General features: G+C 39.3%; 2 protein-coding genes across 4 annotated transcripts; both read right to left on the bottom strand.

Moving 5' to 3' along the window:
* Positions 1-15,582: 15,582 nt before the first annotated feature.
* Nurf-38 (Inorganic pyrophosphatase Nurf-38) lies at positions 15,583-67,547 on the bottom strand. 3 transcript variants are annotated; one of them, XM_067154771.2, is made up of 9 exons: positions 67,362-67,542; positions 54,400-54,515; positions 43,922-44,041; positions 43,760-43,846; positions 41,492-41,555; positions 41,348-41,410; positions 39,341-39,554; positions 38,533-38,642; positions 15,583-19,781 (listed from the first exon to the last, which is right to left on the bottom strand). In XM_067154771.2, the coding sequence occupies exons 1-9, from the start codon at positions 67,528-67,530 to the stop codon at positions 19,750-19,752; spliced, it is 975 nt and encodes a 324-aa protein (XP_067010872.1). In that variant the 5' UTR covers positions 67,531-67,542; the 3' UTR covers positions 15,583-19,749. The 3 variants fall into 3 exon arrangements, with proteins under 3 accessions (XP_067010872.1, XP_067010871.1, XP_067010870.1); XM_067154770.1 differs by lacking the exon at positions 15,583-19,781 and adding an exon at positions 22,735-22,851 and having other exon boundaries at positions 67,362-67,544; XM_067154769.1 differs by lacking the exon at positions 15,583-19,781 and adding an exon at positions 22,859-22,979 and having other exon boundaries at positions 67,362-67,547.
* Positions 64,018-66,618, bottom strand: LOC136882419 (rRNA methyltransferase 3, mitochondrial). The gene has a single exon (XM_067155056.2). The coding sequence runs from the start codon at positions 66,357-66,359 to the stop codon at positions 64,929-64,931; it is 1,431 nt and encodes a 476-aa protein (XP_067011157.2). The 5' UTR covers positions 66,360-66,618; the 3' UTR covers positions 64,018-64,928.
* Positions 67,548-72,089: the final 4,542 nt, after the last annotated feature.

Genomic DNA, 72,089 nt, shown 5'->3' with positions numbered 1-72,089 from the left:
ATGATATACCTGTTTGACCAATTAGGTAAGGATAGCATCGCACCTGCGCTTAACGGACTAGCTTCGCACTTGTTTCCAAAATCAAACATGTCGGACACACATATTGTATTAACATCAATGCGCGAAATTACAGCGAAATCAGTATTGAATAACGAACTTGACATTTTGTTCCAAGATTATGTATCAAAAGAAAAGGAAGGGCGAACAAAGATCATCAACAGGAGAGAAATATGTTATCATTAATATTATGGTTGATTATCGCTTTGAAACGAGTTGTTAAACTTCCTTTTATTTCGCTGCTGAGGTATGAGTTACTAACCTTTATGGAAATATCATTAACGTCCGTTTGGCGTTGTAAGGCACGTGTTTCAGATCAACACATCCTTTTTTGCTATTTGCTTTACGTCGCATCGACACAGATAGGTCTTATTGCGACGATGGGACAGGAAAGGTCTAGGAATGGGAAGGAAGCGGCCGTGGCCTTAATTAAGGTACAGCCCCAGAATTTGCCTGGTATGAAAATGGGAAACCACGGAAAACCATATTCAGGGCTGCCGACAGTGAGGTTCGAACCCACTATCTCCCGAATACCGGATACTGGCCGCACTTAAGCGACTGCAGCTATCGAACTCGGTCAACAGACACACATTGTTGACAATCACTGTAAGTGCCTAGGTGTTAATATAAGGAAAGGTCTTAATTGGGGTAATTACATAAACGTTATTGTAAATAAAGGGTACAGATCTCTGAACATGATTATGAGGGTATTTAGGGGTTGTGCTAAAGATGTAAATGAGAGGGCATGTAAGTCTCTCGCAAGAGTATGGTTCCAGTGTATGGGACTCTCACCAGGATTACTTGATTCAAGAACTGGAAAAATCCACGGAAAAGCAGCTCGATTTGTCTGGGTTATTTCCGACAAAAGAGTAGCGTTACGAAAAATGTTGCAAAGTTTGTCCAGGGAAGAGCTGGGGGAAAGAAGAGATGCAGCTCGACTAAGTGGTATGTTCCGAACTGTCAGTGAAGAGATGTCGTGGAAAGACATTAGTAGACGAATACGTTTGAGTGGTATTTTTAAAAGTAGGAAAGATCACAATATGAAGAAAAAGTTGAAATTCAAGAGGACAAACTGGGACAAATACTCGTTTATAGGACGAGGAATTAGGGATTGAATAATTTACCAAGGGAGATGTTCAATAAATTTCCGAAATGTTTGCAATTATTTAAGAAAAGTCTAGGTAAATAACAGGTAGGAAGTCTGCCACCTGGGCGATGTGTCTAAATGCAGATCAGTGATGATTGATTGATAATAATGTTTACGCGCAAGCGCTTTGTGTGCCAAAACTGTAAATACCGACACTTCTAAATTTCTATTTTTCATTATACGTAAATGAAGTGGACATTTTGTAAATCTCGAACATATTTCGTAGATGAACAGTCGTCTCCGGGAGTATCTTGAACACCAACAGTAATACATGATTCAGAATAGCCAGTTTATAATGTTACTTTTGTTTTAGGAAAGGAGCGAATTCTTGAGTTGCTTAGCGTTGAATGGCACCTTAACATTCACCAAGGAAATGCAGACTCGATAAGTGAATAATAATAATAATAATAATAATAATAATAATAATAATAATAATAATAATAATGTATGTGTATGTTTAGTCCTCAGCCCGAAGGCTGGTTGGATCCTCAACAGCTCCGCCATCAGCTGTCATAGATGGCCTAGGCATCACTGAAGAGGCGTACTAGGGAAATGAGGAGTGAGATAGTTTCCCGTTGCTTTCCTCACACAGCCAGAAGTTGCTATTACATATTAGTCCGCCAAGCTCACTGAAATGCATGCACCAACCAACCCTATGAGCAATATGTTCACACCATTCATAGCAGGGTCTGGCTGCATAAGAATTGGCATTACTAGTATCACTCATACCTCAGTCACTTTCATTTTGTCAAACCCAGGGATAAAGCTGAGACAGATCAATGAAAGTAACAAAATTGTTCTAGCCCATGCCAGAAGACATAGTGCACTGTAAACACTAGGTCCCGCCAACAAAGGCATATAATAATAATAATAATAATAATAATAATAATAATAATAATAATAATAATAATAATAATAATAATAATAATAATAATAATGAATAGTAGGAAATATAATATGGCAACTGAGATTTCTCTTCTCGTCGGGGGCGTAACATGTTGATTGGCCCTGGGGTGGATAACGTCTGAAGTTACAGCTAAACCCTAACCATGTTTGTGTGAAGCTTCTAGCATTGTTCCCGAGCTATCACACATTATGTTACGAGCTGATAACTCTGCAGGGGATTACAGACAGTCTCCAACTGAATTGGGAACAATACCGAGCATCAATCGACTTGCTTCACAGAACGGTTCTCTCGTACAGGGAGATCACAAAGCACTGTTCACCAGTATCTATACAATGGTAACAGCCGTGATAGAGATGATGAGAATTATAACCAATTCCTAACATCAAGAGACGGCTCGGGAAATCAATCACCAATTAATAGAAACACAAAATAATGAGTCGAGGTCCACACGAAGTCCAAGCCCAACAAATTAGCAAAAGGCCAGGAAAAATTAATGAGTATTTATTTATTTATTTATTTATTTATTTATTTATTTATTTATATCGTGTCAAAACCAGAGTTACATATATAACAAGTGGCCCATCAGTGTCGTACTTTCTGCTTATAAGTGTCCCGTATGCACTAATGATGAATGGGATGTCTAACAACTAATTTTCACAGGAGTATTGTTGCCTGTACGTCAGTTACGTCCCAGGCGGTCGCTCGTTGCATGTTCCTCTGCGCTACCCGTCTAATTCACTCCTTTGCTTTAGTAAGCGTCGTTTTCGAATTCTCAGTACAGGGTGGTAATTGGTTCAGAAGCATTACAGCTGCTGTCAACATATTGACAATGGCTGGTGCGTTCAACACAGACATTATTTGAATCTACGAAGAATCTGGTCAGAATGCAGCCGAAGCTCGCGGACGGTTTGAGCAGCCGCCTGCCTTATATACACGCATTTCGCCGAACAGACTTGCAATATTAAAAGCTTATGGATCGTTCAAGGCACATACTATCAACTTTTTGGTCAAGTAGAATGTCTGTACCCGGAGGCCCCGGTTTCGATTCCCGGCCAGGTCAGGGATTTTTACCTGGACCTGAGGGCTGGTTTGAGGTCCACTCAGCCTACGTGATTAGAATTGAGGAGCTATCTGACGGCGAGATAGCGGCCCCGGTCTAGAAAGCCAAGAATAACGGCCGAGAGGATTCGTTGTGCTGACCACACGACACCTAGTAATCTGCAGGCCTTCGGGCTGAGCAGCGGTCGCTTGGTAGGCCAAGGCCCTTCAAGGGCTGTAGTGCCATGAGGTTTTGGAATGTCTGTACGTGCATAAATAATTGAGTTATTAAACTTTATTTTCTGCGTTTTGGCAGGTTTACAACTGCACCCTATAACAGAACGCGTGTAGTAAAATGACTGCTATCTGTTTCACATCCGAAATACAGCACCTTGTAGCGCTCCTTAGTAAGCTAGCGACTAGGCAACCCACTTATCATTAGTGCATGCGGGACACTTATACGTAGAATGTACGGGGTTGGAGGGCCTCCTGGTATATTAAGATGTACAAAAAACACACACACACACTGAGAAAAATAAACGGTGCATTAAAGGTGACGTTGAGTGAATTTCTTGTCGCCTCAAGCAGGACAAAGATAAGCTGTAGGCTGCATCTCACCACAAGCGCAGAAAACAAAATCCACACGACACTTTCCACGTTAAGAAAACAGTATTGTTCTTATGACATCAGGGTTGCCATATCGAACGGCACTGCTCGACAGCATCACGGGAAAAGAGTTGCACAAAAATTTTTGAAACTCAGTATTTGATTTCAAGATAAAAGGAGGAAGGAATTAAGCTGATTTTTTTAAAATCTAGAGTACAGGGGTTTTAGAAGGGGCATATTTATATTTTAAAGGAACAGCGGTAAACTACTACACACATAAAATATTATTTAAATTCAACAGGAATTTGGAGGAAGGAATAGACAACGTCTAATTTTTATAGGCTCGGGGGTGGGAGATTCGGTTAATCATATTTAATAAATTAGTCCAGGCAACGCCAGGTACTACTGTGCCATCGTATCCCGTCAAGAAAAGAACGGTAAAAATGAAATGCGCTTGTAAAAGAAGTGATACAAGTGGCAAAAATAAAATGCCGTCTACGAGAAAAAGACCCGCACCAGGCCTCTCCGAAGGCCATACGCCCTTCTTCTTATTATTGCTTAATTGTTTCTGTGTTTTTAGATATCATGGAAGGTAGACGAAAAGAAGAAAGACGGATTAAAGAGATACAAAAATGTAAGTTTACTTATCTATCACATTATTAAAGAGATACTGTATGATCATACTGTTGACAAGAAATAAATGAAACTCTGCAAATTGATTCTACTTCATTTATTGCTTTTACATACATTTTTACCCTACATTCTATAATATGGGTATTTAATATTCATTTTTTCTTAATATTGTTCTGAGTAATAGAGGAAATTTGTGAAACTCTTCCTGATTTAGACGAAAGTAATTTTTAATTCTACATCATTTCTATGCAATGCTTGAATCAAATGATGGTATTCACTACGAACGATTATCCTTCCAATTTCACGTATGCAGAATCTACTCCTTTTTATATTTGTTTCTCTTTCATCATCTTCCACGACGGCGGTGAATAAAGAAAGCCTCCCCTTCAATTAATCTGCCAGCTTTCTTTTTCGTGACACAGCTTGGCATCGCTTAGCATAGCATATCTTAGTTTTCTGTGATCATCAACCCACGTCCCCAACTTTCAAGCCTTGGTCCACCTTTTACGAGAAACAGCGGATACCGGCCCCTCCCACACGGGTTCTCGGTCCATCTGCGACCAACTCTGTGATCTTATGGAAAATTGTATGAACAGAATGAGTGCGTACGCCTGCTTCCAACGCAACATCGGTCAAACATGACTTAGTTCTACTCCTACTGAGCTTCACGACTGACAATGTGTGTTCGAAACGGTAGTAGAAGCGAATATAGTAAATAACTGTCATGCTCATCTTGACACATGTAAACTCCTTTTGTTCCAAGTCCATATGAAATGCAAGGAAATATTGTAATAGGCTTAGCTATCTCCCAAAATTGTGTTACATTGAAGCCTTATCAATTTCTTTGAAATTTGACGGGTGTCTGCAGAATGGGGCTCATTGGCATTTGTAAACCATTCACAGAGATTATCAGTGTCGTACCGTTCTCAACATATGAATTCCCCCAGTAATTGTTTTATGTAGGCCTCGTCCGTCACTGTGAAGTAATTCTGAACTACAAGAGTAACATACATACCTACATTATCAATATGGATTGTTATGCCTTTCAACGTTCAGCCTGCAAGCCTCTGAAAATTTACTAAACGTCGCCACAATCCTCGATTAGCAACTAGTGTTGTGGCCTCATTTAGTTCTATACCTCTTATCTTTAAATCGTTAGAAATCGAGTCTAACCATCGTCGTCTTGGTCTCCCTCTACTTCTCTTACCCTCCATTGCAGAGTCCATTATTCTCCTAGGTAACCTATCCTCCTCCATTCGCCTCACATGACCCCACCACCGAAGCTGGTTTATGCGTACAGCTTCACCCATGGAGTTCATTCCTAAATTAGCCTTTATCTCCTCATTCCGAGTATCCTCCTGCCATTATTCCCACCTGCTTGTACCAGCAATCATTCTTGCTACTTTCATGTCGGTTACTTCTAACTTATGAATAAGATATCCTGAGTCCACCCAGCTTTCGCTCCCGTAAAGCAAAGTTGGTCTGAAAACAGACCGATGTAAAGATAGTTTCGTCTGGGAGCTGACTTCCTTCTTACAGAATACTGCTGATCGCAACTGCGAGCTCACTGCATTAGCTTTACTACACCTTAATTCAATCTCACTTACTATATTACCATCCTGGGAGAACACACAACCTAAATACTTGAAATTATCGACCTGTTCTAGCTTTGTATCACCAATCTGACATTCAGATAGACTGATAGACTACAAGTTGGTGGTTCACCTGTTTTTTAGTTGCGGGCATTGAACACTTCCCTCTTGACGTTAAGTGGATGATCATTCCTGAGAATGAAGCTAAGTGAGTATTTCTTCCAGGCAATTCACCTCTTCGCTCAGCCTGTTCAGGAAGGACACCGATTGGCCTAAATAAAAGTTTTCTGTTGCCTCTCCATTCACTTATTGGTTCCCCAAGGCTGTTTGTCATTGATATAGTCTTGACTTCACTCGTTTACTGTGCTCACACCGGTCCCTCAACAGAAATTAAGGAGGTTATTTACATAGACCTACGTTCCTCCACAACGAGTATACTACCTGGCACATGCGCCTACACTAAGGGTTCAACCTTACTCTTTCTCCCATCTTCACATTGAATGTAGTGATTTTTAGTTACTTTTTATCGGTTGGGTTCGATTCAGTGTCGCTAACCATACAGTTTAGGGACCCTACTTGCCGATACGACGTCTTACAGTTACGATTAATCTGGCACGTTGGCACTATACAGTATAGTATTTATTGAACATAACAGGCGATTTGCCCCGATACATGTTCACAATGCCCCTTTCCATGCATAAACAACTAACAACAAAAGAATAGAAACATGAGACTTCTCGGGCGTGCCATGAGGTCCATCAGATACTCCGGAAACGTGACACTAACAAAGGAGGGTCACCACGGCAGTCATCCTCAGTCTCTACATGCTACGTCCATTAAGAAACAAAATTAATAAAAAGTAAAAAAGATAATAATAATAATAATGTGAGAAAGAACAAGCTAGCTACCTTCTACTACTGTCCGGCCGCGCCATCACCCCTGGTGAGAAAAAAGGCCACCCTCCCAGTGATGGCACGACCGATCCTAACCGTGGGACCCAGCTACCCCTAGCAGATGACAGTGCAGTTTTCTCACCATTCCATTTGCGGCCGACCACGTGGGGCTGAAACCGCTCTCGTTCTGTTCCCCGCCTCTCTCACTCCTCATCCCACATATATCTCCAACATTCTTTGGGGTAGGCCCGTCCTACCCCATCCTCTTACGAGTATGTCCTCCTCTCCCTTACCCATTTCCTATACATAAATAGTGAGGAAACAGCACATGCCCACATATATACACTAAGATTGGTACTATACAGTCATGGTTTATTTCGTGACTTGCAAGAATTACGTTTTACCACTGCCGTATCGTTGAAATCACTAGGGGAACATTTGCGGGTATAATTAAAAAGCATATTTTCTTTTTTCTGTTGCACTGAAAATCAGTTTGTACAATACGAGGTAAGCAGGATTGTGGCATGTTCGAAGAATGCAGTTAATAACATAGTTGGTGTGAAAAGACGAACGCTGCAATTTATTAATTACGGTCTTATTTCGTCCAATACTTACTAATATAATTCGAATAGGATATCTAAGAAGCAAGAAACATCTGCAAGAACTCCTCCGAAAATGAGAGTAACATTACCTCCTCTGTGAATATTAGTTCAGTTCACATGGAACGAGATTTCTTATCTACCTAATTTAACCTAACCTTGTCTTCTCACGACTTTGGTACGGTTTGCAGACTTAGCCTTTGTGTATTCTTACTGACATACGGCATACAGTTCGATTCCCGGCCAGGTCAGGGAATTTTCTCTCGACCTGAGCGCTGGTTCGAGGTCCACTCAGCCTACGTGATTAGAATTGAGGAGCTATCTGACGGTGAGATGGCAGCCCCAGTCTCAAAACCCCAGAATAACGACCGAGGGGATGCGTCGTGCTGACCACACGACCCCTCGTAATCTGCAGGCCTTCGGGCTGAGCAGCGGTCGCTGGGCGTTAAGTGCCGTGGGGTTTGGTTTGGTTTTGGTATTATTATAGCGTGGTTTCTCTTCAGTCAGAGAAACAATCGCAAATTTTAAGAAGGAAGCTGAATTGTTTACATAAGGCAGACACCGAAGAATACGGTCATAGTAATGCGTATATCAAAATAAAGACAGAAATATGTAACATTAAATTGAGTGAGAGTGTATTTCCTTAATTCCTCATTAAGCTTGAAAACCGACTTAATTAACAATATCTTGATTGATAATTTATTAGACTATCAGTTACTTGGGCAAGGGAATCTCCATTATTGATATTTACATTGGGGTTCGTTCGTTGATGGTTATGTCTAGTGATTTCAATATGTACTTAGTCAAGTTGGCAGCAGTGATGAGCCATTAAAAAAAAGGTAAATAGGGTGGCGATATTTGCCTTTTGCCTAGTATACAGCCTCTCGTGACAAGTACTACACAGGGAAATAAAAATGTTAAGACGCTTTTAGTGTTTGCGTAGAACGGTGTTTAATATCTCAATTGACCGATAAAAGAGGAGGCCACGTGTTGAAAAAATAATAATAAAAATGGAAATCTGAAACGTAGTTTTTAATGAAATAGCGCTTCAGAGTAGGGCAAAAATCTATCTATCTATCTATCTATCTATCTATCTATATATAATAAGAGTTTTGTCTGTACATTGCTCAGAATTTAAAAGGGTTGGTATTTCTGTATCAGTCGTGTCCACAGTAACAAGGAAATGCGCTTTTTACTTTTCCGTAATTTCTGTCTGTCTGTGTGTATGTATGTATGTATGTATGTACACGCATTACGAGAAAACGGCTGAAGAGAATACAATGAAAATCGGTATGCAAAGTCGGGGAATAAGTCGCTACAATCTACGCTATAAATAATTGTATTCACGCTGAGTGAAATGGTAGTTTAGGGGAAGGCCTAAAATTTAATTCTCAACTATTTATGTTATTAATGGTCGTATCTGAACGAAAATCGGTAGGTGAAGTCGGGAAATAATTCACTATAATTTTAAGCCAAAATAACTTTGTTCATGCTAACTGAAATGGTAGTTTAGGGGAAGGCCTAAAATTTAATTCTCAACTATTTAAACTATGTTATTAATGGTCGTAACCTAAGGGAAATCGGTAGGTGAAGTCGGGAAATAAGTCGCTGTTTTCACGCTGAGAAAAAAATAGTTTAGGGGAAGGCCTAAAATGGAATTCCCAAATATTTATCTTACGTATTAGTGGTCCTATCTTAATGAAAACCGGTATGCAAAGTTGAGGAATAAGTCGCTATAATCTAGGCCATAACACGCTGAGTGAAATGGAAGTTTAGGGGAAGGCCTAAAATTTAATTCCCAAATTATTATGTCATTGGTGGTCGTATCGATAAATACTACATAAATAAAGTTATATAGTACCTATTAAATTTCCCATAATTTACGCCTTATACATTGTTATCGTACCGACTATGATCACAGAGATATTCATGAATTTGGATTTGTGTTACTAAGTCCATATCAGCGCCGAGTCACGAGAAAATAGGTAAACAGGATTTAATGAAAATCGGTGTATAAAGTCGGAGAATAAGGAACTACAGTCTACGCTATAAATAATTTTATAAGACGCCCTAATATCACAGAGTCGAAAGAAAACTAAATATGAAGGCCTACATTATAGAAAGCTCTTAAAATGTATCAACAATAACATTACAGGGACCATTGTTTGTTATGATGTGCTTTGTTTCTTCTGTTGCCACTCATCTCCGATAGATAGGATAACTTGAATGACGAGTATTAAATTTGACTTGCGTCGCACCGACACAGATAGGTCTTATCGCGACGATGGGATAGGAAAGGGCTAGGAGTGTGAAGGAAGAGGCCTTAGCCTAATTAAGTTACATTCCCAGCATTTTCCTGGTGTGAAAATGGGAAACCACGGGATACCATCTTCAGGGCTGCCGACAGTGGGGTTCGAACCCACTATCTCCGGGATGCAAGCTCACAGCTGCGTGCCCCTAACCACACGGCCAACTCGCCCGGTCGTACCGAGTGTAACAGTCTGCCTGAATATTGGCGAGAAGTAGCTGGGGAGTTAGATAACTTCCTTCTTTAGCATGCCATTCCTCTGGTTCATAAATTGTCTGATTCTACTGGTAGGCCTACATAACACACTGGTTCATCATAGCATTCGAGCTATTCAATCCCCACTCTAAGGCATGACTGGAATGAGCAGTGTGCATATTTAAAGGAATAATGGCAGATGAGTGTTCACGGCTGTCTGCGGCCTGGTCATTCCAGCTCTGGAACTTTGGACTGTTAGAGTGGCACCGTAGTACTATTTGTTGAAAGTGAGAAAATGTGCGGTATTTCATTTGATTGAGTATTTTATATGATAACATTGCTTTTAATCGCTACTTTCCTACTGACGTTTCTGTAATAACCTATGTTGACTTCAGTTAGGAAAGCCACAAAGTCAGTCTTTTTGAGAATCCCGTAGCGAAGCACGGGTACATCAGCAGGTTTATGCTAAATGTGACATCACACGCATACTCCGTTATAAGATGGCGCCGTGTTGACTCACGCGCACAATTTTCATACCACAGACCTAGACTACACCGAGTTATTATCCACATTCCGAGTGTACGACGTTCTACTGAATGAAGCTTATTATCCACGTAATATGTCTCTTTTATTTGTAATAAGTAAGTATACGAAACGCTCAAAACCCTGCGGTCGTTACAATATTGACAGCCTACAGACAATATTTTAAAATTTCCCATTTTGCGGGAGTCTAAGGAGAAATACACTGCTGACCTTTGGAGGTACTGCCAGCATGATTTATTTTGTTTTCAAATCATATACCAATATTCGATCCTGGTCACCTCAAAAAAATTACTGAAATAGAATAAGCATTAAGAGCTAATTTGAGAAACATTCGTAACCAGAACGCAATACCAAAAAATAAATAAATGGTGGGCTATAACATCAAACGTTTTTAAAAGTTTACATTTCGTTCCAACTTTGGGAGGTTGATGTCATAAATGAACAGATACGTACCTGAGGGTTTGTGCCAATGGCTTTCATTTAACGAGAAAATGGCCGCCGTACCCGTATCATCGCTTGCTTCCACCCGGTCGCCTCGGGGTCAAGGAGCTAGAGACCATCGTTTACTTCTCTTTTCTCTGTTCATGCGGGCTAGGACATACACAGATCTTCTCATCCCACCCCTCAAGGTTTGGCAAATTTTCGCCTTTTTTTCCTGTTACTTTTATAGCCACTGCTGCAGTTATGACATGAGATAGAGGAGAAGGAGAGACTCTCTATGTTTTAAAACAAAGCGTCAGTGAAAGATAAAAACCTTCATGGTTAGAATTGTTTTGGGAAACTTTTATTTACAATGTTAACTGAAGAACTTAGTGCATGATGATGTTACGTTGAGAAGTTTTTCGGATGCCCTTTATTGTTAGTTCGCTCAATCAGTGTTCTGTACTCTTAGTATTCAAAATGTCGTCCTTTCTAACTGAATTCGTCCAACCCAGACGGGACCAAATACACGATAGAGAATACGAGCCACTTTGCGAGATATCGCAAGACATTGACTGCCAGCGCACCTAACGGGACGGCCTTGAAACTGACTGTAGTAGTACACTATACATTATGAATTACGCAGAAAGTGTCCGGTTCTAGGTCATCTTTAAATGAAAAGTGGTTACGGGAGTTTCCCCATTTCACATCGGATGGTAAAATTATATTCTGTGGCGTTTGCAGCAAAGAGGTGAGTGAAACTTGTTTTATATTTCCACATAACGAGTTGTTATCAATTTAGCAAAATAAACACGGTATTCTAATTGATGCCTATTAAAATACGTACAATTGAAGCTGCCTAAAAGTACTGTAGAACCTATTTGAAAGTCTATTTTGGGCAGCTAAAATAACATTTAAGCTCCTAAAAATCCGATGTCTAGTAATCACAATTGCATTTTTCTGTGGTGGTTGAAAGTGAAGTGTGTTGTCTGAATACGAAGAGAAACGTGTTGGCAAACACAAACACACAGTCCCCGAGACAGAAGAATTAATTAGACGAGATTAAAATCCCCGATCCGGCCAGGAGTCGAATCTGGGACCTTCTGAACCGAAGGATTCGGACGAAAGGAAAACATTATTGAGTATCATTATTTCAGTCAGTATCAACATTCAACTTTTTCTCGTAGTAGAAAAAAGCAAACATTATTTAATTTCATTATTTCAATCAATTTTAATGTGCAACTTTTGTAGTTACAATGTTGCCGCCTGACGTTTAAGTTCGGTTCGCCAGGTGCGCCACTGTCAACATGTCTCTCACTTTAGTACGGGAAAATATGGAAGTGTTCAGTATTGTCTACAGTGTATTTGACGGGATGAGAGTGCGCCACATAACATTCTCGGCAAGAGTAGGTACGCTTCTGACGCCATGGTACCCGAACAAGTCAGGAGGCAGTTTATCTTCTGTTCATAGCAAATGCGTGAGTGCAAGCGGGGAAAAACCACGAGGCGGATAACGTAACGACTTTGTGCCACGAACTACCGTTATACAATGTTGACCCACACCACATGTAGGACGATAATTCGTTGACATACACACTCGGTTCAAAAAGTGTCAGGAATTTATTGATAACATAGAACAATATTCATACAAACACTATCTATCGCACAGCATACCCTTCAAACACACTTTTACCAACGTGTGTTAAGTTCCTGGAAGCCATCTTGTGACACCAGTTTTAGTGCTCTTGTCGCGTTGACGGTAACCTCATCAGCATCCATGAATCTCCGTCCCATCAGATGTTTTTTTCAGGCGTGCAAACAGAAAGTATTCAGGTGGTGAGAGATCAGGCGAGTATGGTAGGGGATCTAAAGCAGTTATGCTGTGTCTGGCAAGGAAATCTTTTATGTTAACTGCTCGACGTGCAGGTGCATTGTCATGCGAAAGGACCAGTTGTTTTGCTCCCATTTTTCAGGACGCTAACTTCTCACTGCGTCCTTGAGGCGATGAAGGATACCTACGTACAGTTGTTTCGTTACAGTAAGACCGTTTGCAATAAACTCGAAGTGGACGAGACCCTGAGAGAAAACTTCAAATATAACTTTGCAAGCATGGGCGCCCGCAAGATCTTTTCCAGGGGGGGGGGGGACATTAGCAATTTTCTTGAATATAAAAGCCAATATAACGTCAGCAACATTAAATTGTTTACAGAAACTTCCAGTTATAACATATGCTAGATGACTGTCAGTAATTTCAGTTTATGAAATAATCTGGTATGATATTAAACAATTGAACATCAACATCTTTAGAATTCCAGGGGGGGGGGGCGGCAAGTGCCCCCCCTTGCGGGCGCCCATGTTTGCAAGTAGCCTATCCCTAGGAAAGCTTTCTTTCCGAGGAAACAATTCGATTTCGATTTCCACTCACGTGACTGTCGTTTAGGCACCGGGTAGTGCAAATAACACCAAGTTTCATCACCAGCAATAATTTTGTTCAACAAATCATCATCCTCATCAGATATAGCGATCAGATCCCCAGCAAGTCATTCTTGTTTCTTTGTGTTCAGGCGACAACATGTTTCGAACCAACTTCCGAGAAACGTGATGCATGTTTGTGAAGTATCTCGTGGACACTTCCTGATGAAATTCCGACCTCTGCTGCTATCTGTCTTACACTTTTCCGTGCGCCGTTCCTCACAGCATTACGCACACACTGAACGTTTTCTTCATTTGTTTCATTTGACGGACTGCCACTGCGTGGGTCATCTTTGACGCTAGCGCGCCCATCAGAAAAACGTTTGTGCCACAAGAAAACCCGAGTCTTTTTCATTACTTCTTCGCCACAAGCTTCAAGCAATCTAAATGTCTCTACAGGAGATATGTGTCGCTATGATCGCGATAACTTAACGGCAACGTCATGATTGTTGACATCAATACTATTCTAGATATCTGAGCCCTTGCTGGCGAGATGTAGTGTTTACAGTGCGCTATGTCTTCTGGTATGGGCTAGAGCAATTTGTTGCTTTCACTGACCTGTCTGTCTCAGTCTCATCCTTGGCTTTGACAATATGAAAGTGACCGATGCTAGTAATATTCTTTATGCAGCCAGTCCCTGATTTGATTGGTGTGAAAATATCGCCCATAGGGTCGGTTGGTGCATGCATTTCAGTGAGCTTGGCAGACTGATATGCAATAGCAACTTCTGGCTCGGTGAGGAAAGTAACGGGAAACTACCTCCGTCCTCATCTCCCTAGTATGCCTCTTCAGTGACGCCTGGGCTGTCTATGATAGCCTTTTGTGGAGCCTCTGGGCTGAATACCCAACATACATATACTTGATGATGAACGGTTACAATATATATATAAAATACGAGTTTTGTCTGTACATTGCACAGAATGTAAAAATTAATGGCTTTCTGTATCAGTCGTGTCCACAGTAACAAGGAAATGCACTTTTTAATTTTCCGTAATTGCTGTCTGTCTGTATGTACACGTATCTCCAGAAACCGGCTGAAGATAATTTAATGAAAATCGGTGTGCAAAGTCTGTGAATAATGGCTACAATTTAGGCCATAAATGATTTTATTCACGCTGAGTGAAATGGTAGTTTAGGGATGGCCTAAAATTTAATTCTCAAATATTTTTGTTATTAGTGGTCGTATCTTAACGAAAATCGGTAGGCGAAGTCGAGGAATAAGTCTCTACAATCTAGGTCATAAATAGTTGCATTCACGCTAAGAAAACGGTAGTTTAGGGGAAGGCCTAACGTTTAATTCTCAAATATGTTATTAGTGGACCTATCTTAATGAAAATCGGTATTCAAAGTCGGGGAATAAGTGGCTATAATGTACGCCATTAATAATTTTATTCACGCTGAGTAAAATGGTAGTTTAGGGGAGGACCTAAAATTTAATTTTCAAATATTTATGCTGTTAGTAATCGTATCGAAAAATACCACACATCTAAAGTTATATGGTATTCAATTTCCGATCATTTATGTCTTATACATTGTTACCGCATCGGCTACGACAACAGACATTCATGAATTTGGATTTTTGTTACTAAGTGCATACCAGCGCCGAGTCGCGAGATAATGGGTAAACAGAACTTAATGAAAAACGGTATGTAAATTCGGAAAATAAGGAACCATAGTCCACGCTATAAATAATTTTATAAGACTCCCTATATCACAGAGTAGAAAGAAAACTAAATATGAAGGTCTACAATATAGAAAGCTCATAAAATTGATCAACAATAACATTACGTTGGCCATTGTTTGGTCTGATATGTTTTGTGTTTTGTTGCCACTCATCTCCGATAGATAGGATTACTGCTGCGTTTTTTAAAATTTGCTTACGTCGCACGGATACAGATAGGTCGTATCGTGACGATGGGATAGGAAAGAGCTAGGAGTGTGAAGGAAACGGCCTTGGCCTTAATTAAGGTACAGCCCCAGCATTTGCCTGGTGTGCAAGTGGGAAACCACGGAATACCATCTTCAGGGCTGTCGACAGTGGGGTTCGAATCCACTATCTCCCGGACGCAAGCTCATAGCTGCGCGCCTCTAACCACACGGCCAACTCGCCCGGTCATTTTCGTAAAATTCCGTAAATAGAACAGAGGTACCAGTATGAAATAATTTGCATAGTTCAACTGTGACGAAGGTTTAATCATTGTAATTACAGTACTTAAAACACTATCTTACAATTGCATAAAAGAGCGAAATTAAAAGTAAACACTCTTACACTCACAAATTTGAATTAATATTTTCAAATGACAAAAAGAAGAAACATAAAGACAAACAGAAATGAATAATGTACTCAAAAGAAAACTTAAAGGAAAATTTAGTGGGAGTATTATAAACAGAACAATGATATAGTTTTAAGAGCCTACAATTCCAGCAATGTATTTTCAGGAGCAGGTTACTTCCCTGAAAGTTTATTCGAGTGTGGAGCACTGTGTACCAGCCAGTACTACCAATGAGACACCAAAGCATTGAAACCGTTTTTTACACCAATGGCAATTAAAATATTTCTTGGTATTCATAGCATAAATTGTCCACAGAGAGTATGGCATGGATCCCATAGCCATTTTTATAATGTACAATGTAAGAGACCTAGCACTGGCATTTGTGAGGGCTCATTTCCTGCAAAGTTTGTGTTTTAAATTTTTTAAACAAAAATAATATATTTAGATCAAGAGAATATTTCAAAACTGCAAATAATATTAAAGAATTAGTTCTGACCAGTCGCTGACTAGATATATAGGGTATAAAAATAACACATTTTTTGATGAGCTATGAAGTTTTTTATCAATTTTCTTCACATTTCTTGAGATATTTTTTAAAAATGGGGGGTGGAAACCTGTGAGCTATACTCTTGATGTGGACACTATAACAACTTACCTCTGTCTTGAACGTCTGGAATCTTTGAAGGATTCTAATCTGTTTGAAGTACTTACATTTCTTCTGGCTTACTCCTCGCCCTCCACCTTAACAAAGTTTCCCCTCACGGTATGAAGATGATAGGACTGATGGATCACGCTCTACGTGCGAGCGCTCTGAACCTTAGACTCGCCCGCTCCTTACCGTGTATAGTGCAACCATCTGATAAATGTCCGACTCGTTGGCTGAAGGGTCAGCGTACTGGTCTTCAGTTCAGAGGGTCCCGGGTTCGATTCCCGGCCGGGTCGGGGATTTTAACCTTCATTGGTTAATTCCAATGGCCCAGGGCCTGGGTGTTTGTGCTGTCCCCAACATCCCTGCAACTCGCACACCACACATAACACTATCCTCCATAACAATAACACGCAGTTACCTACACATGGCAGATTCCGCCCACCCTCATCGGAGGGTCTGCCTTACAAGGACTGCACTTGGCTAGAAATAGCCACACGAAATTTAAAAAGAAATCTGATAAATTACGAATTACACAGAAGGACAGGAGTACTTTTATAGGAGATTTAATTCTACAACCTGCATGTACACTCCATAATATGACGAGAGGAATTTGCATTCATTTATGTACGATTTTGTGAAAGGAAAAATTTTTTCGTTATTTTGCAAAATAGGTCTTCAGCCAAAGCTTGAATTTCACTTTGATCATATTCCATAACTATTCATAGAAAGATCCATTCATGTGATTTGTGACTTATTTATGTGAAAAAGATATATAAATAGAAACAATACTGATGATAATTCATTGCCCTAATCAAGATTACATAATTTATTTCTTGTACAATCTTCCCACAACAGCTGCAGGTTACCTAAAGACACAAGAGTACCAGAATAACAGCAATAGATATAGATGAACGGATTAGCCCTTCATGAGAAAACACAAAGTTGCAAAGAATGAGGCACGTTAAACAGTTATCTTGGTTCTTGAAGATCATGATTGAATTCTTCAGAATGGCAATGTTATAGATGAAATCTCTACTCGGTCCACAGGTATTGCAAAAGTTGACAAAAAATTATAGTTCCTCCGGCACCTAGCATCAAGCAGATTACTAGTACTATGTTCTTACCTTTCTATACACGATCTAGACACAAGACACAAACCAAAATTCACATTTTCACCGCTAGGCAGATTTGACTGCATCCATATTCATAATAGAATTAGTTGTGGAAATGATGGGAACACAAGATGATATGAAGGAAAAGGAGAAAGATTTTGACAAGAAATGAACAGCATAAAAAACAAATGTTTAATTCACCGAAACAGGCATTTTTAATAATTAAGTGTGAACCATATCACTTCCTTGAGGCAAGATTGTAACAGTCGCCAAATAGTCTCCAGACACAGTACGTCTCATGGTGACATGCATTTCCAACCATAATTAGAAACAATTTGAAGTGCACAACATATTTCAAAAACTGAAAGTAAGGCGACACCGTTTCACATGGCAAAGGGTCTCAAAAAATTATTATTCATGTCTGACAACTAAAAGTGCAACAACTTTTAAACTGTGCATGTTGAATGTTAAAACTAAAAACATCACAGACTGCGATATCCTTTACTTTAATTTCACTGTCTTTAATTCTCTCTCCTGATTCACACCTGTTGTGTGGTTACGGCATGCAGAAAATGTGAAGATACAAATGTCAATATTATGTAAATAAATTAATAAAAAAACTCTCATGATATTCCAGTTTTCAAGGAATGGTAATTTCTTCAACAATCCGTGCCATAATTTGTACACTAAATAATACTTGTCCTTTTTTTTCCTCTGCCACATTCCTTTTCCTCAAACTCACCTGGCGTCTAGCCAGAAATTTGGTTGGGAGTGTCCCAGTTATCCATATTTTTACAAATTTAAGATACCGTTATACAAAAAAAGCTCACATCACTGAGTGGGTTTGTTGAAAAAGCCCAGCAATTTCAACTACTCACATGTGGACCTTGCTGGTGCTGGATATAAAAGCTCTAGAATAGGTCAGGACAGGGGCAGTGTCTCACTATCAAGTACACAGTAAGACTATTTTCCATATTACAAGTGGACATTCTCAAAAGATCTGAAAATTAGTTTGTCATTCACTGCTTCAGAAATACTAATTGTGCAAGGTAGGTGTGCTACTAGACATCTCATGTATCTGCAGTAGTGGAGTTATCTACAGCCGAGCAGGGGAAGCGGATAAATGAAGTCACGTTACTGATCACTAGTGTTAATGTCTATACTTAGGCAGTGTTGCTTAAAAAAGTGATGTTTACATTACAACAACGTGTTTTCATTCTGGAGCGACATGTTCAAGGACCAACTTATCTAAGCAAATATCTTGCCATCCACAATACTCGCACAAGAGGAGAACTTCAGGAGAACACCTCATAGGCTGAGATTTGCCAACTGTTTGCAAACCTGTTCGAGAGGTGTCAAATGTATTTGAGAGCTGAGCATCCCTTTCAATGCCAGATAAGATTTAGTTTCTTAATAGCTTTCTACGAGTTATTTGACACAGTCGCACGCATTTTACCAGCCAGTGCGAACTTGCTGTGCCTCGACTGGTGTTGCTGCCAGCACAGTTATAAAACAAAGATTCTCTATTTTCTAGATCCAGTGCCAATTCTTGTTTGAAGGCTCTGCTATTTCGTAGACCTAATATTAAGTAGTTTTTAGATATAATTTGAAATCAGTCCTACTGACATCTAAGCCATACATTTAAAAAAATTTGATCTATGAGCTTTTACAGGGGTGGTAGAAAAAGTAAAACAGGAGAACCAAACATTGCAATAACATAATAAATTAAAACTAAAAAAATTATTTCATCGTCTTCTCCACTGTTAACTTTTTTGTCGGGATTCTGAACTGTTAACAAGATGATCCTAGAAAAGTCTTCTAGTCTTCCAATTAAAAGTAAGCCCATCAGTCAAGTGAGAACTGCCAGTGTCTGTATCAATCTACCGAGTGAGATCTGACATTTATTTCAACATTCGTTGTTCTGAACAGCCAATCCATTACAAGAAGAGAAACTTGTAGCAAATTACACTTTCTGAGCAATGAAGGAAAGGAATCTTAGATTATGATTGAGAGGGAAGTACCAATACAACAACCTCCAAGTTCTCTCTTTTAAGTACACAGGCGAGGTGTAAGGAACTTTTCATTAAGGTCACCAGCAGAAAAAGAGCCGCATCTTAGCAGAGGATATGAACAGTAGTCTTCACACAAAAAACTACTCCATTGTCTTGTTTTCTCAAAACATGCTTCTACACTTAAAACAGTTGCCACTAATGTGTGAACTACGTGCAAGCTCGAATCACGCCGTCACCCAACCTACTGTGGAGGAGACTGGTCTTTAGTCTTACAACGCTAGGACCTGACCAGGTTACTTCAAATGGACGTAATGCCACTTGTGCACTGAAAACGAAAAATAAAGCCATTTTAAGAGCCAATACTCTCATAAAATGGGACGGATGAGGTAAACGAGGTGTACAAAGGGAGTTGGGAACATAAGACACTTGCACAAGGTACACACATTAAAAACACTGACAACATTTCTAACAAGCACACATAACTATTTCACACGACAAACAATACACACATATGTTAGAAAGGTCAGAAGCTCTGAAAAGCATTGTCAGAAGAACACAAACAATTGTCAGACACTAAATTTAAAAAAACACACCCCACTCCCAGAATGAACATCAAGTATGGATGAAAATTGTTCCTCTACATTAATATCTGTATATGGTATATGCACCAAGTTCAAAAAAAAAAAGAAGAGGGAACTGTAAAAATTGGAGGAAAAGACTTTGAAATTGAGCAAAGCCTGAAGAACTAGGGAAGTAAACTGGACATAGGGATGAGATAGGATATGGTTTGGACAGGAAGTAAGAATAACAAGGAACAGAACAATGGTGGCTGGATACAGGACCTGGCTGAAGAAGCTGGAAAAGGGAATTGGTTGATCAAAAGAATGAATAGAATTTTCCTCACATATGCTCCAGACATAAACCAGCTTTTCCTCCTTTTTTAGAGTGTACAGGGTAACCCGAGAGTCCGTTAACATGACAAGGCAATACTTCGCGGAATATTGAAAGAAGAGAGTTAATAACTGACACACGATTGGCATGACATGGGGTTTTAAAGTTTCTGGCAACGTCAACACGCCGCGACTGCAGGCGCACCTCACACCCTCTCTCACGTCAGCTCCTTTTATACCATATACGGGTCTCACTGATGTGTTCCTGTCCACCGTCATCTGTTAGCCTGTTTGTGTTCACATTGTTGGTGTCATTAAAAACCCCTGTCATGTCAAGCATGTGTACCCAACGTACTGCTGTCCAGAGCAAATTTCTAGACCAATTTTCTACAGCAGATGCTTTACCTACTGATGTTTACACAACTGTCAATAAGGCGTTCGATATTTTCACACTCATGCGGTTTGAGTGGATGAGTTAAAGAGCTTCTGCAAGTTAGTGGATGTCGAGTACAAGCAGATATTGGGAAGTGTAAAAAACAAGATGGCTTTCTTTAGAACCAGCAGTTAACACACTTACTAGTATGTTTGATGGCCTGAAGGCTTATTCTATTTTCACAAGCAAAGTATCCTCGAGTGCTAAAATAATTTTTCAGTAATCTACAAACCCTACTTTGACTACATTTTTTAAATTCACAACTCAAGGTTTTGTTTGCCTGTTTGTTCATTTGTCCAACCCTTATATCCTATTAATAAGAAGAGAAATTTCTGTCAAAACAAGAAATCCTTATTGTGTCTTCTGTTTCCCTTCACACTCGTAATCTTGGAATAATACAATTTCAAGATAGTTATTTTCCATGAATTTTGCTGCATTTTTGCACTTATTGCAAAAATAAGTAAATTATGCTTCAATATGGCCTTGTCGCATTAATTCACTGTAATTAGCGAAAACAAAATCATTAATTTCCTAACCAGAATCATGCCCCTAATTATATTCCTGACTGAAATGTTGCTTGTTTATTGAGGCTGCAGTGAAACAACACATTTGCAAGTCTTGGAAGATCAAAGGAACACAAGAATTAAAAAAATAAAAATAATCTGCTTTATGTCGCACCGACACAGATGGGTCTTATGGCGATGATGGGATAGGAAAGTACTAGGAGTGGGAACGAAGACACCGTGGCTTCAATTAAGATACAACCCCAGCATTTGGCTGGTGTGAAAATGAGAAACCACGGAAAACCATCTACAGGGCTGACAGTGGGGCTCGAACCCACTATCCCCTGAATTCAACCCGATAGCTAAGAGATCGAAACCGCACAGCCACCGGCTCAGTTCAAAACCCTTTCAAATTTACCCCTTTGGAAGATTTCCTTAAAGTTGAAGTCTTGCTTTCAACTAGTACACGATTTCTAAGTGACTGACCATTTGAGTGAATTACCTGGATGCCAAAAATATTGTGCTTTGAAGCATCTTTCTTTCACCAGTGGATATAGGAGTTATCCAATCAATCAATCAATCAATCAATCAATCAATCAATCCAATCAATCCAATCAAACAATCAATCAATCAATCGCTACTGATCTGCATTTAGGGCAGTCGCCCATGTGGCAGATTCCCTATCTGTTGTTTTCCTAACCTTTTCTTAAATGACTGCAAAGAAATTGGAAATTTATTGAACGTCTCCTTTGGTAAGTTATTCTAAGCCCTATTTCAAAACAGAAGCATAAAATTAAAATTTGCAGTGTATGCAACAAAGAGAGGAGTAAACCGAGACAATTACATTAAAGTTTAAGTGCCTATACGCGCAACAAATACACAACTTTAAATTTGGTGATGTGACACACTGGGGTATTCATGATCTGAAGTGCGGCCTTGCTGTAACGTAATGTGCACGAGAAATGTATCTAAAAAACTAATTTTAGTTCTTACCTGTACTTCATTGCCAAGAACAAAGTGCAGAAAGTTCTGCAAAACTCTCAGAAGTTTATCTTGGTCAATAATGTGTGTCACACTACGATGATTACATATCCTTTCTTTCAATAGATGGTCACATTATCCCGTGCGCACGTGCTTACACTACTCGTTTGTTTTCCTGCAGTTCCAAGATTCAAGTATTATCCAAGAAATGGTGTGTCAATTTCTAATGTGAAGTATTGGAGTCATGTGTACAAAAGTCTTTCAGTTCTTTTCTGTTAATCATAAGTTCTTCTGTAACTGTTTACAGGCAAAACTTAAATGTATTTTTTACTGCTCACTGAAGTAAAAGAAGTATGAAAATTTAATATGGATATAATTGCTTGCAGTGGTGGGACCACAAACTACCATGCCATAATGGCAGAGTCCTCACATTTAGTTTTATATTCGTCATGGTTAAATGATAGAATAAGATAAGAATAAAACAATCATATAATTTCAAAATTTCCCATATACATTACATTGAGAGTAGACATCAACTTCAGAGTTTGAACTTCTTTTTCTCTAAAATAATATAATGCCATTTATCCACTGCAAAAGAAAACAACACAACACAATTACAAGCTGAACCTTCACTTGCTACTTCTTGCAAAGACACGAGGCTGCTCCTGCTTCGCGAATCCCTTCTAGTAAAGTAGCAACAAAGTACCATTTATCCACTGCAAATAAACCAAGGATACAAGACCGAAATATGCAACTGTCGATCATAGGCATGTACAGGTTCTAGCAGGAGTCGTCTGCATGTACTTGGACACAAAAATTGAGTGGCTGCTGTGGGTCAGAAGATTCATCTAATACATCACACAAACAGCACAATATTATATGTTAAAATGGTCCGCCTTATCAATAGTCACATATGTAACAATTAATTATTATTCACATATTTATTTTAGGTAGATGTTTCAGGACTTTTCCCATCCCATCATAGTGTTATGTTAACATTGTATAATTGGCCCATTAAGTGATTGGAAAAGTCCCAAAACACGTACCTAAAATAAATACTGTATATGAATAGAAAAATATTACATTAAATGAATAATACAACAGCCTTGTAAACACTGTAAAAGAACAACGTTCAACAGAAGAAAAGATAACAAGAAGAACGTCTGTTTCACTATCAAACCAACTGTGAGGCTTAAAGGAGGAAATACACCAAGCAAAAGAGGTTTGTGCTGAAAAGAGGCACTACAACTGTGCTTTAAACATCTGAAGGAGAGTAGGCGAGTATTGGTAAGGCGGACCATTATAATACATACTATTGTAATAGTCAATAAGGACAAATTGGCCAAAGAATGGTCAAAATCATAAATTCCAAACAGCACAATTCAAGAGAAATGGGTGACTGCATTTGAATCACCTCTAGATTCCAGGACCGTGCAGTTTTGAAGGGCAGCAATAATTCTATTCCGACACTTGATGTCGGCTGTAAAAAGATATTGTAATCACCCAGAACCTCAGCCACCCAACAGGGATCCGTGTTCTCTACCATCTGCTAGAGTAAAACTGATTCTTTCCCCCTTCTATCAATGTCAATGATTTATTATTACTTCATGCTATGAAAGTATGGTTGGAAGACGTACAACCAACTCCAATCACCACACTGGGAAACATTCTATTGAATCACGGTTCTATTTGCCACTGACTGCATTGTTTCCGTAGATTTGGTTCGCCTTGTTCTGAGGAAATAACATTCCCTTCGTTTTGTTTAAATCTTATAGTGCCAGGCAGGCGATCTATCGGCCATGTGAGCTGCTGTTAAAATTGCCGGGGTTCAATCCATCGGCCACGTTTTTCTTGCACCTGCAATTTCTGCTGCACAATGGCAGCATAAGTAATATTGCCAGGAAGGATTGAAGCTTTTACTCTCTGGAAATATTGATAATATGCGATATTGATATCAGTGAAGTTCTATAAAAGCTTTCCTTCAACGCATTGTAGCCCTGCACACTGCCGCTTCGAGTCGCTTGTTATCTCTCTTGTTTATACATTTACTTCCAATAATGTAAAAATGGATAAGTATGTGAAAAATGATTAAAATACGCAATGCTTTAACATTAAGCGATTCATTAGAGAATAATTTATCAACTGAGAAGTGTTCAAAGTAAAGAAGAGGTTATTGTGTATTTACCTTGTGCGTGCGTAAGTTTGTAATTTTGTTTTTTTTTGCTAGTTGCTTTACTTTGCACCGACACAGATAGGTCTTATTGCGATGATGGGACAGGAAAGGGCTAGGAGTGGGAAGGAAGCGGCCGTGGCCTTAATTAAGGTACAGCCCCAGCATTTGCCTGGTGTGAAAATGGGAAACCATGGAAAACCATTTTCAGGGCTGCCGACGGAGTTTGAACCTACTATCAAAGAGGATAGAATAGAATAGAGATGACACTCAATGATAAATTTCAGTTCCAAGCCACTTGGCGCTAGTAGTTTTAGTCTCTTTTGCGAGATAGCGCCACAGTGTGCATTCTGGTGCAATACCTGAGTATTACTATCAACAGATAGCGCGGAGAATTAACATCCGGTGCAGTGACGCACATCCGGGTATGCTTACGGCTCCTCCCCCTCCTTTCCCCTCCCCTCGCCCCCCCACCAAACGGCGATAATAATGCAGTTCTACTACTTCCATGCCCAATACATTGTAATTCATATATTTTTATTTCCAAGTACTTACTATGTTGTAAATAATGATTTGATACCCTTAGTTCGTATGGCATACTATGTTACTGAGAACATAACCACACACCTCAAAGCAGCTTTAACTTCAAATGAATGATTGACACATTAACACAAAGCTAATCTTATAACAAATAAGAAATCCCTTCGAAAGCAAGACAACAGAGCACACCATATGCAAGACAATGGGGTATCACATCAATATCCAAGTACCACATGAAAATAAAAATAACAGAATTAAATGCACTGAGACAGGAAATATATAGAACTACATTAATAGAACCATTCAGCTTTCAGCCCCTGATGTGTACTCAAACAGGAAATACAGGATTTCAGGAGGACTGGCGAAGATATATTTCAAATAAACAAGCACAAGGAACTAAGATTTACATCACAAGCACATGAGCACTTGGAATTCAAACAACACAAATACTGTAGCATCATGGGAACTATCGATTAAAATCGATATAAGTTCGAACAAGGTTAATCGATTGGGTAAAGTCGAATTTGATGCAATTCAGCAATATTATCTCCACAATGCTTGACGTTTTATGACTAATTAATTTGTGAGAAGTGCCCACTGATTGAGGTTAGACTTGAAATACTTGAAATACTATAAATACTTCACTTCGAGACAAACTGCCTTTAATTATTAACAACGCTCATTTCATGCTTACTTGCGTGCCATCTATCGAACGTGAATATACCTATTTACACGTTATGAATGACCTCCAGCGCCATCTAGAAAAAGAGACTGAAACTACCTGAAGCTAGCTACAGATTGGAACCAAACGCCCTATTAGAGTTTCACCCCCCTGCCTACTATCTCCCGAATACTGGATACTGGCCGCACTTAAGCGGCTGCAGCTATCGAGCTTGGTTGTTTAATTCTTAAAAAAACTACTATCAAGAGTTGCATAAAACAGTTTTTCATTCAAAATTAGCTAAATATTCTCACGAAGGTGTCATACCGTGATAAAAAACACACTCTAAACGTAAGAATTAGGTCAAATTTGAAATTTAATTTTTTCAACAAAAAAAAATTAAAATGAGTACACTTTCACATGAAGAAACTGAAACTATTGCAATAATCATACTCATATGTTGTCTATTCACCCGTGTGCTATAGGAAAAAGAACAGGGATTTACCTCCAAATATGTAAGTAGAAGAATGTTTTTCTTTAGTGTGTACATTTTCATTAAAAATGTCTTTGCCATCTTAACGCAACCACTACATTTCAACCTGGCAACAAAAGAGTAAAATATCTCTAATTTTATTGGTATATAGCACTTTAAAATCTGTTGCACCTACATGAAGAAAAATATTAGATTAAATGAATAATACAACAGCCTTGTAAACACTGTTAAAGAACTACGTTCAACAGAAGAAAACATAAAAAGAAGAACATCTGCTTCACTATCAAACCAACTGCGAGGCTTAAAGGAGGAAATACACCAAGCAAAAGAGGTTCGTGCTGAAAAGAGGCACTAAAACTGTGCTTTAAACATCTGAAGGAGAAATACAACATCCTGTTCCGAAATTGGGAGGTACAACAAATTACAAATGTTTCCATTTGGCAATAGCCGCCTCATTAGGAGAATCTTGAAAAAAAAATATGGAATCAATAAATAATAGACACTTCCATTCAAAATATAATTGAAATATTGCTTGAAACAATTAATTACGAGGCTATATCATTGTGGTAACCCTTAGGCAAGGGCAGCTATCCTTTTAGGTTAATACATTTCAATATTTGCTGTTCAAGTCTCCGCCAGAGTTTCGAGAGAAGTTTTCAAGTCATTATAGAAGACATCTCCCCTCGCACTTTTTATATTTAAGGGCAGCTATAAATTTTGTTAGTGCATAGTAGGAAAAAATCTGTTGTAATTAGGATATGCCTATGTGGAGTTATTTCATTAGGTAGTATTTTGCTTGCTCCATTGTTATGTTATCCTTGTGTAGTACTTCTTTTCTCATATATAATCCCCCCTGCACAGAATATGTTACTTCATTTTGCAGATATTCCGATCAAACATTTCATATTTCCGTCAAGAAGATTAAAGATAGCTGAGGACTGCAGGGATAGGAATTGAATTTGAGTCATGAAATAAGCGAGTCTAAGCTCATTCTGTCTCCACTTCAGCTACCCAACTCATTTGGTCAGGGAATGACCCTGCTGTTAAAACGAACAGAGACAGACTCATTTGTGAACAAGTCTTGACAGATTCTAGCAAGACTCATTGCTGCTCATCCAAAATGGGCCATATTTCAACAGAGAGCAGCGCAAGTCAACCTAAATTTGAAAATCAACAACAGACTCAGTATACCAGACCACTCAATTCTTGAGTCACTCGGTGGGTGATCAAACTGCAAGTTGTTGCCCTGTTGCCACTTCACGTGTGCAACATAACACAGCGCACTCTGGATTCAAAATGGCCATGGAGAATGATTTTCCTTTGCGACGTCAAAGGACCTTATCCAGGCTATCAGGCTGAGGAGATGTGATTCAAGGATAATCCTCTGAATCCCAATGAATAAGAAGCGAGGATGAGGCTAGTGCAAGCTGCGAGCTGCCGCAGTTCCCATTCCTCCTCCTGGGGAACCTATGGCAGCACTCTGTGCCATACGATGGTGGGGTGAAGGAATGACGTCAAGACTGCTGGTCGAGATGAGAAAACTCACTATCCACGGAGTTAAAGAAATAAGACCTTTGTACTATGTGCAGAACTCAATTTGTGTGTCCACATGTATAAAGATACAAAGTTCAATGCATCTGATGATTAAGAAGTCAACAAATTCAGTATAATCCAACAAATTTCCATAATATTTAAAGAAATGTTACCTAGAACAGAATTTTGTCATTAATTGAATATACAACAGACAGCCCTCACATGTTTTGATGGGTAATAGAGGTAAGTTAACATTTTAATATGCTTATCAACAGTGCACCAGAAATTGTCTCATAACCTCCCTTAATATCTCAAAACATCAACTGTGTAATTAGAGAGACTAACATTATTTTCAAACATCACATTTTATGATCCAAGATAAAAGTGTGAAAATTATAATAGTATTTAAAACAAACCAGTTTACTGAATACAGTACAAAACACATCTGTTATCATGAATACGAACGTATATGGTAGGATTTCACCTTCAGACTCAATATTCTTAGGCTTCCTATAGAATACTACATTCTACTCTTAAAAACCCCACAAGGAATTCTAGAACACTTAATATCAACTTCTTAACACACTGAAACCCACGCAACAGTTAAGTCGGGGACATGACTTGTGTGTTGTAAGTTCACGTGTTTGACCGGAACTCTGATATGTTCATGGGTCTTTTCTCTTTGATGCTGTAGATTTCTGTTGCCTTTTGTCAACTGGTATGGAATTATTAAGAAATGCACAATAAGATGGGGAAATAAGTTAATTTTGCACAACGACAAATGTTCAGCTGATGACTCTGCATACCCGCTGTACATCCAAAACCACAACGTATAAATTGGTTTATAATTGTAGTATGCATTCCACTTCTTGTCACCAGATGTTTCAGATAATTTTGACTGTGTCTCAACAATCATAGATACACAAAGTGAACCACATCATGTAATACTCAGCAAAGAAAAATGTAACCAGGCCTCTTCATGTGGTTTCTTGCATTAGAAGACTACGGGCTGATTGCAGAAATGATGACTAGTTTTAAGCCTTAGACATCGTCTACCTAAACAACGTCTAAATCGTTCACGATCTTCCATTGCATAAACAGTGTTCAGTCAATGTTTAACTAGACATCCCTTAAAGTTTCAATTTCGCTTTGAAAATGGAGACAGAAGCATCTTTCATGCAATTCTTTGCTTGTTGCAACCAATGAAATTCGTCTGTGTGTGCGCCGAACGCCAGTCAGCTGTTTGTCTTCCTACACATTACTCAAATATGGCTGATCATGACTTGCCCACAGATAAGAGTATTGCATTTGGTGTAAAATAAATCTCATAATATTATCGACACTAAAGCGACACGCCACCGTACGGGGAAGTGTAACTTTCATTATAGCGTTGTTACAGTGAGTGTAATCTACTCATAAATACGGTAGCTTCGACGAAGGGAAGATGAAGCAATAGTAATGTGTAACCGAGTGTACTGTACGGGCCATATAGATGTAGCTTACATTCTGGAGATTGTAGGTTCAAAACACATCATCGGCAGCCGTGAAGAATGTTTTCCGTAGTTTCCCTATTTTTACACCAGGCAAATACTAGGCCTCTTATTATGGCCACGGCTCTTCTTCCCCAGTCCTCTTTAAACAATAATCACCACCACTTGCCTGTTCCTATCTGATAGTAGCCGAAAACTTATACGATTATATATATAAAAACCCCATACAACCTACTTTTTAGTTTTCACTATTATGTGTGTTTACTTGGCAATAAATATAAGTGAATACCTCCCGGTTGATGTATGTGACAGCCCTCTGACAATTGGGACACGTAATTCTGATATGTATGTAGTCGAAGTGACCTATAACTCCGTGGAAATTACCCCATGAATATAATGAAATATATAGGTTGCCAAGAATTGTATTCAAGTTGACAGTTACCGGACTGTCACTTTGTCAGTCTCAAGAAACAAGCCTCTCGTAAAGTGAAACCTTATTTTACGATTATCTCCCCGTGCATGTCAAAAGAAATGCTGCGATTTAGCAGCGGGCGACCCACAGAGAGGCCGTCGGATTAACCTTTCTTCCCGGAATCATCTCAACATAATACAAATTGCGACCGAAGCAATGATGTCAACTGACTGGACTCGAACTACGAGCTTCGACACATAGTTACCCGACTTGCAGTACATGGGTTTCACCAGAGTGTGCAGCATGAAGAAGTTCCACGTTCCGGATATACAGTGTCTGTGTGAACTATGCAGTCGGCCATGTGACAGATATCACGTACTGTGGTGTAATCGACGCGGCTCCTCTCTAAGAAAGTTCTGTGAAAATTAACTACTCCATGCACATTGTGCGAAATTTTATACTAATAATAATAATAATAATACAAATTATATATTTCATGGTACAAAACCTCTGATTGTGATTCACTCCTCTTATTTGAGGTTAAACAGTGCTCTCGACAGTGTTTAAACATGACCGGTTGAACATCGGTTTAAGACAGTGTCTAAGTGATAAATAACGTCTCTGCAATGCGGCAGCCATACTTAGGCATTGTTTAACCATAGACATCTTCTAAATACCGTTTCTGCAAACGGCCCCATATATATTCAGTTCTAGTGTTAATTCCTTCAATGTCATCCTTTGATGTTTTCAAGTATACCTTCTCCAAACTTTCGATGTCAATACTCGCAGGTCTGCTTGAACACACTTACAGTACATCCAATCAGCACAACACAGCACAGCACAAATCTTCCTCTGGATTTGTACAGTAATTTTTTTTTTTCATGAAATAGTGAGAGAGAAGAAGGTGCCTATTATGCTCTTTTAAACCTTACAAGCTGACAAAGTCAACAGAGCTTGCGATATCCGCAGTCATGAAAAACCCACTACGTTGATGTACCCTCGGATGTGCTGGGTGGAATGAACTAACTTCCCACCCAAAAGTTAGAAACGTGCTCATGTTATTCACCTATCTTCAGTCATAAATATGTCACAAGTACCACAAGTTATTCCAACTGAAAATTAAATTGAGGAACCTATAGAAGAAATTATAGATAATTCTGATTATGCTTATACACAGATTTCTTTTCTATATGACAATTTTTTCAAATAAATTTAGAAATTACAATTATGTTCACTGCCCAACTGTATTTTTGCCTACTTTCTGGATAAGATCAAAGAAGCCTAGTTCACTAAGGTGAAGTGGGGGAATCTCCTGTGAAAACGTCCAAAACAATATCTTTCTGGAAAGAAACTGAGGACACCATGGTTTGCAGATGAAAGCCCAAACTCAAAACAGGCAAGAAGAAAGAAAGCTCACTGAAAAGACAAATTGAGGAATACTGGGCAAAGGTAAAAGACTTTAAATGACTGTCTATAGCTGGCCAAATAAAATAAAAGAGGGATGACATGAAATTTATGAAGGGAGCACTATATTTATTTACACTTTAACCGTAAGCACTTTTGCCATCCGTGTGTCAGCGTCTCCACATCCTTCTGGAACCAATGTTTCGGAGTGCCATGGTACCCATGCCTTGGCAGCTGTTTACAGTTCTTTAAAGTCAGAAAAACAGCGACCACGCACAGGTTTATTCATGACCCCAAATATATGATAGTTGCTAGGTGTGAGTCCGGAGAGTATGGCCAGTGCCTACATGAGAAGAATTGAGGAGCCATCTGTTGGAAAGACAGTGGCCTTCATCCAGGAAGTAAAGAATAACGGCCAAGAGGACACCGTTGCGCTGACCAGTCAGCAGGCCAAAGTCCACAAGGGCTGTAGTACCATAGGATTTAATTTTTCTTATAGACTTGCCTGGTGTTTTCTTCTTTCATTGAACCTCTTTGGGATACAGCGAATCAATCATTTCCCTGTGTGGTGGTGTTTTCTTAGTGCCCAGTATTTATTCATTCTTTCTGATCTTTATTTCCTCTTGCTTCTGAGATAATAGGTATAGCTTTTAATGTAGATTTGTCTTGGAACTTTATATTTTCGTCTTTAGTTATTACTTTAGCTGTTCGCTGGAATAGTGAATTTTCTGTCATTTTAAATTCTACTAGGTCTTTTTCAGTTTCTTTAAACCAGTTAGGTTTTGTTTTGCAGTTACAGCAGAAGTAAAAGATTTGTTTAGTTAATCTATTACAGTTTATGTCTGGCGTTTTAATACTTAAATTTGAATTTTTGCTCAATAACTCATTCTTGCAGGGAAGGAATTTTATTGTCCTATTCATTCTTGCCTCCTAATCACATGTTTTCTTTACTTTTACTTTAATATCGAATATTTTTTATCCAATGCTTGATTTAATTCAGAGATTGTATAATCTGTCTTTGGGCAAGTTAACTCATTACGTGGTATGGGTATGTAAACAGTCGCTACAAACCCACCTGTTCCCCAGAGTTGGAGTGTTTCTGCACTTAAACACACACACTGCTTCCTTGCAGCTTTGACAGTCAACAAGACACATGTTCATGATTTTCTTTTTTTTTCTGTGTGAGGCTTCAAAGTTCTGATCTTGATAGAGCATCTGCTAGAACCCTCACACGAAGTCAGTTCAGTACTGTGTCAACAATTCTCGCTGATCAGCTTGAAAATAGGGTAAATGAAATTTGCACGGATGATATAACTGGTGATAAAAGTGTTTCAGAATTAGATGAGCTTGGGAGTGTAGTGTAGAGATCCCCATCATAGCGATGGTTAAACGACAGTAATGCAAATACATCCACGACACAACGCACATTAGCTGCGTGGACAGGCCGTGATATTTTACATTAATACTTCCATGTAAAAGTAATTCTGAAAGAAAAATTACTATGACTTCTGAATCTGATCCATTCTCTTTTCTCAAAAATTAAGTGAAAGATGATTTAGTATATTCAGTCTTGGTTAATCGTTGGTGCCTACAACTTTCTGAGAAGAACAAGGTGGACCTTCACGAAGTTTACAAAACACATCTGGCTGTCCTCTGTCACCACTTAAACATGAGCCAGTCAGCACTGCTCCAGATGAAATGTAATCTATAGGCTGATTGTTAAAGTCAGAATTATACAGAATCACAAAGTGCTATGCATTACACGTGCCAGCAATAAGATAACTACTCCAGGAAGGAACTACAGTAAAACCTCGATGCATCGTTTTTCAAGGGTGAGGGGGAAAATGATGATTGATGCGGGTGACACATAAAATAGGAGGAAAGCATAATAATAAAATATGGGTACTGTATTTGGGCATTTTTCGTCTAATATAATAATAATAATAATAATAATAATAATAATAATAATAATAATAATAATAATAATAATAATAATAATAATGGCATGTGGCCTCCGAAGCCGGGTGCAGATCTTTTGAGTTATCACTTGCAACTGTCGCATGATAGGCGATCTACGCGCTTACGAATATGCAGCTCTACGTAAGATGAATCCTAATGCGTAAGTAGTTAAAATCCCCGTCCCAATTGTGACCCCTTGAACTGAAGGCCAACACATACTAACAATTTAGCCACGGAGCCGGACATGCTCATACTATATATAACGGTATCAAACCGCTGCAATCGTGATATACACGATGAAAATAAAAAGTGCAACTTTTACGCCGTTTTGTTTCACTTTTCTTTACATCCCGTAACTGGAAAACCAAGGTCAGTTCTCTTATTGGAAATTAATGATATACGTGGATATTACGGCGGTAATCTGTTTTTGGTAAAGATTCTGTAGACCCTTCGCGAACGATAGGTTAGAGATCCCACATGGCACGGCTCGGATGACGTCACAGCGGGCTAAGTGATGCAGCCTACTTAGGAATTAGCAATAAGACCAGGCTAGTGAAAAGATTATTGGTCTGGCTTGGTTAGGTCCAGCTTGTAACAAGACAACTGGGCAAGGGGGAAACAAAGTAGTCAACAGGCCTCTAGCATCCTATGCACATCACAAGGTACGACGTGATTAATAACCCTGTGACTAATTAAAGAGTACCCGGCGCAGGCCGTGATTATTTTAAACTGTGCGATTTTCTCATTTTCAACGAAGCTGGCAGCCCTAGCCAGCCAATAGCAACACAGAAAATGGTGGCAAATTTGAGTTTTACAGTGCCTCAATTTAATTCTTGTAAATAATACTTCTAGGGACCAGTTAGTGGGTCGAGGAGAAGCATTGGCGCCAGGAGGCTCATTGTGAGGTTGCGCGTGAATAACCTGCACACAGCACTCCAGCCTACGAGATCCTTGCTCAAGACTAGCAACTTGTAATCGCTCATCCATTCTCGCGTAACAGGCTGCCGCTATTATATGCTCGAGTGTTCAGCTGTCCCTTTAGATTCAAAGAACCTTTACGTATATTTTTCTTATGTTCGATCGATACATACAGGAAAATTGTGGCCGAGGACAAATACTTTTTTGACGATCTTTGCAATAAAACGATAGTTTGAGGAACGATAGATGCGGGCAAATTTAACATTGGTTTATATGGAATATTTTTGGGACCATATAAATTGAACGATGGATACTGGAAAATGACAGCTCTGGGAATGATGCATCGAGGTTCTACTGTAATTGATACACACATATACGGATAGAGGACCTGGCAGAGCCTAAGTTCAGTCTGCAGCAGCAAAGAATTTTTTTGTAGTAAAAAGGACAAGTTTTATGCATACAGCCCATTACTGAACCATCATCATACACTAAAGGCTAAGCCTTCTCGCTGCAACTATTCTCTCAATCCTGCTGTTCCCTTCACTTCCTTGTTAGTTTTACAATCTTCCTTGGTCTTCCTCTTCCTTTCTTTACTAGTATTTTTCCTTCAATGACGTTTACTTGGAAGTCATTATGTCTCGGGATATGAACTAAACAAGTTTTATCTTCCTTCTTTCCACATCCTTTATCAGTCTCCATTGTCCAGCTCCATGGCTAAACGGTTAGCGTGCTGGCATTTGGGCACAGGGATCCTGGGTTTGATTCCCGGCAGGGTTGGGAAATTTAACCATCATTGGTTAATTTCGCTGGCACGGGGACTGGGTGAACGTGTCATCTTCATCATCATTTCATCCTCATCACGACGCGCAGGTCGTCTACGGGAGTCAAATCAAAGGACCTACATCTGGCGAGCCGAACATGTCCTCGGACAGTCCTGGCACTAAAAGCCATACGCCATTTCATCAGTTTCCACTGTTCATTGATTTCCTTTAGAACATCTCAATTAGTCCCATTTTTTTCAGTTCAGCACGTCCGTCATTTTCCTCCAAATCCTCATTTCAGTTGCTTCCAATGAATCCCTTTCCTTTGTTCGAATAGTCCAGCTCTCACAACCATAGAGTAGTACGCTCCAGACAAAGGATTTTAGAAAAGCCTTTCGTGCTTCTATACTTATATGGGTATTTGTTAAAAGATTTCTTTTATTATGAAAGGCCTGTTTAGCAAGAGCTATTCTTCTTTTGATTTTCTTGGTGCATCTATTGTCTTCAGTTGTAATGCTTCCTAAGCAACAGAAATGTTGCACTTGTTCTATTTTGGAATTTCCCATTCTTATGTTTGTATTAACTTTCCTGCCATCTTTGCTCACAACTAAAATTTTGATTTTCTTACTATTGATTTGAAGTTTGTAATGTTTCAATGTATCACACAGAACAGTCAACATTTTATTTGCCGTTATTCCTTCTCAGAGTCTGCTACTATGGAAATGTCTTCTGCAAATCTAATACTGTTGATTCTTTTCTCATCTATCTATATTCCTCTTTACCAGTCAATCTGCCAACAGTATAAGATATACCGGGAGAGCGTTCGAACTAAGAACCAGCCGTGCAGTGTTCGCCCTATCAGCCAGCATGACATTCGTTGCCGTGTGTCACCAGAATTAGCAGTGGTGATGCAACTGTTCTTACGCATTTTTCACGACAGAGTCATCTAATTTTTCATCAGTGAATTTCCAATTTCTTATGCTGAACTCTTTACCATAGCCTGAAAATTATTCTAAAAATGGATTATTTAATGACCTAAAGCTTTTACATCCAGGAATTTTTCTTGAAATCATGTTTGGAGTTGACAAGCCGAGCAAATAACATGTGAATCGTGAATTCACATGTTGTGAACTAATAAACATATTCACTGAGCCACAATGCAGTTGATGATTTAATACACACAACAGCACACAGCTCACTCAGTCACCACTTTGCCTGTGGTCACGCAACTTGGGTCTCTTAGCTGTGGGAGAAGGTGGGCAGGCCCTGAAAATGGTTTTCTGTGGTTACACCAGGCAAATGGTCACTTCCATCCTCATGCTATCCCTTTCCTTCCCCCATCATTGACCTAAGGACTGGCTGTGTGACATAAAACAGTGCCAAAAATTTAAAAAATATGCTGTGGATCTGAGGCTAGGTCAGATGCCCATACTCCTCCTATACAGTGAATTCAGCAGACAGCTGTTGTGTCGCCGATAGGAAGAGCATGGGGCGGCTGGTTCTTAGTTCAAACGCAGTTCAGAATATCTAGTGTTCCATAGTGATAATTAACTTCTGTCGTGCAGAATCAATCCGAGACTAGCGAATGTTTTCTTTACTCCTATCTCATTCCAGCCTATATGCATCCCCCATGTCTTTGCATAGACACATTGCTCTTCCGTCCGGCTTCATGGGTAAATGGTTAGCGTGCTGGCCTTTGGTCACAGGGGTCCCGGGTTCGATTCCTGGCAGGGTCGTGAATTTTAACCATCATTGGTTTATTTTGCCAGCACGGGGACTGGGTGTATGTGTCGTCTTCATCATCATTTCATCCTCATCAAGACGTGCAGGTCGCCTATGGGAATCAAATCAAAAGACCTGCACCTGGCGAGCCGAACATGTCCTCGGACACTCCCAGCACTAAAAGCCATACACCATTTCATTTTTTCCTTTAATCCTTTCCTTTAACACACATACTGCTTCTTCAATAACAAACTGAAAAGGTGGACAACCCTGCCTCACTCCTTTCTTAAATCTTGCCATTCTTGTACATCCATTCACCACTACATTTGTAAACTGGTTCTTGTACATTTTCCAAATGAGCCTCCTATCTTTCCAGTCAATTCCTACTTTCTTCATACATTCAAATAATAGTTCCCAGTTTATCATGTCAAAAGCTTCTTCCCAGTCATTGAATGCCAATGCCACACTCTCTCTCTCTCTCTCTCTCTCTCTGTGTGTTCATTTCTTTCATTACTGAATGCTTGTCGAAATTGCTTCCAATGTATTTGTGTCGTCTTTAAACAAACAAAATCCCTCCTTGATGAATTTGAGAAAAAAGAAACAAATTCCTTAGAGACTAAGAACAGAGATTACAGGTTTTTGTTTCTTCATTCTATTAACTTCTCCCTGGGGTCACCCAGTGATGCACAAAATAATATATTATCCCTAATGTGGCACACTTAAATGTTCACTTCCAACTGAAACGAGACAACCCAAGAAACTGAGATATCACTAAATACAGCAGAAGTCCATTATAGTGATGCCTAGGCTATTTATTACAGCTGTTGGCGGAGCTGCAGAGGGTCAAACCAACCTTCGGGCTGAATACCCAACATACACAACGTATTGTCGATATATCTGATTTTTCGTAAAAGTCAGAGGAAAAACACCGCACATATTAAAATCAGTATGAAAAGGCAATCGGTCTGTTCAAAACTTGTGTTTTCACGGTAGATATCTGCACTATGACTTATTCATTACTTCTGTCGGCAGCCCTGAAGATGGTGTTCCGTGGTTTCCCATTTTCACACCAGGCAAATGCTGGAGCTGTGCCATGGTTGCTTCCTTCCCATTCCTAGGCCTTTCCTATCCCAACATCGCCATAAGACATATCTGCGTCGGTGCGACGTAAAGCAAATAGCAAAAAAAAACTTTAACGGATATGTTTAATTCACTCTGTAAAGGTAGAAACCTAGTATAGACACACTAACATTTATACATAACTCTTAAGTTAACTGAATATGTATAATGAAAACATTTCAAGCGCCAGTAGAGAAATGATAACCTTCTCGCTATGAATTTTCATGGCAATAGCATTCCCAAAATATAACCACGCGAAAAATTATGAACTTTTTTTACTATCTGCTTTATGTCACATCGACACATATAGGATTTGTGGCAACAATGGGATAGGAAATGGCTAGGAGTGGGAAGAAGCATCAATGGCCTTAAGGTACAGCCCCAGCATTTGCCTGGTGTGAAAATAGGAAATCATGGAAAACCATCTTCAGGGCTGCCGACAGTGGGGTTCTAACCCACTACTTTCCGAATGCAAGCTGATAGCCACGTGACCCTAAACAAAGTAACCTCTGAAATCAGTGTTGCACTCTGCCGTATCTTGAGGTGTATCACATTCTCACTTAATATCAGTATATAGCATTAAAATTAAGCGATCGTTTACTTCAGCCTTATATATTCCTAACGAGTCACCAACTGCTATCGGCCACGTTATTTATTACGAAAACATGTTCTCTTTCATTTTGAATTTTCTTTACTGATTAACAGTCGACGGGTATTAGTAATCTACTCCAATATCACCTTCTAACGTCGACGAGATAGCTCGGTAGTGCGCACAGTGTGAAAACTATACAAAAGATGATCAATCGCATTCAACATAATCGCTTGAGTGTATAAATACTGATAACGAAAAAAAAAAAACAGTGCGCGCTTAATCGCTCGTAATAACAGATGCATCAGCGATACGGTTCTCACTGTAACCGAAGGATTATGCATAGGGACAAAAAAATCTTGCTATACACCATTCTCTCTATAGCGGACTTCTACTGTATTACAACTGACTTTGGAGGCAATAAGGAAAAATTTTTTTAAAAATTTCATGCAGGGTTTCATCTCAATATTTCAGGAGTTAACATGCATAGCAACGTACCTATAGGTTCAACAGGCTGAGCAGGCTCAGGTTGCGGGCTCTTCAAAATGATATCCTCGGCATCCTTCTGGTCTATCTTGAACGGGCTCTCCACATTCGTAACATTGGCACTGTACAACAAGAGATACATTAACTCATTATTTAAAAAAAAATATGGTCATGCTGGATAAGAATACTGTAGACAGTACAAGAACACACACACAGCTGTAGCCATCTCTTACTGATGTAGTTTCATGTTATGTCCCTGCAATATAACCTACAGAAATAAGATTACAATTCTGTCTGTATGCTTCAAAATGTTGCTATTTTTATTTCTCAATCAGGTAAACAAAAGTTGAAAATGGGTTCAGTTAAAAATAATTTCCTGTCCATATTTCATTTATAGGTTTGTTACCACATCATGATTTAACACTGTCCACTGCCAGCAAATATCAGGCCAGTCATCTAAATACCATGCTACTTCAAACTAGTGCTGTGCATCACTGGATATATTCTTGGTCACTGCTCCTAAGGTACCGAACTTAAAAATCTGACATTTTGTTCACGACAATGTTAGATTAAGTAGCGAGGTGAAACGCTAATCATCTGACAACAAATATGATGGTTTGTTTGCAAACATTAAAAAAATCCTTCCAAATAAATTCATAAATTCATCATTATCCAGTGCAACATTTAGCCCCGAATTCTTAATTTTAATTCCATAAAGCAAGATAAATTGAGTGTTCTATTTAACTTATACCACTGGCCATTCAGCCCACAGAATGTACACAATACCAACCTATCATGATGTCACTTGCTAAGAACTTACCACGATATTCCTCCAGCTTCTGCCTCCTTCTTCACCAGACTTTGCCAGTATTTATGGACTTCCTCAATCACATGGAGCGCAAACTCCCTGTTCTTGGCCTCTCCGTTGAAAGCGAACTGATTCTCCGGTTTGCCATCTGGGATTTTGTAGATCTTAAACCACTCAATGGTGGCTTTAAGGAGACCTGGGTAGTGCTTCTCGATGTCAGCAACGTCTAAGGATAGAAACACAGACTCATTTCAGAATAACATCTGGTTCTGTGACCTACCATCAGAAGCCATAAAGTGGCCACCATGGACACAGGGAGATGAAAGAAAATAAGATAACAAAAATGAAAGTATGAAAGCAGGCAAAACAACAGAGGAAAACAAATACCAACACATGAACTCAAAAAATAAGAGGAATGGAACAGGTTGTAAATTTCACTAGTGGAAGCAGTAAGTAATAGGTCATTCCATGTTAAAACAGTGTTGCTCTTACAACAACAAGGTTGCCATATCAACCAGCTCTGCTCAACAGCATCATGGGATTACTCAATATTCAACTTCAAGATAAAAGTAGGAAAAAACTAAGCTCCTGATTATTTTTAGGAAATCTAGGGGACTGGGGGTTTAGGAGGAGGTTCATTTTGGTTTTCACAGCTTAAAGGAGGGAACTGTGGCACATAAATTCACAGTGTAACAGATTACACGTTACACGTACAAGAATAACTCGGAAGAAAAAGTGAAGGAAGGCAACAAAGCAATTGCTTCTCCCAACATTGAGCTTCCTCCCTGCGAATGAACGTATGAAATACAGAATATTAAGTAGTTATTTTAATAACTTACGGGCTAAAAATGCCTCATCCTCTTTTTTCTTAACACGCGAGAGGTCGTGCCCGCGGCAGTTTGCCACACTTTTTAAATATTTGTAATAATTTCGTTGTTAGCCATTGTAGGGCTTAGGGAGCTTGTTTCATCCCTCCATTCCTCTCGCCTGACGTTGATTATCGTCAGTGTATTGCCTGTTGCATTCTGGAGTAATTTAAGTTTTCCTTCACTCTCGCATCTGCCGTGGCAAATTGACTTCGTGCAACTCATCACGTAGTGCATTCTTACATGACTGCATTTCCAAGAAAGTTTCTTAAGTAAAGTTCATGAGGTTTATGGTGGCTTTCAATGAAGCGTAGTTCTGTAGTTTTATCTTGAATTGTGACTAAATCATTCATTGAAATGTACAAATGCAAACACTGAGGCAATTTGCTCACGTGGGACCTCTCGCGCTCTTTAAAAACTCACATAATTTTACCAGATTTTGCAAAAATTTCATTAATTTTTTACAATGAGAAAATATTGTTACTGGGTAATTATGTTAGTACTAGTTGAAAGGCAGTTAAGCAGGGTGCATACTTATATTTTTATCAGAGCATTCACTGCAAAAGGAAAATAGCAGCTTATTAAAATATTAAGCGTGAGCAATTTCCCTTCGCAACCTCTCGCGTTATAAATTATAAAAATCCTTAATCACGAAAAATTATAGGTGTTTAAGAGGGAGTGTGTTCACTCCTTATAGGTCCATAAGAGTAATACTATTTTCTTAACATGGAATGATCTATAATCATAGGAAACAGCATGAAGTAGCATTCATTCTTCCTCTCTCCAACACGCAGGACTCCATGATACCCAGAAGAATAGAGGAGATGAAAGTGGGAGGGTAACACCAGGAGACTGGATCAGATGGAGACCTGGTGGAGGGACAGGCTTATATTAAACAGCTAGATGATGATGATGATGTTGATCATTATTATTAATATTACAGGATAACACTTGTAAATAAACATAGTACATATGCTGGAAGATTTATTTGTCATGACATAAGAGGGCAGCACATAATATGAAACAAAATAAACTAATGGAAAACTTCCCATGTTGAGAAGATCTTGCTTCACTTTCTAACTAGTGAAAATGCTCCTATGAGGTAATTTATTAACTGTTAAAAAGAGTAAATTTATATCAATTAAGTCCTCACCTTTCATCTGTTCAGCGAGAGGATCCCTGACATCAATGGCAATAATCTTCCAGTCTGTCTCGCCTGGAACATCAGAGCAGAGTAAGTAAGTAAGAGCCAAGTTACTTTAGTTCAGTCACACCACAGGTCAATATCAGTACCCACCTTCGTCAATGAGAGCAATAGTGCCCAGCACCTTCACCTGAATCACTTCGCCCCTCTTTGCCACCTGAAACAACCAATGTATTACATCAGCTTCAAACTGAATGGTAGCTTATTACTAGGGTTCAGAAGTTTGTGACCTCAAGAAGTACAAAATATGCCCTATATGACCTAAAAATAGGTAAAATACGACTTACATATTTTACGAAAAGGCATTAACTAACATTAAACGTGTCAAAAAGTGATAAACAGTAATACAACACATACACTTAATCATGCAGACTACAGTAGGTAAATTAAAACTGTATACTTCATTCAGTATCATAGCCCCGAGGTGCAGTTCTTGCTCTGTTTTCCTAAAAAGGAACCAAAAACGAAGTATTAGCATGCTTTTTGGTACCTATCGGCGTATGTTCGTACAGCATCACTTTCTCCGAATCATGTATTCTAAAATTGCGACCTCTCTCTTTTCGGAAAAAGAAAGAAAAACACATCTAGTACTGTACAGTATTTTGAAATCCTGTGTTGGAAAATCGACACTTCAACTTTTTTTTAAATGCTCATAATATAACCAAATGTGACCTCTGACCTCAGGAAAAAAAATACGACCTTTTGTTAACATCCAAACCTTACTCATTACTGTGTTTGAATACTGAAACACTAAAAATCTCTCAAATTAAAGCCTATGCAAGAGATATTTCATGTTGATTAACTTCGCAAAAGTGCGACAAAATTTGTGTCTACCATAGTACAAATTTCCTTGTAATGAGAAGCAGCGAAGTAGTGCCAAATTAAATAAGAAATCAGCAGCAGAATTCAAATAACATTGTGTATCCATATTTTAAAATTTAACTAGACTGACACACAAATATTCCACAACAAAAATGTAGTTAAAAAACTACCTTTGTTTCAAAGTAACAAGAGAGATGACTGCTACATACCGTGCCCAAACCTGGTAGATTTAACCTGTATCTTCCCACTGTCCTTGTAAAACGACACCAAGCATTTCGCACAACAGAAAAGGCACTTTGAAATTTATTTTAAAAATTTTATTTTAAAGGGTTTATGTTAATACAACTGAGAGCGCAGAACCAGCCTTCAGTGTAGTGAGCCAGCACCATTATTGTGCCAGTATAAGGGTCTAAACATGAAGATACTTCGCGTGCTACAGCAAGTCAATATTGGTAAGTAATATCTTTTGTCATTCTTCTTAATTCTAATCGCAAGGTACCAAATATTATTAATTTGTGCTTTAATACATAAATTCAAAACTCTAAACTACTGTACAAACTAAAACTTAAATTGTAGAATTCCATTGTGGAGATTTATCTTCCGTATGCAGTTATCAGACTGTGCCTCTTATAATGGGCTTCTGATAAGTTCACCTGCATACACCCCAGCACCAGTGGGTAGGGTCTAGTGTCAGACCTAAGATGAAACGCTGGTTAATAGAGCAAACGCCTGAAAAGACGTACATCTGTTCTACCTTTGCAGCTTGTCATTTGTCCAGTATGTCTGGGTTCTCCCATGTCTGCAAGCAGAGAGATCAAGTCAGTACGTACTCTCCCCGTCCACATCCTCTTCAGTTCACTAGAACACCCAGTAACTGAGGAAGAGCTCCTTAGTTCCAGATTTAGCCATGGTGAGGGAAACAGTTGGCCAGCATGGCCCTGCGCCTCAGGGCTATGATATTGAATGAATGTAGTGCCTATAAAGTTTTAATTTACCTACTGTAGCTCTGTCAGTTTACATAACTGTGTCTGCTGTATTACCACTCATCACTGTTTGACACGTTTAATGTTGGTAATAATCTAATACTTGCTACCTACTCCTGAAACGCTTCAATCATGTCTTACCCTTTTTAAGGTCATATTTAGCTACTTTTTAGGACATATTTGCTTGCATATTTTGTATTTTAGATCATTAACTTCCAAATCCTAATAACAAAATTCATGTATATACCTCCCAAAACTACGGGTGATCCCAAATGTGAGATCTACCTGGACCAATGCTGTTGGTTTAAGCAATTATTGAAATTGTGATCACAGCTGCATGATCTCAAGTTTTAATGGAACCCAACATTCTAGTTCAAAAATCCCACATTTATGGGCCAAGATTTGAACCGTGACCACTTCAGCAAGAAGCCAGTAACAATGTCACCCCTTAAAGTGATCGCCAAAGCATCACCAAGACAATACAACAGTGTCCACTGCTTCAGGCATGGTTTCTGCTCCAAGTCCCATCCATTTTTGTGAACTGCTGTAAACCTACCCGGTAGCCGATCTCGATGACATCAATGGGATCATTGTCACCTTTGCAGCCTGTCGACTCATCCAGAATGTCTGGGTTCTCCCATGTCTGCAAGCAGAGAGATCAAGTCAGTACGTACTCTCCCCTTCCACATCCTCTTCAGTTCACTAGAACACCCAGTACCTGAGGAAGAGCTCCGTAGTTCCAGATGTAGCCGTGGTGAGGGAAGCAGTTGGCCACAAACCTCAACTTGCCCTTCTTAACGTCCTGTTTGATAGGGTTCAGCACCTCCTTCAGGTTGATCTGAAAAACAAATGTTGAAAACTGTCAAACAACTCCCGCTTTCCATCTCGTGTGGCCCCACGAAGAGAGGCATTTAAATCGCATACTATTTTACATTTGTTTAATACATGCTCTAACACAAATCTGTGTTTTGGACTGATAAGATAAATATTGTTGCAAAGAAACATGCTTCATTTTAAATGCACAGCGAATAAGAAAATAATTGACCTGATATATTCTGAGCAGGGTATTGTGGGTTGTCACCGACATAACGTTGACTAATATTGTATCATTATGAGATGTTACGGATGATGATTATTTCTCTATTCATTATGAAACGCCAAACTTTAGCAGACGAACCCAATCTCCGCTCGAGTTCATGTATTTTCTTAGTAAAAGCCGTCTGGCTCCAAGGCTAAATGGTTAGTGTGCTGGCCATGGTCCAGAGGGTCCTGGGTTTGATTCCTGGCCTGGTTAGGGATTTTAACCCTCATTGGTTAACCCCTCAGTGACTGAGAATATTTGAGTGCCACTTTACCTAGCGGATGGAGGGGATTCAGAGGTAAGCATTAAGAAAATGTAGCAGCGATCTCTTTAAAAATTCACTGTGACAACTGTTTAGCTTAAATTATTTTCACATGTGTACAGAAGAAACTCAAAAGAATGTAGTTTACATTCATTAACAATGGAGAAGAGACCTTCCCAAAATGAAAGTGACATTCTTGTATGCGAGTGGATTTTTTCACAATGCAATGAAAACTAAAGTAATTGTTGCCTCAGGAACTTTAAGCTGAAGAACCACGAACAATAGTTCAAAGATACATTTAGTACAAATGCCAGGTTAATGAGAAAGAGGGGATATAATTTGGCATGTTTTGTTGTCCATTACTTGTCCGCGCACACCATGCCCACCCATTCCTTATGTTATCTGACCACTCAAACTTTGTTCAGTTCAGTCTAGTGTAGTGCTGTTATGGTACGATTTACTGAAACTTCATTATATCTCTTTCATTCAAAACCGCGCAGAAGCATGGCATGGCTATGCGATATAGCATTTCAAAGAGACAGCGAGTCAAGAAATTATGAGTCGTACAAGGTTTCAATGCGTTTAAAGAATTACAGGAATTCTCTCACCTGTAAAGACATGGTGATTTATACTGTCAATCTACATAAAATGTTCTGCAATGAAAACATACTTCCGCTAGAATGCAGCAGGAATTTCAGCATATAAGCTCTCAAGCGGAAAGAGGTCAGACTATTTCAAACACTTCAGAAAGAACAAAAGAAACACTGATTTGGGCTGATTCATACACAGAAGGAAGGCAGAGATCTTCACCTTCAAAAATATACCATTTCATTCTTGACAACTTTAAAATTTTACAAACTACAATATAATAAAATGAAGTTAGGCCTACAGTGGTCTATACCAGGCATGGAGGTTGGCAACATGTGAAGGAAGGAGGTCGGTGTCAAGGGGTTAATTCCGATGGCTTGGGAGCTGGGTGTGTACGTGCCGTCTTCATGAGAATTAATCATAGCTTCATAGAAGCACAGGTCGCCTACACGCCATCAACTCAAAAGACCTACCCCAGGGCTCTTAGAGGCCACATGCCATTATTAGTAAAATCTCTATAAATCACTGAAGTGTTGACATACGCAATGAAAAGGAATAAACTAGTCTCGAAACAAAATCGTATACAGAAAGATGGCTACATTTAAAAAACACAATGACAGGTCAGTAAGTGAGAAGACTAGACACGCACAAACATGAAAACACAATATTAAGAAATAACATTCAAAAACTATGTGGTATCATGTGGGGTTCTGCAGCTGTTACTCTCAACGTAAGTAATATATTCAATTCTAAATTCTGATTTATCCATTTGTAAAACTTTTGGTTATTATAGCTGATTGGTTAAATCAAATAAAGCAACCTCAATGGCTACTCCAGTCTCGCCATATTCACGGCCCAACCTTTCCCACTGACCTCGAGTCAGTCATAGTGCAGCATTCACACCAGTCGCTCCAGCTCTGTAGCCAACGCGGTACTTCGGAAGTAGCATGCGTTTATTCCATAGCTACCTTAATAATGCTCCATATGTAAATACTGGCGGCAAGGTAAAAGTCATAACCATTATGTCGAGTGCCAATAATTCATAATGGCTACAAAACTATTCACGTGTGTTTTCACAGTGTATGCCGCAATGTAGAAAGGTGTATTGTATCAGGCCTACTTCTGAAGCAACATAGTAAGGTATGTTAATTTTGCTTCATACCCCTAGACAATTTTTTCACGGCCTTTGCAGAATTAGCTCAATGATATCACGTGATGTCTAATCGGTAATATCGGATCGTTTGGCAGTTCGGAAGAAACTTCGTCAACCTACGTGGAACGGCACGTGAACTGGGTGTTCACTCCAAATTGGAGGTACGTGCAACGATCAGATTTCTACGGGCTAAACAAACTGACATTCATCATAAAATCACTACTGTATACGGCGAGCGTGCAACTTCTCGCCCAGGTATTATAAAGTGGTGTAAGCAATTTGACGTCGGTGCACGGATCTCACGGACAAATATCGATGGAATGGGTGCACCCCACATGATCATGACGAAAGAAGGACAAGGTCCAACCTTCAGCAGGAAAGTTAATGGCAACAGTGTTCTTTGACATGAAGGGTGTGGTGCACGTGGAATTTATGCCAAAAGGCACGACAATCAACTCTGCTTTGTCTTGTCAAGCGTTGACCTGGTTGCGTAAGGCAATTAAAGAAAAGCGGCAGGGAAAGTTGAGCGCCATGTTATTTTGTTGCACGATAACGGAACACCGCACGTGGCCCGCCAAATATCCAAACTGCTGCAGCGATTCTAGTGGGAGGTATGGCAATATCTTCCATACAATCCAGACTTAGCGCCATTCAATTTTCATGTGTTCGGTAAGCTGAAAAAGGATCTCCGTGGACAATGATCCCAAAACGATGAGGAGGTGAAAGCAGCCATCTCCAGGTGGTTACACAGAGCTGGAGGCTATTTCTACGCATCCGGAATCTAAAAGATGATTGACCGTTCCGAGAAATGTTTACAGTCCCCAGGGGAATGTGGGAAAGTGAACCTACATTGTATGTTGTTATAGGCGTGTTGCCTATGTGTAGGTGGTTTCATAAATGGCCATAACTTGGAAGTGTAAATTACTTTTTGATTCACCCTCATAGTATTCCCAATAGTGCAAATAATGTACACTGAACGAATGTAAAAAGCAATACAGAGTCTAAACTAATGCAAGACTTATTTAAGGAATTTCCAGAAGTTTTCACCAGTAAGTTATGTTGCTTTAAAGGAGACACAGTAAAACTAAATCTTCAGCAAAATGCAATACCTAAGTACCATAAACCTAGGCCTATACCATATTCTTTAAGAGAAAAGGTTGAGCTAGAGTTGAAAAGTTTAATTTTTTTTTGCTATTCGTTTTACGTCGCACCGACACAGATAGGTCTTATGGCGACGATGGTACAGGAAAGGGCTGGGAGTGGGAAGGAAGCGGCCGTGGCCTTAATTAAGGTACAGCCCCAGCATTTGCCTGGTGTGAAAATGGGAAAACACTGAAAACCATCTTCAGGGCTGCCAACAGTGGGGTTCGAACCTACTATTTCCCGAATACTGGATACTGGCTGCACTTAAGTGACTGCAGCTATCAAGCTCAGTGCGGAGATTTTAAGGTCACTTTAAACCCCTTTCTAGAAGTAGCGTAGACAAGACACCTGATACCTAGAATTGAAGACCCCGTTGCTGTCTTACAAAAGGGAATTAAATTTACTGAAATGGATCTGAAATCAGCTTACATGCAATTAAGTTTACAGGAGGAAAGCAAGAAACTATTTACCATCAGTACACATAAAGGGTTATTTTCCTATTTATCTTTTTTATGGAATATTGTCTGCACCAAGTATTTTTCAAAGAGTTTTACAACAAACCTACAAGGTATACCAAGTGTGGCTTCATTCCTGGATGATATTAATAACAGGAGCAGACACAGCTGAACATTTGTCAAGATTACGAGAAGTTCGTTAACGCCTAAGTAGTAGTGGGTTACTGTAGGTAGAGGTAAGTGCCAGATCTTCTGTGACAGCCTAGAATCTTTAGCGTATGTCATAAGCAAGGATGGCTTAACTACAGCCAGTGATAAGGTAAAAGCAGTTGTTGAGGCTCCATTTCCTAAAGATGTCACACAACTGAAAGGGTTCCTTGGTCTTGTGAACTACTATGCAAATTCATCCCAATGTAGCTACTGTTCTTACACCTTTGTACCACTTCTTAGAAAAGATATAGCTTTTAATTGGAATTTACCTTGAAAAGAATATTTTGAATCAGTTGAAGAAAAAGTATTTTCAGCTAAAGTTCTAGCACATTACAACCTAGACTTACCACTCAAGTTGTCATGCGATGCATCACCTTACAGCACTGCGATTGTTCCAAGTATAATAGAAAAAAGATAGTACTGAGAGACCTATTTCTTTTGCAAGTCGAGTCTTAAAACTCAGATGAGAAAAACTATTCTCAAATGATAAAGAAGCCTTGAGCATTGTATATAGTGTATAGAAGTTCAATCAGTATTTATGGGGAAAACTTTTTATTTTGTGAACAGATCACAAGCCGCTTCTAACTATTTTTGGTCCAAAAAAGGGTTTACCAGACTGCAACGCTAGGTGTTGTTTCTATCAGTTTATGACTATGACATTCAATATGTTAAATCTCAATGACATGGCAATGCAGATGGCTTATCTAGATTGCCATTATCAGTAGATCATTCTGAGGACCTTGATATTGATTTAGAGTATGTACGTAGTTACAATATATAGTGGAATCTGATGTTCCTATAAATTTTAATGATAAGTATTGAGACCCAAAAAGATAAGGAGTTAAACAAAATCCTAGGTTATGTTTTGTATGGATGGCCGCCTATGCAGATCCTAGTTTAAGTTAACTTTGTTAAAAGACAAGCTGAGCTAATTGTAGAGCAAGGAATTTTAATGTGGGGCTATAGAGTCGTAATTCCAGAGTCCTTGAGAAGGTCGTCTAATTTCACACTGGACATCTTAGGGTAGTTGAAATCATATCTATGGTGGCCTTCAATTGATGAGGACATTGAGGCAGTAACCAGCAGTTGCTCAACATATCTTGCTCAGAGAGAAAATCCTAATAAAACTACATTACAAGTATGGGAAATGCAGATCAGTATTGATTGATTGATTGTCTTTGGGAATTTCCACCCAATGTATGGCAAAGAATTCATGTAGACTTCTTAGGACCTTTTAAAGGAGAACTGCATATAATTGTAATGGACGCTCACAGCAAGTGGATGGAAGCTGAAACACTTAACTGAACTTCAGCTAAACAAACAATTGAGAAATTACGTCCTGTGTTTTGTAGAGCTGGTCTTCCCGAACTCATTGTTAGTGATAATAGCCCTCCATTTTCCTCTGAAGAATTAACCTGATTTTTATGACAAAGCGGCAAACTTTGATACCACCTTACCATCCTGCTTTGAACAGCTAGACAGAGAATGCAGTCAGAACCGTAAAAAAAAAAAAAATTTTTTTTTTTAAATGAAGATGTAAATTGGCTTTGAGTAGATTCCTAATAGCTTATCGCAACACTGTACATAGCATTACCAATGAGACTCCTAAGCTAATGTTTGATCATCCTTTGAGGACTAAGTTGGATTTGATCAGACCTAATTTGCAGAAAACTGTAGCAAATAAACAGGACAAACAAATTAATGCCAGAGGTAGTTACACTAGACAGCTACCTATAGGACAACCTGTATTAGTTAAAGACTATAGAGGGAGAGATAAGTGATGATGATGATTATTGTTTAAAGGGGGCCCAACATCTAGATCATCGGCCCCTAATGGTACAAAATAAGACTAAATGCAATGACAATTTAAAAGTCCAAAATCAGCCACTGATCAGAATTTAAAACATGGTTATAAAGAATGAATGGATGAACATGAATTTCAATCAGTGGATCCAACCCTCAATGCCTCACCTTCCTAGAAACTATCGTAAATCAATAGTATTACTGACCACGGGACTGCTGCTAAAGCATAATCCTGAATTGATGATTCTTGTTGTCTAAAGGGATCCAAAATCCAAGGCAACGGCCCCTCATAATGCCACTTATCGCTAGTAAAGTAGAGCCATGTTATTTCTCATGTTGCGGTACTAATCAAAAGTAGCGTAGACCCGCGGTGTTCCATATTATGGTACTACTCAAGTATTGTACGTCGCACCGGTGACGCAGACCCATGGTGTTTCTCACATAATGGTACTAATCACAGGTGGTCAACCCACAGTGAACCGCTCTCTGCCGCTACTAATCACAAACCTATTCCGTACCTAACATAGAGGTACTACTCGCAAGTAAAGGCGATCCATGGTGTCCCCGTGTGATTAAAATTATGATTACATCCATGCACGGATGCGGATATGCGCAAAGTTAGTGTCTTGGCGGAAAAAAACTGTATGGCAATGCGGGTAATTTTGCTGATAATTTCTAAATATGACGTTTATTTATTTTCACTTAGGTATACTCTTGTATTTGCTTGTGGTTAGGCAACCCTTGACATTGGTATAGGACAGGCCTTTCCAACTCAAGCACTTAGTGCTGGGGCGCACCGTTCCCCTCCTTCCCACCTACCCCGCGCAGTGGTCGGTGCATGTGTGCGTAAGAGACAGTACATTCATTCTCATTCTCTCTCTGTGTGTGTCATTCTCAGTAGAATCTATTCGATAGAACAGACAGTGGAGCAGTTGGTTTCACCTTCGTTAAAAATGTCATTTAATCCTTCATGGGTGGATTTATATTTTGTTCTCAGTACCGAAGGGAAAGCTCACTGTTTAATTTGTCATGGCATTTTAAGCGTAAAGTCTTCAACCGTGCGACAACACTACCACAATAAACATGTTTCCACCTATGATGACATTGTTGGCGCAGCAAGAACCGAACAAATTGCTAAGTTAAAATCGGAATTGCTAAATTCTTCGGAGATACGTAATAACTTACTCATTAGGAATTGTTTTAGTTGCAATTTAGGAGATTTGCTTTCGTTTTTGGTTTTGTATTATTAAGAACTGTTTAGAATTAGACTTAGATGTGCTTCTAAGGAAAAACACCAGGCGAGTTGGCGGTGCAGTTAGGGGCGCTCAGCTGTAAGCTTGCATCCAGGAGATGTTGGGTTCGAACTCCACTGTCGGCAGCACTGAAGAGGGTTTTCCGTGGTTTCATATTTTCAAACCAAGAAAATGCTGGGGCTGTTCCTCAATTAAGGCCACGGCCGCTTCCTTCCCATTCATAGCCTTTTTGTATCCCATCATTGCCCTAAGACCTATTGAAAAAAAAAAAAAGAACCCACAAAGATAATTATTTTAATTATTTTATCTCCCTGTCCCACAGATACTTGAACCCAATACTTTAGAAGGCGCAGTTCGAGCACGTTATGGGCTATTGTTGCTCTGAAAAAAAAAAGACGTTTTCAATTCTGAATTTAAATTAATGAAGAACTAGGACTTCTCTGTCTGATGCAGACTTTGAGGCTGTACTTACAATTGGTAAATTAGTTGCCGCAAAACGATGTCAGCAATCAACTTAAACGCTGAATATACATTAAGGCAAACGTAAAGTATGTACAGAATAAATTGTGTGTTTATGTGTTCACAGAACTGTCATATATAATAATGTTTTCATAAGGTGCGCACTGACCTGACGACCTGTGGTTCTGCCTCTGTCACTTTCCCTTCTTCCCCCACCACCTCAATGGTGCTATAGCACAGCACCGGGACTGCTTACGGGGCCAGCCGTGGCCGTGGGAGCACCTCAGTTGGAATCGCTTGGTATAGGAGAATAGTGATATGATGATTGCTGTTTAAAGGGGCCTAACATCGAGGTCATCGGCCCCTAATGGTACGAAATGAGACGAAATGGAATGACAAATTAAAAGTCTAAAATTCTCCACTGACCAGAATTCAAAGCATGATAATGAAGAATGAATGGATGGACATGAATTTAAAACAATCAGTAGATACGACCCGCAATGCTTTACATTCACACAAACTGATGTAAAAGAATAGGATTACTGACCAAGGGACTGCTGCTATAGCAGAACACCGAAACGATGATGCTTGCAGTCTAAAAGGGGTCCAAAATCCAAGTTATTGGCCCCTCATAACGGTATTGATCGCTAGGAAAGTAGAACCATGGTATTTGTCCTGTTGCCCTACTAATCAAAAGTAGCAGAGACTTGCGGTATTCCACACATTATTGTACTACTCAGAGGTTATAAAATTCAACATAATACAGACCTATGTTTTTCTCACTTTGCAGCACCATTTACAGGCAACGCAAACCTATGGTGTTCATCACATAAGAGTACCAACCACAAGGAGCTTCCACTATCCCGTGGTGTTCCTCATATAGTGGTTACTAACCACAAGCAAGGCAGAACCATGGTAGCTATCGTCCCATGGTCCTGCTCATATGGTGGTACTAATCACAGGTACTGCAAAAGCCGGCTGCACGGTGCTCCTGTGTGCTACTAATCACAAACCTATTTGGTACCTAATATAGTGGTACTACACGCAAGTAAAAGCGACCCATGATGTTCTCCACGTGGTGGTACTAATCACAAATAGTTTCATGGTTCCAAGACAATCATCCCTTGGTCGCCCCTTACGACAGGCAGGGGATACTGTGGGTGTATTCTTCGTCGGCGTCTCCCACCCACAGGGGGTTGTGTGTTTGGTCCACGAGAGGTATTTCAAAGAAAGCAATTAGTGACTTCTACAGATTTTAGGAGCCATTTGGAGGTAATTCTGGCAAATTTTAAATTGTTACTTGGCTAGCTGTTACCCACGGCTTCGCTCGCGTGGATTTCTTAATTTGATAGAAGTAATCGTTCCTTCGTACTGCAATAAGACATTATCTGAAAATCCCTAAAGCAGGAGTCTGCAACATCTTCAGTTTTCGAGATATATATATCAGAATTAAACTCCCCCTTCTTTTCTCCACCCCTTTAAGTGGATTATCTGAAAACAAAAACGTTTTATTTTGTTTATTTTTTAAGGAGATTCCAAATACCAATTTTCGGTACATGTTACATTTTTGAGATACTCATTTTCAAAATTTACCCAATTTTTCGATTCTTTCCATCCCGTTAAGTGGGTTTTTCAAAAACAAGAAATACATGTTTCTTTATTTTAAAGGAGATTTCAAATACCATTGTTTACACCTGTAACGTGTTACAGTTTTGAGATATACTCATTTTAAAAATTCATTCTATTTCCACTTCTTTTCTGACTGTAGCCAACACGGTACTTCGGAAGTAACGTGTTTATTCCATATCTACCTTAATGATACTACATATGTAAAAGTAAGAATACATCGAAGATTCTCAGGGTAACCATACATCGGTATCACACTGGCTCCCGGTGAAAACTTGTGCTAGTTTTACATTTCCTCATTACATAGCACAAGGATAGTGAACTTAGCTAGCCAAATGTTGACCTTCATTTGTTAATACAGACTGGCTGTGCTTCTTATTTGTTGCAGAAATAAAGTTGATGTTAATGAACACGATGTTAGCCAAGAATGAGTCGTCATTTAGTGGTGATTTTTGGTGCTGTTTTTATTGGTTTAAATGCAGAATGTAGTTAATATAACTACAGTATAATTTTTGAACAACCTCATAGAAAAGATACGGCCAAGAACGACTACTATCCGGTATGCTTAGTATTTATACAATGTCTGATTTTTCTCTCTGTGATATCAGTGAACGTGTAGGTGCTACCAACCTTTTTTAGAAAATACTGCGTACTTTCATTTTTTAAATGGCTGCAGCCTACAAGCATACCACCCAAAAAGACCTGAGAGCAAGAGGTTTTAAGATCATTAGCCCTTGGCCTTGTCTACTTTACAGCAGAGTACTGTTCCCCTGCTTAGCTGAATATCATGTCACTCAAAACTGATTAAAAATCAGTGTAAAATTCTATCCAGGAAGTCCATTTACTTACACAGGTATGATCAATCACTGGCAATGTGAGCAAGTTTTGAGAGAAAGATAAAAGAACTTAAGATGTGATATATAAATGTCAAAAATGCAACTCAAATCAAACAGGAACATGCAGGGTGTATTTATATTCTGTGAACGTCAATGTTGAGCCTACGCACCGATTCTGTCCCTTTGAATATGATCTTGAACTATAAGATCAAGTGCCCTGTTAGTACCATTACTGTTCTCATCCCATACATTTTAGATGGCTGGTAAAGCAAAATAACAGCTACATTACATTCATGGATATTTACAAGTTTTTTCAAATTTCCTCACCTCCATCTTAGCGTTGGTCCAGCGTGGCACTTCAACCACCATGTTGACAATGCCTTTGGCAGCATCTGCATACAAGGGAATGTCGTGAAGAGGGGAAATTGGTCCCGTTTCATTTCCTTTAATAAACAAATATAAAAACCTTCCATCAAAAAATTACATTTTTGCAAGAAACTCCTTAATAATGTAATACAAGTCTTGTCTAAGCAAAATTCTCGGTAAAATGTATGGTAAATACTGTATTTATTTACATAATGGATAAACTCAAATTTATCCCTGAAGTTCCTAGGGAAAAAATTCCCACTTAACAGATGCATTTTATTTACACGTACTCAGTAAAGCTTCACAGTGCATGATCTTACAACTGACAATAGAGTGAGAAGAATGGGGGGGGGGGAGAGACAAGACTGCCTTTAAACCTGATAAGAAGTGTTTAATTCTTGATCCAATATCAAATTCGATACAGGCTCACAAAGTAGATGAACAGAAGAAAGGGAAATAACGTGCCTGCCATACCTTATTGTAAGGTAGAAGGCATCAAAAGGATCACAACAAAATGCTTTGATGTATGGAATGAAACTATCATTAACTGGGGTGTCTCAGACTAAAAGCTTCAATATCTTACTAAAACATCTCCATACCATCAACTACAAATCTGTCAACAAGAGTCTATTTTTTCTGTAATTTTATCTTAAAAAGCTTTGGAATAATAATGAAAATCTACAGCCTGTGTCCAGTCATTCGACTGGGCCAGAGAAGGTATGAATGAAGCCCCCCCCCCTCTAGCGGTGAGAATAGGAAATGTGCCAGCTGCCGAGACCTGTCACACTCTTCTGGAGCAATGATTAATGACTGACAGATGAAATGAGATGATGATGATGATGATGAAGAGTGTTTTTGAAATGAATGATGACAGGGAAAACCAGAGTACCCGGAGAAAGATCTGTCCTGCTTCCACTTTGTCCAACAAAAATCTTGCATGACATGACTGGGACTTGAACCATGGAACCCAGCGGTGAGAGGACGGAGGCTCTTTGAAATAATAATAATAATAATAATAATAATAATAATAATTTTAAAAAGAACTGCAAATCTCTTGTTTCAGATGGATGCTTGAACTTCCTTTTTAAACTTCACTCCATTGAATAATTAGGTTCGTTACAGTTGAAGTCCTCTTCCCAACAAGAATGCGAACAAAGAGAACTCATTAGGTCAATCAGATTTCAGGAAATCAAATGAGGCATTTCCTTCCATACCTGGAAGCCAAAGGCTACAAGAATTATATATACTGAAGAAAATGGAAATTGCAACACCCAGAAGGAGTGGTGCTACATTGCTGCAATTGAACATGCAGGACGAGTGTTCGGTTGTGATTCGATTATTACACTTTCAGGTCCCTCTGCCCGCAAGTTTGGACAACAATCAATACAGGATGTGCCCACCACGAGCTGCAATACATTGATGAATTCGTCGAGGCATGGAGTCAATAAGGCCCCGGATTGCTTCCTGAGGAATTCTGGCACATGCTTGCTGCACTGCATGGGTCAGTTGTTCCCGAGTTGTGGGTGGCTGAGGACGTTGGCCAGTTATCGACCTATCATGTCCCACACATGCTCAATAGGACTGAGGTCCAGGGATCTGGCGGGCCATTCTAAGGTTGTGATGCCGTGGAGAGCTTCTCTGGAGATGCGTGAACTCGGGCATTGTCCTGCTGAAACATCCCATTAGCAATGTTCGCCATCATAGGGACAACCACTGGATTGAGTACCCTATCAACGTACTGTCGAGCAGTCATAGTGCCCTCAACAAGCACTAATTGTGATTTCAAATTAAAGCCAATAGCTCCCCAGACCATAATACTTGGTGTTGGCCCTGTGTGCCTCTCGACAATAAGATCTGGGCGGCCCCTCTCCCCGGTACGTTGGTGCACACGATTCCGGCGATCACTGCAGGCAAGACAGAAGCGCGATTCATCACTAAAGACGACCCTATGCCATTCGTCGATCCACGTTGATCTTTCTCGACACCAGGCCAGCCTTACACGTCGCTGTTGTGGGGTCAATGGAACACCTTCTGCAGGGACACGGGCTCGTAAGCCAGCTGCACGCAGGCGATTACCAACTGTTTGATGTGTAACGTGGGGTGCCACAGCTGCTCGAATTTGCGCTGCTGTTGCATGGGGTTCCATCCAGGCCATCCGAATGATGCGGCGATCCTCTCACAGTTGTCTGTCGCGCTGGGCCTGTGCCAGGTCTACGAGTGTGGGTACCTTCATTTGACCACTGCTGCCATACACGTTGTACCGTAGATACCTGTCGGCCAACACGTGCAGCGACAGTCCTTAGCGATAATCCAGCCTCACACAGCCCAATTACCCGAGCCCTCTCAAACGGCGACAGTTGTTGATAGCATGCTCTTCTCTGTCATCGAGGCATGTTTGACGGGGAACACTTCATTGCACAGACTGCAAGTCAACTACGCTACACCAGAGTCCGTATACATGAGTTGATTCCTCTGCGACCAATCATGTGGGGAGACCTGTAGCAACAATCCAATGGGTCTGAAACTTTGATCGTTTACATACATACATGGCATACATACCAATGCCTTCATGGTGTTGCAATTTCCATTTTCTTAAGTGTATATGGTGACAGAAATAATTAAGACTGATGGAACAAGGCTTTTTAAATTTTTATTTATTATTTTATCAATTAATTCAAACGAGCCAAAGGATCATAAAGAGGAATTGTACAATGCAATTTGGTAAGCTTCTACAATTTATATAATACATATACAAGGTGTATCCGTGATGTTATTATAAACTTTCAGGGATGATGGACTGCAAATGGATAAATTTGAGGTAAGGAACCACATTCCGGAAACAATCGAATCAAAAGTTAAGCAAAATTCTACTCATTAAAGTCCGTTACCAGGACAAGTTTCACAAGCTGCTCCATTTACAATAAATGTTCGAAATGGCGTCCCCCTGCGTCAATGCAGGCATGGCATCGTCGCACGAAGTTCTGCCATGCCCGTTCAAATATCCCCAGTGCCATTTGAACAGTGTTGCAGGCAGCAAGAATTCTTGCCAAGAGATCCTCATCAGTCTCTACACGTTTCTCATGCATAAGGCTTTTCACATGACCCCACAAGAAGAAATCATGTGGGGTGAGATCAAGTAAACTAGCGACCCACGAAACAGGACCTCCTGTTCGAGTTGGAGTCATCGAGTTATTATCCTAGCCTCTTCTGCTCATCGGGATTGTCTCCCCTATTGTACTCTTAGCAGATGTAGTGTACAGTAAAGTCAGAGGTATCGGACCGATTTTTGCTTCAACTTTTTATTGCCGACTGCAGTGGTGTAGTGGATATGGCGTTGGTATACTAATCCAAACTTAACGGGTTCAAACCTGACTGAGGCTGTTGGATTTTAAGGGTGTTTAAAGGTGACAACCCCAAGTTGCTGGCTTCCGGCACATTAAAGAACTACTGCGGAACAAAATTTCAACACCCTAGCATCTGTTAGACGGACGTTAAACAACTAGGTTTATTAATAACTTCTCACTCAAACGTTTCCAGACTACGGTCCCTTATCTCAAATCGATCCATTTGCCGTTCTCCATCATCACTGAAAGTATATGACACCATCGCTTATACACCCTGTACATTGGCTGCAAATAAGTTATAACTAGTGGACACCCGCTGCTCCACAGCATTCCCAATAAGTGCGATAACTCTTCTGGATATGCCTGTCGATCCCTTTTCAATAGTTTTATGAACATTCAATAGGCTTACCAGTAACGTAGTTTACAACAATTCTTTCAATACAATATTCTCTTTGCTTCGACCACATCTGGATCTTAACATTTTCAAACGTTCTTGCCCAAAATAATGCAACATTCAACTGGATGTGGCTGAATACTGGTTTGGGTAAGTAGACACCTACGTTTTCAAGTGTTCTTCCCTGTGCTTTATTAATGGTCATACAGAAGGCTCGTCAATTTGATACCTTCCCCTCTGTGTGTACGCTGACTGCTTTTTCCTAGCAGCATGTAAGTTATTACGAACATTCTGCCATCTGTTGTATTTACAAGCTGGGGAAGGTCAGAGAATCAACGAGTACCTAGCAGAGAACAGTATTCTTCCATACTCCGGCTTCACAGGTAGTAATCAAACATGGTTCCATGCAATGGCATTACTAAGGATAAAAATCTCATATCAGAACATTAATGAAAGTGTTAGTTGCTAGGTACAAAATGTATTGCTGGTTAGGGTAAGCCTTTGCCTGCAATGATTGGCGTGATCGTTTAATGATTTCATTTTATGATTACTCAAATTTGGCTGAACTTAGAGACCTATCAATGTGTCATGATTCACCGGCAGGTAATTTGAGATGATAAAACAAAAATGAAGCAATGGACAGATGGATCTGTCAGAACTGTTTATAGTAAACTCTTTAATATATAGATATTTTTGTCTTTATCCAGCTTTCTTTTTATTCTACAAGCCTCACTCTCCTGATGCAGTTGAGAACATGAAACAAGTTTGCCATTAATGCTTTCACGACCCGTACTTGGAGGCATGACATAGCCTTTCTCTGCGAAACATACAGAATTTCACCTTATTTTCTTGACGCAGCATAAGCCCAAAAGCCTATGTCACGTCTGTATGAAACGAGTTTATCCAGGACTGATAAGAACTGGGATTGATGACGAGACAGTTCATCTAGGTCTCGTCTTCCTACACCGATCAGTATGTATACTATAGATAAGTCAAACCTGACAGAACAAATGATAAACTGAGATAAGTTATGAATGGACATGACATTGGATACTGATATGCTGGGACAGATTAACTGACCTTACCTCTGTACTATGAAATGACCTCTACAAAATCTTATCACTTGGAGAGGTGTGGCTTGTAAAGATAACACTAGTAACTGGAAATGTTTTTAGTAAAGAAAAAATAGAGTGGTTAGGTCAGGTAGCTGTGAGCTTGCCTTCGGGAGATGAGTTCTAATCCCACCACTGGCAGCCCTGAAGGTGATTTTCTGTGGTTTTCCATTTTCACACCATGCAAACTTACTTAAGGCCAAGGCCACTACCTTTCCAATCCTTGCGTCACTTGAAATCCTTCAATGTGTAAGTGTGACTTTAAACCATCAGCAAAAAATAAATTTTAAAAATGAGAAAAATAACTCAACGTATGGCAATAAATAGAGAGGGACGACCAGCGAACATCATGCTAGAAAACCATCCATTAGAAAGTGTGGAAAGCTTTACATACCTTGGCAGTGTAATATCGAGATACACTAGCCAGAAAGGAGGTGGCAAATAGAGTGCAGAAGAGCTCTCACTTTTACCAGCAAGTACAAACACTCCTCTGGGATCACAAAGTACCAACAAAATCAAAGCTAGTGATGTTCAATCAGTACTACATACCAATGTTAAGCTATGGTATCAAAACCTGCACTCTCGCTGAGAAAGACTCGTCAAAGTTGCAAGCATCTGAGATGAAGTTCCTTAGGTCTAAAATTCAAAAACCAAACTGGACAAGTTAAGGAATGATGTGGTTACGAAGAAAGCTGGGATTGTTACATCATTGTTAGATCGGGTAAGCATGTCCAGAATGAGGTGGTTTGGGCATGTAATGAGGAAGGAGCCAACAAGGACAGCCAAGAACCCACTGGATGGACATTGCAGATCGGGGAAGGACACTGGAGGAAATCATTAACAACAGAATGTATCTCAATAAGGCAGAATGGAAGAGGCTCACAAACATTACCCGGGAAACTGGAATGGTAAAATGATGAAAAACGAAGAGCCTAAAGCATCAGTTCGGAGTTCATCCCAAAGAAGTAAGGTTTTCTAAAGATATTGAGAATACACATCTGACGGAATGTTTATTAGGACATAAGCATAGAAGGTGGAGCACACGAGGCATAATTCCTAAATCTGAAACTGCAGAAGGAATCAGGAAGGAAAATCGCATAAAATTTCATTAACAGTAGAAATACAGAATAGGGAGCCCTAGACAAGATAGTGCAGCTTGATCTTCCTTTGTTGCTAGCAGCTGACTTATTGTTTACAATTATTATCAGTCGTGATACTTTTAACGAGATGTCTGCACAGAGCTGGCTCATAACGCTACGCTGGCCTAAAATCAGGGATGCATAGTAAAGAGCCTCCCCATGTTTTTTGTTGTTAGTCTATTTTTGTTTGTGGGTACAGTTGGTAATTCCACTTAATTTCAACCAATGGCAGTGAATGTGTACATTTGTGGTACAGGAAACTCTGTACAAATGAAAACATTTTCTTATAAAAGCAAATATACTTCTACAGGCAGGTTCATGGATCTCTCTCCAAGTATTACAAGGCGACATTTATATGATTTATGCTACGGTGCATATAAAATAGTTTTACCACAGAAGACAAACGGATAGCACAACAGCAAACAGCAAAGAAGCTAAATTCTGGCTTAAGATCAGACTTAACAACTGACAGCATAAGAAATCTGAATGAAAGAGTAAATTTTCAACAGAAATTAATGCAGTGCTGTTGAAGGTAAAAAAAATTAAAAATGACATTTCAAACTCTAAATACTATTTCACATAACCCACGGATTGCTACAGCTGTAACAAACAGTCTTCTTTGATCTGCAGAATCCGACTATGAAATACGACATGCCCATAACGTCAGAAGAGGCAGCGGAAGAAAAGCAATGCATGTAATAATACAATAATATTAAAATAATTGCAAGGCCTCAGCTACCTTGTGCAGACATTTTAATCTGACACCACCTGGGTGCCCAATCAATTTTGACTTTCTGTTTTACTCTAGGCCTACTAGATGGCACAGTTAACTGGATCTCTCAATGAGCGTCTATGGCCAAGTTTCTATGAATTTTGTTGGGTAAACACCAACTGTCAACAGAGATCTTTTACATGTAGACACAGAGCTAGCAATGCAGAACTTCCTAAAGACAGAAATTCTGCCCAATCAGTGGTATTAGGTCAGGGAAGAGCCTTCTTAAGATGAAGCTACCAACAAAAATCTTCAAACCATGATACAACAGTAAAACAGTAAAAGTTCTCAACTAGGAATACATTACACCCGAGTTCAACACTTTAGCCCTGGAGACAAGACTTTCACACACGCAGAACGACTTTAGTTTGTTTACACGCTCGCGGCCTTCTTGGGAAGGATGTTGTCAAGTGGTGCTCAATGCTGCCAACCTATCTACTTAGGAACTAATGAGCGAGTGGTGCTTCGATAGGTGGTGGTAGTGATTATTGTTACAGCATTGGTCTGGAACTTGTTCTTGCCGTGCGGACGGTTAGGATAGGACCCGGACAAGACCACTGGTCTGGCCTGGTTCTTGCCATGCGGACAGTTAGGATAAGATCTGGACAAGACCTGTGATACACGGACCAGCAAAAGAGCACTTTTATTGTGCTGGGGTTGGCGACGGATTAGGATTATCATAATTGACGGGAATGACATCGCGTGCCACTTTACACTGGCCAATAGGAATGCAGTAACTATTTCAGCAATGAAAATGGTGTGTAATAGTCTTCATTACGTTATAAAAGTAAATGTAGTTCTTGGGGTGCGATGGTGGGTTCTTGGACATCGCTATGAACACATCTCTCCTCTGAGACGCATTCCAAGTACAATTTCATTAATTTCCACTTACAATGTTAGAAAAATCTTGTCTCCAGGGCTGGAGTTTTACCCCCCTGAGGTTGTCACTTTAAAAAAAAAGTTTTCTATAAAGAAGTCTGTATAAAGCTAGAAAATTTAAGAATTATGGGCTGAAAATTCAGGTAGTGTTCACTTCAAGTTGCAAGGGCAGGGCATATTTATTGTTAAATCATCATTCATCAAGTGTTTCAACTGTTAACTTGTGAAAATTTAGATTTTACAAGTTTTACAAGTTGATACTTTGACAATACAGGCTCTAATATGAAATTTATAACGTGCAATTTCAACTGTTTGCGAAGTGTGGATGATTTGATTTAATACTATAGTCGTAATACTGAAAGAAGCATTCCGACATTTCTTAGAGGTGGGTCCGTCTACTCCCTGACTGGGTGAAAAGAAGGGAAACATGGGCGGACCCACCGAGGTTTCTATGGAGATGAGCCTGCTGTCCGGCTCGTGTTGCCAAACCTTCCATTCCAAGTGGTCTGAACGAATGAACAACTGAGCCGCAAGCAAAGGGAAGGAGAAAGGAATGTGCCAACACCGTGCAATGGCATGTGCAATGTTTCTCCCTCCAGCCCTGTCAGAATGCTTCTTTCTATATATGACATGTACAGGCACATTCTTTAAATTTCAAGAGAATCTTAATCAGTATTTTTGTAAAATAATTATTATGCCTACCCTATTAATATTTATATTTTACAATAAGAGTTCAAATTGAATTTTACAACAATGATGACAGTAAATAATAATTTGATAGACAAGTAAAATCAAATTTCAAATAGAATTATTTTATTTAGTATTAAACTATTGAAATAAAATTTGTCTGTGTGATGAAAAAAAGCTCCGAACTTGCTTTTACCAAAATCTGTTAACCTTAACGATGCTTTCACATTACATTGCTATCATGCCGGATTTCAATGTCAGAGAAGGTACAGGAACAGGATAGAGAAGCACCAATAGGGGAGACAAGAGAAGAGGACACTGACACTGAAAATTTCAGCTGAAGAGCAGGAGAGAGAGAGAGGATGAAGATGTTCTAGGAGAAGAAGAAAATGCAAACCATGACGAAGCTACCCGTGGCTACCACAATGAAAGGAGGTGGATGAGGGCAGACCTTGCAACCTGAAGCAGTAAAATGACAAAAAGTAGAAGAGAGGATTTTCTAGTGAGATTCTGGTGGATTAGTGGACATTGATACGCCTGTGTTGGCAACACTGATTAGTATCAAACCTCAGCATTACAAAAAAGGAGTTCTTTCTTTAACAATATTTTAATCAGAGAGTTAAAATATATTAATTACTAGTAAGATCACATTTAAACTTATTTCTGTTATCAGAAGACTTTTAAGTTTTGGAATATATGAATATTCTTTGCCAGCTGATGTTCTAATCCCTTTCTCTCACCGACCTTGGCCGTATCATGTCCGTACATAATTTCCCTGCATAGGCCTACAGGTTATGTTCCATAATCATATCTTCCTACTGCCCAACAGCAAATAAAATTCATTTCAGTACACGTCTGAAAGAGAATTGGACATACCAGCAATGACAACTTGCAGAACCTGCTCAACTTACAGATTGAGAAATCAACCTGAAATAGTCAACCATCAGCAAGTACTGTACGTGCACTTTTTAGTGATAAGAGTTTTGTACTGGGTTGAGGAGTAAAGAGGGAGCACTGCCAGTTCCGGTAATACAGCCAACCGAATGGAAATGAAATCTGAATTGAATTGATAATATGATCGATCGATATGAATTTTCTAAACCTTTATCATCTTACGCCAACAACGGTATCACACACACAATATATAATACTATATAACATTTCTCGATGCGAAACTTGTTCCTACCATGAATTCTATAGTTTGGATTTGCTGTGTAAACAACAACAATACGAGTACGTAAAGTGCACGCCAGATGCCGCACAGTGATCATACGCGATTCTTAGTTTGTCTTTCAAAGGTTGCCAATACGAACCTCGAAGATAACCAAGGTCGACCGATTCAGCACTATCGCCCAAAAGTGCGCAGATAATACTAAAAAATGCTTACATTAGATCTAACAAAATCCATTTCCTCCTGCATTTCATGCAAATATTCTTAATTTAATCTATACCTCAACGAAGCAAATAGAAAGAATTTCTTAAAAAAAGAGCTCAAACAGAATTTTAGGCTATACATAGCATTATTTATTCTGAACTTTACATTGACCATTCTGACTCATTTGCCTCTTTATTTCAAATTAAATGACTAGCAGGGCAGCACTAGTATTTAGACTTTCAAGATCATTGCTAAGGGATACAATTATTCTTATGCCTTGCTTCTTATGAGCTAATTTAAATGCATTGGCAGCGAGTCCTTCGGTTTCTCCACTTATCACCAAAACTACCAACAGAACACTTCGGAAAAAATTATAGTGAACATTTAAAAAAATTCAGTGACAATCTTAAATCATCACTTACACTACTCTTAAATGATAAATCGTCTAGTGTTTCCTTTCTGTACAATAATTTTAATATTTTTGGTTATAGTCTTAATTGTAAAATTTCAGGATCCCTGTGGTCATTCACGCTTTGTGAACTGATGTCTTCTAAAAAATATATATTGGTATGTATGCCCAAAGTGGTATTTCACACAGAGCAGGCATTTCCTTAATTACAGATATGTCTGAATTAGGAACCCGAACACTTTCTCAGATTAACTTGCCTGAATGTCTAACATGATAATGTATGAATACAAAACATAAAAAATTACAAGAGTACAATCATAGCCTACAAGAAAAAATATGTATTTTTTTAAAAAGTACAAATACAATTTTATACATAGCATTATTTATTCTGAACTTTACATTGGCCATGCTGACTCATTTGTCTCTTAATTTCAAATGAAATGACTCCCAAAGCAGTGCTGGTATTTAGACTTTCAATATTATTGCTAAGGGGTACAATTAGTCTCGCTCCTTGCTTCTTATGAGCTAATCTAAATGCATTAACACTGAGTCCTTCTGTTTCTCCGCCTATCACCAACACTACAGAAGACTTACTGGTAAAATTCACATCATGATAGGGGCAAATTGGTATTTCACACAGAGCAGGCATTTCCTTAATTACAGATTTCTCTGAATCAGAAACCTGAACACCTCTCTTTAAAACATCACCGCAACTGCTCTGCTCATTCTCACTTTCTATGATCATGTTGTTATGATTTGAATGAAAGGACTTTTCACCAACGTTATTATCAGCTAGATATATACTATAATCCTGTCCAAGTAGATCATCCATACTGTCCCAGGTTGCATTGTTATGAATAGGAATACGGAAATGGGCTCCAGTGGCACCCCTCAACACTTTAGTGTCCCAGACATCTACACAGCCTTTTGTAAGAATCACCTTTTGACAACCAACACCAGCTGCTGTTCTCAAAACTGATCCCAGATTGCCAGGGTCACGGATATTATCACAAATGACAGTAAAAGGAAGAGATTCACGTGATGGTTTCACTTCATGAACTGCTGACAATTTCACTATTCCCATTATTCCAGGACTTGTAGACAAATCTGACCATAATGAAAGAGTTTTATACGGAACTTTGTAAAGTTCCACTCCTCCAGCAGGAAGGCGCAGTAGTCTGATATCATCCACCCTGCTGAAAAATATAAGTGGAACAATTCCTGCATCAATACTGTCTTGAATTAGCCTTCTTCCTTCCAAAAGAACCATTTCTCTGGACTTCTTATTTTTGGTTGATTTAATTGTAAGCATAAAATTGCTGAGCATAGGGTCACTATCTTTCAGCTTAACAAAAACAGGAACTCCAAGTTTAGCTGCAGATTCGATCATTTTTTCACTGACAACATAGCTTTTTGGCGAAACTCCCATCTTTGCTGAATTCTTCTTAAGTGGACGATTAAACTGACTGGATGCTGTATTTTTCCCGTCACCTACTTGTGATGGACTGGATATATTTTCACAAAAATTCGGCGAAACCTGATTCACACTGCTATCAATGACGGTTTTAGAATTCAGTTCTTTTAAAGATGAAACCACTGGAGTTTCTGTACGATATTCAAATTCAACTAGTCTCTTAACCTTATCGGGGGAAATGTTTTCTTCATGTTCCGGATATATCACACGACTCGGTTTTCTATGAGCCCATCTGCAATAAGATCTTGAATTAGTCACTAAAACAGATCCTTTACGACCACTGTTAACTAAAACAAGACCCTGTAATGTTTTTAAAATCTTCAAGTAATTCGCCATTTATTTCTTAAATACACACATGAACAAAAGTTCACCACAATCTACTACACTGCATTTAGCAGATGCCGCAGTATACAGAAGTTTGGGTCCCTACCAGCAACCACGAAGCGTCACCACACGACTATTAATACATGTATACACGGATTCCACCATACATTCCGAGAAAAATCCTATATATTCTACTTCCATCAACCGAACGAAAAATGCGTGAGCAAACTATACCAAAGAAACTGGGATGGGAAAGATATCTCCACAAATGGAAAAAGTCGTACAAAGTCTTTGAACGAATACAGTAAAGAACGGTAGTGAACCTTAATTTCTAAAAACACCTCTTGTATGGCAATTCAGCTACAATAAGAGTATTATTATTAACGAACCAAATAGAAAAGTTATACCCGGTACCAAAGAGAATGAGTATACTGCGGGGAAGTATCTTGTTATTTATATGTTATATACAATACTTTGAGAACATTTTCCATTATATCAGACAATCCTTATAAAGTTGAAGCTTATGACTCTACGCACACTTATCCTGCACACTACTTTACCCGATGTAAAATATGACAATATTCCAAGGATAGGCCTACTTTTTAGGACAACATATGTTAACCAATATATAGTTCAACGTAACTTCAAAATTGTCCAAATATGCTGAGAGCTAGCGGTCGTATTTAAAATAAATCCAATTTCAAAGCAATACCGCCATCAAACTGACAACTAGAATACTGATCATGACAGTTCAAGGAAGATACGATTTTCAAGGCAACAGAAGTAACCTGGACCCCCTTGACATATGGTATTATCTAACGAAAAGTTATTTCGTGAATGATATTCAATGAACCAATAAAAGCGCATCGTATACGCATACGAGCAATTGATCCAAGTGTTTGAAGTTTTTGATCTGAACAACGGAGTATGAGAACAAATTATAAATGCTGATTAAGTAAACATAATATTTAAAAGTCCTTACGTACGTTAAATCAATTCTGATTCTTTACTTACGTAAATATATTCTGTAATCCGTAGTATTAGGTGCACCTCTTTCAACAGTGGAATACATTGCAAAATTTCTGCTCAGTCTTAAATTAAAGTGACTACACCTCACTCTCGCAGCCGAATGAAAGACCAATTTCGCGTAACACTGAAACACGTGCGAAGCGGCGGCTTTCATTCTGCCATCTACTGGCCTTGCGCTGATATCATGTTTCAAAGAGTTCAACTTGTAAAGATGTCTCACTCTTATCTATGTGTAGCCTCTTTCTCACCGTATTATTTGGAGTTTGGACAGTATTAAAAGGCCAGTCCAGTCTTTTATTCAGCTCGCACGTGTCGCACGTATCATACTCTCACACCGATTAATTTCAGCTGCACTTTCTCTCCGCCACAGTTTTGCCTGCTCACGTTTCTGTGTTACGTAAATTCTCCTTCGCGGCCAGGACCACCCACTGCGAAATTAAAGATAAGACTAAACGGTTCGAATGTTGAAGCTGAACTGAATTGATTTTAAAGACTCCATCATTAATGAACCACCTCTGGCTATTTCTTGATGGATGCAGTATCATTGCATCTTTCTCTTGACACAGACCCAGAGATGGATTTGTAACATAAGCCCACTATTATAGGTACATACCGAGGGGCGGCGATATTGGACAGAAAATTTTGGCTAATTTTCGATATTCTATTTATTTATTTATTTATTTATTTATTTATTTAATACCTACAATACTATTTATGTATGCTTTGAATAATGTAAATAAGAAGTTATTGCCTTAAATTCTTCTTAGATCAACACAACACCTGTCTCGTATTACTTTTCTAACACCTACAGGTTGTCCATTTTTACGAGAAGGGTTTTCTGGTTTTGACATTTGAGCGTTGTGAATGTGATCAACTGATCACTTTGTCTGCTGTTACTTACCCGCGCCTTTCCATGTGATCCTGTCTCTTTTTTCGTTGTAGTATACGTTGAGGAGTTACCTACGTCCGTTGTGCACTATTATCTCGTGTTGTTGTTGTTGATTCGTATGTTATAAGTTTTATTTCAGTGGTTTAACCAATGTAATATTTAGGTTATAAGGATTAGTATACGAGTGCTGTAGTTTTAGCGTTTTTTTTTTTTTTTTTCAAGTTTCGGTTGTTTTACTTACCGTATGTGTGTGTGTTGTTTGCGCATGTTTGAACCATGCATTCTAAGAAATCTCAGGAAACTAGGAGAACAAAGCAGGTGTGTTGTGACTATTCGAAGCCGGGGTGGGAAGGAACATAGTCGCAAGTGTCATAGATTTTTTCGAGCGGGAAGAGAGCTCTACAGTATTCGTAAAATAGGTTCTCCTTTGATTCCTTTCAGTATAGTTTTGCACTGCTGCAGCTGCACTGCAGATGTTGGTAAAAAAAAGTGGTCCAAGGGATGAGTAAAAAAATCTGTTTTAATTGTTGAAAGTCACTGTGCTTTTGCGGGTGTTATGTAGGGCCTACTTTATTTGTATCCTGCTTAGTATGATTATTATATTGAATTATTATATGCCTATAGGTGATAAGAGCTCTAGGACTAGAGTATGGTTCCAGTGTATGGGACCCTCACCAGGATTACTTGATTCAAGAACTGGAAAAAAATCCAAAGAAAAGCAGCTCGATTTGTTCTGGGTGATTTCCGACAAACGAATAATGTTACAAAAATGTTGCGAAGTTTGGGCTGGGAAGACTTGGGAGAAAGGAGACGAGCTGCTCGACTAAGTGGTATGTTCCGAGCTGTCAGTGGAGAGGTGACGTGGGAGGACATCAGTAGACAAATAAATTTGAGTGGTGTCTTTAAAAGTAGGAAAGATCACAATATGAAGATAAAGTTGGAATTCAAGAGGACAAATTGGGGCAAATATTCGTTTATAGGAAGGGGAGTTAGGAATTGGAATAACTTACCAAGGGAGATGTTCAATAAATTTCCAATTTCTTTGCAATCATTTAAGAAAAGGCTAGGAAAACAACAGATAGGGAATTTGCCACCTGGGTGACTGCCCTAAATGCAGATCAGTAGTGATTGATTGATTGATTGATTGATTGATTGATTGATTGATTGATTGATTGATTGATTGATTGATTGATTGATTGATTGATTGATTGATTTGGCAGGCTGCCACGCGCCAAGGTCACTTTATTGTTACGGAATGAATGTGAAACATAAATGAGGTGCGTTAGTCGCATGATAAAAACAAAAATTCTTGGCACCATGCACAACGAATATGCACTTTGAGGCCACATTGTTCTTCACAGTTTTCTTTACTTCTTTGAATGAAATATTTCACAGGCACTCGAACTCGGGCGGTCTTTCCGTTGTATAATTGGTTGCGAACCACGAATATTTAATGATGTCCTTGAAGCGTGGGGAAGAAAATTGAAAATGAATGAAGGACTGCATTTTCAGTATGCTGTTTCTCTGATAAACATCAAACTGAAAATCTTCACAAGTCGGCACAATGTCTGTTAAGCGGCGATATAAAGCCTTCCACTGCCGGAAGAAAAACTTGTCCCAGAGCTGTATTTTCCTTGTAGTGCCGGGAGGAATCTGGAGAATTTCTATACTGTTGCCTGGAGGAATGTCTTCAAGACAGCTCTTATCACTATAAGTAGTCCAGGAATCTAGCAGTAGCAAACACTTCTCTTACGCAAATGGAAAGAAGGATTCTTGAAACCAATACTTTGTTTTCCCCATTTTCCCTGATTTTGTGGCTGTTACAATTATATTTCTGGCATGAAACATTTCTTTGGAAACTCTCGAACCGAAAGTTCCAGTTGCCTCCTGTAGTACAGTGAATACTATTGGAAAGAGAGTACCGGCCATACTAATTGTAGGCATAATTGTGTACGAATGGATGAGTGCACTAACTGATTGAGCAACTGCTTCTGTATGTTTCTCACCAACAAACTATAGAGTCCTTTTCGCTTTCATTTCCCGCACGAAACCACTCTGATCAGTATTGTATGTTGAAGAAGGGGTGTAGTCTAAAAATCGCTCTGTATTTGCGGCTTTGTCTTTTTCGTCTTCTTGTTGCAGATACGTACGGGATACAAATTTCGTAATTTTTCTACTTTTCATTCTGTACTTTTTCTTAAAACGGCTCATTCAACTAGCACACTAGCCCCATTGAAATCTCTCTTGAAATTTCCAAGGCCCACAGTCGCAGGTCTTCATCGCATACATTCCGCTTCAGTCTTCTTGATCCTGTAAAGCGAGAAAATAATTTTGTATGCATCAATTTCCTGTGTTTAATGGGGCTTCCTTATGTAGATTCTAATTGGTTCTTCCACCTGTACAGTTGTCGTAGCGACGTCACCTTACGACAACTTTTGCGAACAGTGGTTAATGAAAACCATAAATTTACAGCTTTTCTCTTGTACGCAAGATCTACAGTTTGTCTCACTTTCTTCTGTGGACTGGAAGCATAGCTTGAACTAGTAGATTTCCTAGGTGACTACGGTGTCTCTTCACTGGATTGACGGAAATCAGACTCGGGGCTCAAAATCGGATCCGTAACACATCTTGTTCCTGGGAATGGTGTGCTGCCTCCTCTTTCAGATAATGCAGATGAGGTGTCACTGCTTCCACTATCACTTTCACTGTCACTATTTCTCTCCAGACAGGACTCCGAGACGATGCCGGCACGCATGGGATGATTTTCAATTAGTTCGATCACATCAAACATGTCCCTTTCTTCCGAAGTTATTTCACGGGAAGAGGAAATACCCTTTTCACGAAAATAACATAAATCATACTCTAGAACATTAGCTGGATTCATGTCTGCCCTTTCAGAGGAACATGTGACAACTGGCTGGCGCAGAAAGCTCTAGCTAACCCGGTCGCTTCAGCTGGTCACCAGGGCTGTCCACATCGGGCTATACGCTGACGCGTGCAATTCTCTTAGACATTTCCGTGTCGATTTCAGGGCCTTACAGATCAAAATGGCAGCTGAATTTTTGTACATTGCTTTCTTACGGACCAATGTGAGATGACTGGCGTCTAACAGGGGTGTATGCATAAATTATTTTCGGGGAGTGGGGGATACTAAAAGTTGAAGACTTCTCTGAAATAGTTTTGGGTGCATATTGTGAAATTAGAAAACACTAAATTAAAACTTTCAAAATAACACAATATTTTAATTAAGGCATTTGTATTCATGTTGATGTTTACAATAGCAGACGTCCTTTGGGTTTTTGGCCAGCTCATGGATTATATTTTCTATGGCCTCATATTTTTCTTTCATATTCTGCAAATAACCTTTTTAATGTTTCAGGGATGAGAAAGAGTGTTCTGGTGGGGCAGTGGTTACTAGTAAGACAGCAAACAGTTTCAGTATTCTGTGTATTGTTGGGAAAATATCACTGTCGCAAAATGTTAAGTGCAGAAATGAAGTCCACTGGTTCAGGATGATGGCTTTTAGAAGATAAACTTTATATTATTTTATTAATGGAAGTGTCCGGCTCCATGGCTAAATGGTTAGCGTGCTGGCCTATGGTCACAGGGTTCCCGGGTTCGATTCCCGTCAGGGTCGGGAATTTTAACCATAATTGGTTAATTTCGCTGACATAGGGGTTAGGTGTTTGTGTCGTCTTCATCATCATTTCATCCTCATCACGACGCGCAGGTCGCCTATGGCGTTAAATCAAAAGACCTGCATCTGGCGAGTCGAACTTGTCCTCGTACACTCCCGGCACTAAAAGCCATACACCATTTTATTA

The sequence above is a fragment of the Anabrus simplex genome, chromosome 10 (genome assembly GCF_040414725.1).
Source record: "Anabrus simplex isolate iqAnaSimp1 chromosome 10, ASM4041472v1, whole genome shotgun sequence".
Taxonomy (NCBI): domain Eukaryota; kingdom Metazoa; phylum Arthropoda; class Insecta; order Orthoptera; family Tettigoniidae; genus Anabrus; species Anabrus simplex.
Note: the sequence above shows the minus strand (reverse complement) of the source record. Positions and strands in the feature narration are given on the sequence as shown.

What these genes read in the sequence shown, in the direction of transcription:
- LOC136882419 (XM_067155056.2), bottom strand. Translation starts at nt 66,359, where the DNA reads ATGGCGAATTACTTGAAGATTTTAAAAACATTACAGGGTCTTGTTTTA.
- Nurf-38 (XM_067154769.1), bottom strand. Translation starts at nt 67,530, where the DNA reads ATGAAAGCCGCCGCTTCGCACGTGTTTCAGTGTTACGCGAAATTGGTC. An exon ending in GGACCAACGCTAAGATGGAG is followed by an intron (nt 44,042 to 54,399) that starts GTGAGGAAATTT and finishes TTTGTTTTTCAG; the next exon opens with ATCAACCTGAAGGAGGTGCT. An exon ending in ACTACGGAGCTCTTCCTCAG is followed by an intron (nt 43,847 to 43,921) that starts GTACTGGGTGTT and finishes CTCTGCTTGCAG; the next exon opens with ACATGGGAGAACCCAGACAT.